This window comes from Microcebus murinus, chromosome X (assembly GCF_040939455.1).
Source record: "Microcebus murinus isolate Inina chromosome X, M.murinus_Inina_mat1.0, whole genome shotgun sequence".
Classification (NCBI taxonomy): domain Eukaryota; kingdom Metazoa; phylum Chordata; class Mammalia; order Primates; family Cheirogaleidae; genus Microcebus; species Microcebus murinus.
Genome location: NC_134136.1, coordinates 125,536,958 through 125,609,046, shown reverse-complemented (window position 1 = coordinate 125,609,046; position 72,089 = coordinate 125,536,958). Strand labels below are relative to the sequence as shown.

General features: G+C 44.5%; 1 protein-coding gene across 1 annotated transcript; it reads right to left on the bottom strand.

The window, feature by feature from the left end:
• Positions 1-22,961: 22,961 nt before the first annotated feature.
• LOC105855147 (transmembrane protein 185A) lies at positions 22,962-58,171 on the bottom strand. The gene is made up of 7 exons (XM_012735928.3): positions 57,979-58,171; positions 36,664-36,840; positions 34,281-34,488; positions 30,268-30,351; positions 26,582-26,758; positions 25,866-25,989; positions 22,962-24,645 (listed from the first exon to the last, which is right to left on the bottom strand). Exons 1-7 carry the CDS (start codon positions 58,014-58,016, stop codon positions 24,401-24,403), a joined length of 1,053 nt encoding a protein of 350 aa, XP_012591382.2. The 5' UTR covers positions 58,017-58,171; the 3' UTR covers positions 22,962-24,400.
• Between the last annotated feature and the right edge of the window lie 13,918 nt (positions 58,172-72,089).

Below are 72,089 nucleotides of genomic sequence, written 5' to 3'. Positions count from 1 at the left end.
TTCAGTAGATGGCCGCTGCCCACCTACCACTTATGAGGGGGTTTGAGTGCTGACCACCTAAAGCAGCCGCTCATTCATCTGTTCCTGTGTTCCGTTCCCGGCTTCAAATGAAAAACTTGTTAAGATGCCACTGCAATTATCCCAGTGGCTTCAGCAGCCCTCTGTCTACCCTCAGGTTACAGCCCCAGGACCAGTAGATTGTGTGCCAGTCTGTCCTGCCAGCCCAGTGGGAAAACAGAGGGTGTGCTGAGGACTCCCAGGGAGGGATGAGCAGGTGTCTAAAAATCACTGTCCTGAGGGAACTCCTCTGTCAAAGGGGTTGTGGCTATCAGAGGGGACAGGAAGGAGGGGGCGCTGTGGGAGAGCCAGGGGGCTTCTGCAGGGGCTAGGGATGCTCTGTGTCACAGGGAGGACAGTGATTCTGTGCAGCCTCCAGAGGAGGCAGCAGGGAGGTTCCAGGGTCAGGAGGGAGGCCACATGGGAGCCACCAGGGGAGGGGCTCTGTGATGTGGGAAAGTGCTGGGGTGGGGTGGGACAGCAATGCTGGGACTGTACTGGGCCCACGTGCCCAGGAAGGAGAGGAGGGCTAGGAATGCAGGAGCATCAACTGTGACAGAGCAGGAGCTTGACACAATGCACCTTGCAGAGTCCCTCTCCAGGAGGCAACCACAGGAAACCCCCGAGGGTGTGTGGTCCTCATTGCCACCTTCTGTAGGCCTGCCTTGGCACCTTGGCCTCAGGGGCCTTCTTCCCGAGCCCCTCCTGAGAGCTGTGATGCAGTGCTGTGAGGAGAAATGGAGTGGAGCCAGGAGGTCTGCCTCTGGCTGGGAGGAGTGGGAACAGTGTGGGGGTGGGGAGGATTCAGGCCAGGCATCTAGTCCCAGCCCTGTCACTTACTAGCGCTGTGATCCTGGAACATGACCAAGCCCTGTGAACATGGGGTTCTTCACCTGTGACACGGTTTCATAAGCCCCATCCAGTGGGACTGTTGCAACGTGCGCAGTGTATGTAAAGCGCCTGGCACAGCGCCTGGCGTGTGCTGGATCTGTAATGATTGGCAGATCCCTGTTACTTCTGGTATTCTTTGATCCCGGACCCTACCACGCCAGTATGTTGTTGCTGTTGTTCTCCAAGATATGTCACAGAATATGCAGCTCCACAGGACAGGGAATTGTTAATTAGCCCCAAAGGAAGTTTCATAAATAATACTCAGTGAGTATTCCTTGGAAAATATACATCAAAATTTGGTGGTGACAGAAATCCTCCCCAACTGGATACAGCTCAAAGCTCCTGGAATTTGAGTCAAGGAACAACACCTTCCCTCCTTCCCAGCTGCTTTTCCAAGCCAACCACTATTTTAATTCATTTCTTCACCATCAAAAATCTAGGGTTTTGCTTACAATTGGCCAAATTACACTTGAGATAAACTAATTAAAACATCATTTTAACAGGGTCAGCTCTGGTTCTCCCAGCCAGGCAGATGAATACCTGTCCAGTGCCCTTACTGGCCTCACTTAATGGGAGACTCACCTTTATCTCTCAGGAAATCTCTGCAGAGGGTGATTATCAACCACCTGGTTCTTGCACTGTGCTCAGCCACAGTGGGACAAGAGCACGGGACACCTTCCACACCTGCCCCACGGGGAGATTCCTCTCTGTTTCACTCACCATGCAGAAGGAATTGCTCAGGGCAGTTCTCATTCCAGGCTTTGCTCTAAACCCTAAGTCACGAGTCACATGGTCTGAGAGTCCAGCCCTGCCACCACCCAGCTTCATTAAAACCAACTCCCACAGAAGGAACTGCAGTTTCCCAAAGCCCCAAACCGCCCCGGCTCAGAGCACCCTTTCGTCACTTGTTCTTTAGGACGTAGAGGGCATCTCACCACCTTAATTATATGACTGCAGCTCCTAGACTCTCTCATTCTATGGGCAGGGGCGGGTCTGGCTTACCCTAGTGTCTCCATGAACCCGGGGCCTTCCAAAGAACAGATACTCAATGAATATCTGGAGAACAAATGTGACAGTGAGCAGGGAGAGATTAATATTGAGATTAAATTTCCCCTACATTATCAAATAAGCCAAGCAAATTCATAAACACACATACATTTTAATTTCATAGAAAATAATGTGAAAAGGAATAAGATGCCAAGAAATAACTGTCTTTAGATTGCCTTTCTCTATTTCATAACTCCTTAAATGCAACGTTCTTTCACATTTCCAAGAAAATTCCTATTGCAATGAAATTCCAATTCCACCTTGTTCCAAGCAATAAAACGAAATGGAAGGTTTCCCCATTTGTTTTACAAAATAGCAAACTATTAATTTTGATATAGCAAAATTACATGTGTGGTCAATATCATTCACCAACTTAGATGCTGAAGCTAATTAAATCTATGAAACAGAATAAAATTTGTAAAATTCCAAAAGTAAAACAAAGATTAATTTCTAAGTCATCAAAATGTAACAGGAGCAAAAAATGTCATGCACTTGTGGTTTCCCCAAACTTCTTGGGCCCTCCACTAGCTTAAAGCACTAACTGATCTCTTCAAACACAGAGTAAAGAATGACTCATTTCTCATGGGGCAGGTGGAGCCACTGGAAGGGGACCTAGATGTGCAATGGCCCTACCCCCATCAGTCCTGGCTGCAACTCCTGCTCACAACCCGTCTTCCTCATCTCCCAAAGCCTCTTCATAAGGAGTGGGAAGGATCTGGGATCACACCCATTGACCTTGGCCACATTCTCCAGTACTTTCATCTTGCTGGTTTCAGCATGAGCCCTCGCACCCCACAGGAACTCAATAACACGCAGGATCGCTGTCGGGCACATGTGGGTACTCCAGGTAGCCTTTGTGCACCTAATCCTGGGTGAAGAGTTTCCTCTGGGGTTCTCTGAACATTACATGCTCCATCCCAGGATGCACCCCCATCACACCCAGCACTCCCCAGATGACCTCCTCCTGGGCACAATCTGCCTAAATAAGATCAAGCACAGGATGATTATCAGGAGGCCAACCTTGAGAAAGTGCTTGTCATCATTCACCTCCTGATAGTAGGTGAGGCCCACGGAGGTGACGAGGATGTAGGACTGGCCTGCAGGGTCAACCTCCTTCACGTCGATGTCAAAGACCAGCTGCATGCAGTCGGAGGCTTCTCTGAAGATCTCAGCGAAGTGATCTTGGTAATCCTTGATGACAATATCCAGCATTTCTTCCTTGGTGATCAGCTCCTTGACTGGATACCTGAGGAGCAGGAAATGAATCAAATCAGATATCTTCTCTTCTACTGCCTCTCGTTGCATGGACACCGGGTCTGCCGGGTCCTGGGAGCTGCTTGGCTCCTCCTCTTCTTGGTTGCTAGAGCCTTGATTGGAGTGTCGCCCTGGATTAGAAGGCAGGCTAGTGGGGGAGGAGGAGGAGACTCTCTGAGAACTTCTGGGAGGACTTGGTGTGGCAGCAGCTGGCACTTACTCCAGGGTGCCCGGGGTCACAGTAGAGGAGGAGGCAGCCGCCCCCTCCTCCTCAGCCCCGGGAGACTGTGCACCCACCAGGCGCTGTGCCTCTCTTTGGGCCTAAGGCCTCCCTGAACCCTGCGGTGCTGACTCCTGTGATGGTGGCGGTGGCGGCGAGGCATGATGGCTCTGGGGGGGGGGGGGAAGCAAGCAGGAATGTGCACAGGAGCTGGGTAATGGGGACCCATAGGCCTGGGGAGAGAGGGACTGTGTAAGTGGCATCAGTGAGAACCACAGCCTGGAGGATCTAACAAAGATCAACCTGCAGGCTTTCTCTTTAGGTGATGCTCTCGGGCCTCCCAGGGCCCAGTCCTCGTGGTGGGCCTGTCCCTCTAACACCTGAAGGATGAATCAGCAGGCCAGCAGAGGGCAAGTCTCTAGGCTGACAGTGGGTGGGTGCGGCTGGGCGCTGTGGGGTTCCCTCTCTCCTCAGGTGGATGGTCTCTACTCACTCAAGCCCCTCAGCTGTCACCTGTAGGGCCCTAGACCAGACCCCTCTGTAGTCAAAAGAAACTCTTAGAACAAAAGCTCACATTCTTGATACAGAGCAGAAGGCAGTATGAGGGCAAAAAATCCAGCCCCATCTGCCCAGGGCCTCCCAGAGGGGACAGTAACATTGAGTGGGGTCAATGTATCCTGGGGGAGGAGCATGCTCGGTCCTCACCTTGATGCCTGGCAAGGCCTGGGAGGGAGGGTGGACCTGAGGCCACCTCCTTAAACCAAGGCCCTGTCTCCACCAGACACCAGAAGAGGAAGTGAGGGGAGGCCACCCACGCACTGTTCCCTGTGTCTTTCCCAGGCCGACAGGAGGGGCAGGGCAGGGTTGGGTCTTGTGTGTTGGGTGAGTAGGGTCCCCTCAGTCCTGACCCTGACTCCTGGCAGGGCATTGGATCCTGCCTGTGCTGCTGACCTGAGTGCAGCCTGCTCAGACGATGGCCTCCACCTCCCAGAGACCAGTGATCCAGATATGAGAGAGGGGACCTCAGCCTGACAGCCCTGCACAGGCATTTCAGGCTCTCAACAGAGCAGGGGCGGATATCTGTGGGGGCCGGTCTGTGTCTGGGCTGGGGGTGCCTTCAATCCTCCCTCAGGGTGCTCACTTTGACTCTTGGCAGATTCTGGGACCACTGTGTCTGTCGACCAGATGGGGTTGACTGTGTTGACCTGATGCCACCCTGTCAGAACAAGTTACTCACCTCCCTGGGAGCCCCGAAACAAAAGCAAGGAGGTGCCATATCCCATCACCCCTGCGTGGGGTCTCCGGGTCTGACAACAGGGGTTTGGCCCGTCTGTTCTGGCGTGGGGCCTCCCGTAGTCCTCCTCTAGGGGCCTGCCCTCCTCACCCCATCCCGCCTGACATGGGCAGACATCCCCCGTTTAGACCAAGGCCTCATCTTCCTGAGGATTCCCCAACTTCCTGACCTGGCAGAAGTGTACTGGCCACTTAGGGTCACCCCCGATCGGGTCCAGGACAGCTGGAGTTTGCCGGGTCCCTATTATCTGGGCTGGGAGTACCTTCAGTCCTCACCAGGGTGCACACCTCGGGCCTGGCATGTCCTGGGACTCCTCCCTCTGCTGGCTGGCCTCACCCCTCGGACCAAGGTGCTCACCTCCTTGAGACCCCCCACCCCCAGCCACGTGGCAGAAAAGAGCAACGCCACATGCCACCCCTGCCCTGGGCCTCCAGGGCGGAAAACAGGGATGCCAGACTCTGTGCGAGCCCCCTTCTGGGGAGTGCGGAGGTACCTCATGCCTTTAATCTCACCAACTTTCTTCCCGTGATTCACGCCGGACCCTAGACTCCGCCCTCTGCTGACGTCACAACTCCCCTCGGACCAAAGCCCTCCCCTCCCTGCGACCCCGAAGACAGAAGCCACGACGCACCACATCTGGCCACCCTGCCCAGGGTCCAGGTCTCCCTGTGTACTGGAGAGTAAGGTACACACTGTCTTCCCTCTGTGTCTTCCCCTTGACCCCGGCGGGGCCTGGGCCCCCATCCCCTGTTGACCAGCGTCCTCACCCCTCAGATTCCCGAGGCTGAATTCGGGAGGTGTCTCAAGGTGAAATTTGTTCTGGGGCCTCCCGGGGTCACAGCAGGGGCAGGGGCGATTCTATGCGGCCCACCATTCTCCCTCAGCATCTCACCTTGACTCCTAACACAGCCTTGGCCCTCTCCTCTCCGCCGACGTGAAGTCCGCCCCTCAGACCAACAGCCTTGCCTCTGTCAGGCCCCCAGGCGGAAGTCGGTGGACGTCACCTCCGGGCCCCATACCCGGGGCTTCCCAGGGATGACAGCAAGGGTGGAATGGGATTGGTGGTGGGAGGCCTCAGTCTCCCTCAGGGTCCCGCCCCTGATGCCTGGCAGAGCCGGGGCCCCGCCCTCTCGGGACCTGCCAGGGCCTCGGGTCTCACGAGGCTCTGATCTATTTCTTTATAATTCCAGTTCTTCTGCTCATGACTGTTATATACATGTGACTGCTGGTAGTATCTGTTTATGCTTGCAAAAATACGTATGTCATTATTGTGTAATTTTTTAATTCATTTTCAAAAAGTGAAATTTTATTTTTTTATTTCAATAGATTTAGACGGTAAAAGTGTTTTTTGTTTGTTTTTTTTTTTTTTGATGTATGGGTGAACTGTACAGCTGTGAACTCAGGAATTTTAGTGTACCCATCAGCTGAAGTGTGTAAATTGTGCTCAATTGGTAATTTTTGATCCCTCACCCCATCCCCTTTTGAGTCTCCAAAGTCTATTATACCACTCTGCATGACAATGGTATACCCATTGCTTAGCTCCCACTTGAAAATGAGTACGTGTGTTATTTCTTTTTGCACTCTTGAGTTACTTCATTTAGGATAGTGTGTTCCAGTTCCATTCTAGTTGCTGTGCTGCAAAAGAAATTATTTCATTCTTTTATATGGCTGAGTGGCATTCCTTGGTGTGTGTGTGTGTGTGCGCATATGTATGTATATATTTCTCTCTGTGTGTGTATACACACACACACATATATATGTATATATATATGTATATATATATATATATATATATATATATATCAATATCACATTGTCTTTATCCATGCCTCAGTTGATGGGCACTTAGGTTGATTCCATTGATTTCATACCTATACAATTGTGAATCGTGCTCTGATAAACACATGCGTGGATGTGTATTTTTGATAAAATGACTTAATTCCCCTTGGGTACATAAAACTGTTGGTTCTTTTAGGAATCTCCTTATTGTTTACCATAGAGTTTGTACTAATTTACATTTCCACCAAGAATATATAAGCAGGCCGGGCGCGGTGGCTCACGCCTGTAATCCTAGCACTCTGGGAGGCCGAGGCGGGCAGATTGCTCGAGGTCAGGAGTTCGAAACCAATCTGAGCAAGAGTGAGACCCCCCTCTCTACTATAAATTTAAAAAACGAAATTAATTGGCCAACTAATATATAGAGAAAAAATCTGCCGGGCATGGTGGCGCATGCCTGTAGTCCCAGCTACTCGGGAGGCTGAGGCAGCAGGATTGCTTGAGCCCAGGAGTTTGAGGTTGCTGTGAGCTAGGCTGACGCCAGGGCACTCACTCTAGCCTGGGCAACAGAGCGAGACACTGTCTCAAAACAACAACAACAACAACAAAAAGAATTAAAAAAAAAGAATATATAAGCATTCACTTTTCACCACATCCATGGCAACATCTGTTTTGTTTGTTTTGTTTTACTTTTTAATAATGGCCATTCTGACGGCGTAAGGTGGTATCTCATTGTGGTTCAAAGTTGCATTTCCCTGATGATTAGTGATGTTGAGCATTTTTTCATCTTTCTTGGCCACTTGTTTCTCTTCTTTGGAAGAACATCTGTTCATGTCTTTTGCCCACTTTTTAACAGGGCCATTTGTTTTTTTCTTGCTTATTTATTTGAGTTCCTTGTCAATTCTGGATATTAGTCATTTGTCAGATACATAGTTTGCAAATATTTTTTCACTTTCACTTTCTATTTGCTGTATTGCTTATTTATTTGCTGTGCAGATGCTTTTTAGCTTAAGTCCCATTTATTTCTTCTTGGTTTTGTGGTATTTGCTTTTGGGATCTTAGTCACAAATTCTTTGTCTAGGCCAAGGTCCAGAAGAGTTATTCCTAAGCTTTCTTCTAGAAAGTTCTTCCTGATTAAAGCGTATGACATTGTAAATTTCCAAAAACTTACTCATTTTCTTTAGATTTTCCAGTTTGTGTGTATATGGTTGTTTGGAGTAGTCTTGGATGATCTCTTATATTTCTGTGCTATCAGTTGTGATGTCTCTTTTTTCACTTCTGATTGATCTTATTTCAGTTCTCTCTATTCTCTTCTTGGTCATTCTAGCCAGTGTTGTGTCAATTTGGTTTATCTTTTTATAGAACCAACTTTTTGTTGCATTGATCCTTTGTAGTGTTTTTTGTTGTTGTTTCCATTTTATTTAGTTCTGCTCTGATCTTTTTTATTCCTTACCTTCTCCTAGCTTTGAGTTTATTTTTTGAGTTCCCTGTGGTTTGACATTAAGTTCTTAATTTGTGATCTCTCAGTTTTGTTTTTCTTTTTTTTTTTTTTTATGTAGTCAGTTAGTGCTATGGACTTCCCTCTTAGCACATCTTTTTCTGCAAGATCCCAGCGATTTAGGTAGCTCCTGTTGCCATTATCATTCAATTCAATTGTTTGTGTTTTTAACCTCCACCTTGATTTCATCATCAACCCGAAGCTCATTCAGGAGCAGGTTGTTTAATTTCCACATATATGTGTAGTTTTGAGACTTCTTATTGAAATTGATTCCTGGTTTTTAATCCAGTGTGTTCTGACAAGAAATATGGTATAATTTTGATTTTTTAAAAATTTGCTGTGACTTGTTTCGTGGCCTAACATACATCGTCTATCTTTGAAGATGTGCCATGTACAGATGAGAAGAATATATATTCTAGAGTGCGGAGATAGAATATTCTGTAAATGTCTCTTAGGTCTATTTGTTCGAGAGTCCCATGTAAGTCCAGTGTTTCTTTGTTGATTATCTGCCTTGATGATCTGTCTAGTTTTGTTAGTGACATGTTGAAGTCCCCCGCTATGATAAACTTGCTGTTTATTTCCTTTCTTAGGTCGAGTAGTATTGCTTTTATGAATCTAACAGCTCCAGTGTTAGGTGTGTATATATTTAGGATTGTTACAACTTCTTGTTGAATTGATTCCTTTATCAATGTGTAATGACGGTCTTGGCTTTTTTAATTTTTTTTTTAATGCGGTTCACGTAAAGTCCATTTTATCTAATTTTAAAATAGCTATTCCTGCTCACTTCTGGTTTCCATTTGTGTGGAATATTTTTTCTCCTCTGTTACCTTGAATTTGTGGCTCATTTATGAGTTAAGTGGGTTTCTTGGAGACAGCAGATATTTTATTTTTAATCCATTCCACCAATCAGCATATTGTAAGTGGAACATTTGGAAGGTTTACGTTCAATGTCAATATTGATATGTTAGACACTGTCCCAGAAATCATGTTTATTTGTACCTACTTGCTTTTTATTCTCCCTTGTCTTACTGTTTTATAAGAGCTGTGAGTTTTTACTTTAGCGTGTTTTTGCACAGGTGAGTATCGACTGTTCTTTTCGCTGTGTGGAGCACTTTTAAGCATTTCTTATAGGAGGTTGTAATGGTGAAAAATTCCCTAAGTGTTTGCTAGACTGGGAGAGAGTTTATTTCTCCTTCGTTTATGAAATTTAGTTTTGCCAGATACAAAATTATTGGCTGACAGTTAGTTTGCTTCAGAAGATTAAAGATGAGACCCCAGTCTCTTCTGGCTTGTAAGATTTCTGCTGAGAAGTCTGCAGTTAGTCTGATGGAGTTTCCTTTGTAAATTAGTTGATGCTTTCATCTCACAGCTTTTAGGATTTTCTCTTTCACTTTGACTTTGGCCAGACTGATGTTGATGTGCCTGGGTTATTTCCTATTTGCAGTGAGTCTTCCAGGAGTCCATTGACCTTTTGGTATCTTGAAGTCTAAACCTTGTAGCAAGTCCAGGGACGTTTTCCTCCATTATTCCCTTAAATAGGTTTTCCATGCTTTTTGCTCTTTCTTCTTCTCTCTTGGGAATACCTATGATTTTCATGGTTGGGAGTTTTACATAATCCCATATTTCTCGATATCTTCTTTTCATTTCTCTTGATTTTCTTTCATTTTGAATAACTGCGTTAATTCAAAAGCCTTGTGTTCAAGCTTGGAAAATGCTTTCTTCTGCTTTTTCTACTCTATTGTTAAGAATTTCCACTATATTTTCAAATTCCCTAAATAAGTCTTTCATTTTCAGATATTTTGTTATTTTTTTATATCAGCATATTATGGGGTTACAAATGTTTAGGTTACATGTATTGCCTTTGCCCCACACAAATCACATCTTTAAGCATGTCCATCCCCCAGAAGGTGTGCACTGCAACCATTAGCTATGAATGTACCCCGCCCCCACCCCCGCTCACCTGCCCAACACCCAGTGAATGTTACTACTCTATGTGCACATAAGTATTGATCAATTAATACCAGTTTGATGGTGAGTAGATGTGGTGCTTGTTTTTCCATTCTTGTGATACTTCACTAAGTAGAAAGTGTTCCAGCTCTATCCAGGATAATACAAGAGGTGCTAGATCACCATTGTTTATTGTGGCTGAGTAGAACTCCATGCCATACATATACCACATTTTATTAATCCACTCATGTATTGATGGGCACTTGGGATATTTCCACATCTTTGCAATTATGAATTGTGCTGGTATAAACATTGAAGTGCAGATGTGGAAAGTAATATGGAGATATCTCAAACAACTAAAAGTAGAACTGCTATTTGACCCAGCCTTCCTATTACTGGGCATCTATGCAAAGGATAAAAAGATATTCTGGGTTTTTTTTTCTTTTTTTTTTTTTAATATCTACCTCATTAGTGAATTTTTCATTGGCATCCTGATGTTTGTTTGTTTGTTTGTTTGTTTGTGTTTGTTTTCAGCTTTCTTGTCGATCCCACTGAGCTTGCTTGCAATCCATATTTTGAATTCCACATCTGACATTTCTAAAAATTTCCTTTTGGTTAGAATCCATTCCTGCAAAGCTAGTGTGATCCTTTGGGGGAGTTTCAAAAGGGCCTGCTTTTTCATATTTCCAGAGTTCTTATGCTGGTTCCTTCTCATCTGGAATCACTTTCCTCAGCTGAAAACAAATAACTTTGTGATTCACCTTTTCTCTTCTGCTGGGAATGCTGTGTGTTGCTCAGTATAGGGAGGGACAGGTACACTACCTTTCAGCTCCTGCAGATAGGTGCCCACTATGGTGTTGCTGGCAATTTGGGTCAGCTAGACCTTAGACCCCTAGGAGAATGGTCAGGTGCCAACGGTGGTGGACTAGGTCAGGCAATCTCCAGTTCCCGGGCACCTGGATAACATTCCTGAGTCCTGGGGGACCAGATTGACACCAGGCTGAGAAACTTTTCCTCAAGCATCCCTGGGTTCAGGTGCTGGTTGTGATAGTGATGGGTGAGGTGATCTCCTGCTGCAGAAAAATGCTCGAGCAGAAGAAGGGTGGGCAGGGTGGATGCACTGTGAGCCTGTGACAGAAGGGGTGGGCCCCTATTTATGAGATTGGTAGTAGCAGGTAGCTGTGGGAGGCACAAGCTGCTGATACCTCCCTCTCTCAGTGGTGGAAGCAGTCTTTGTCCTCCAGTGCGCAAAAGTGCCCAGAGTCCCAGCTCCCACCCTGACCCAGCTGAAGCAGAGGGGGTAGAGCCAGCTCAACCCGCTGTGTCGTTGTGTGAAGGGCCCCCAGACTGGCTGTGGGCTGTGGCTAAAATGCTGCAGCAGAGGTGAACGTGTGCTTGTGCCAGAGTCTTGCCTCCAGAGATGGTAGGCTCCTCCCCAAAGAGACAGGAAGCTCAGGGGGAGGGCTGCTAGCCCCACCCTCCCTCAGTGGAGGTGGTAGCTTTTGTCTTGGGACATACTACAGCATGTGCTGCCACTTTTTAGAAGGAAAGGAGTGAGCTCCAAGCTCTGTAGAATCCTGGGTGTGATAGGCCCTCTGTCAGAGGTGAGGCAGCTGCTCACAAGTGCCCTGGCTTAATCGTCCCCTGTGGACCCCTTGCCCATAGCAGATGGACACAGCCATAGCTGTGGGGGAGGTGAGGAGGATAAGGCCCCAAATGGTGGGGAGCTGATGCCCTGGTCCCCATGGTCCTATGTGACCCTCTGGTGTGCTACACTCTCATCTCAGCTGGAAGCAGCCTGTCCTGAATGCCCATCCTCTGGGAGACCCTCAGTTTCTCCGTGACCCACTGGTCCTCCAAGGGTACTGCAGTCTGTGTGGGTGCTGGGGGGTGTTGGCTGTGGATCCAGCAGGGTAGAGACCCAGAGGCTAGATTCTTGTTGAGCCAGCTGTAAAAACACTGCCTGTCTGTGAAGAGAAGGAAATGAACCCCAGCCTGTGTGCATAAACCGGACTCGGTGAGCACAGTCCTGTTTGGGGTGGGAAGAGGGACGGACTCCAGAGGCCTTAGCCAGGGCAAGAGGCTGGATTTGGAGGCTGATGGGAAGGACAGAGTTGAGGACGGTTCAGGAATGTTGGGTTCACATTGCCTAGTGCTCTGTGCTTGTGTTGGGTTTCCATTTTTGTCCTTTTTAAAGATATTCATGACCCTCCAAAGATTTCTTGCATCCCTTCAATTTTCACAAATTTCCCCAGACTTTATTTTGAGCAATTTTGGATTTATAGGAAAACTTCCAAGCTGGCACAGAGAGTGCCCACATACCCCACACACAGTTCCCCGTTATTGATATCGAACATCAGTATGGTACGTGCATTGCGATTAAGGAGCTAATATTGAGAATTATTAACTAAGGTTCACACTTTATTCAGATTGCCTGTTTTTAATGTCTGATGGCCTTTTCTGCTGTTCCAGGATCCCATGCAGGATACGACAGTACATTCAGTTGCCACGTCTTCTTAGGCTGCTCTGGGCTGTGACCGTTTCTCAGAAGTTCCTTGTTTTGATGACCTTGATGGTTTTGAGGAGGACTGTTCAGGTATATTGTAGGATGCCCCTCAGTTGGGATCTGTCTGATGCTTTTCTCATGATTAGACTGAGGTTATTATGGGTTTGGGGGAGGAAGACCACGGAAGTGATGTGCCCCTCTCATCAGGTAATAATATCAAGGGAACCAATAATGAACTTGACTTACCACCGTCGACGCTGACCTCGATCATCTGGCTGAGGTAGTGTCCGTCAGATTTCTACACTGTAAATCCACTCTCTGAGTTCCCCTTTCCACACCGTACTTGAGGAAGGATGTCACTGTGCTCAGACCACACCGAAGGAGTGGTGAGTTGTGCCTCACCTTCTTGAGGGAGGAGTATCCACTTAAATTAGTTTGAATTCTTGTCCAAGTTAAGTTTGTCCATTCTCATTTACTCATTTATCCACTTCTCTCAGTTTGGAATCAAGGATATTTGTTTTATTCTTTTCATTATAACCCAATACTGTTTTATTTAACTTGTTGCTCTAACTGTTTCAACTTTGGCCATTGGGGCGTCCTCTCCATTAGCTCCTATGTCTCTTTGACATACCCTTGAAGTGTTTGTGTGTGTTTGTGTGTGTGTGTGTGTGTGTGTGTGTGTGTGTGTGTTCATGTGCGTCTTACTACGTCCTTACTTTCCAGTACGACAAGGTGTTCCAGGCTCATTTGCATATTTCCTGTCCTAGAATCACCCATTTGTTTTTGGATCCCTGGTTCCTTTTCTTGCAGAATGTTTTTAGAAACCAAGATCTGTGTGCCAGGGGTGCTCATGGCTACTGGGGTGTTATTGCTCCTAGACCCTGTCAGCTGATAGAAAAATAAATATATGCACTTGTACTACCCCCTGTGTGCAGCACATATTTATAAATATTTCTATGTGTAACCACGCATGTCTACATTAGGCTAAACATCTGTTCATACTGAAGACCCTCCTCATTACATGTGCCTCCTCCCCTTGCCTCTAAGTAAACTCCCACTTCAACCCTGAGAAAGCTGCCTCCCAGCATTCACTGTTCATTTTCATACTTATTCACTTCAGGTATACCTGAATAGCAGTATCAGAATTGTTAACTTGGTGGTTGTTAACTTCATGGCAGAATTGTTGGTCAGCAGCCTTATGAGCAAGCATGTGATGGCTGTGTAGTTCCCTGTGCCTTTAGTCTTACAGACTCTACTCACTTCCAAAGCTACTTAGGTCAGCACCTTTTCCCTCATCCATCCACTGAGGTTGTTTCATACTTTTGTAGTGCATTTAGATTCCTCTGGCAGACTCCGTTTCTTCCTGGCATTCCTCTGACTTCCTGCATGATTTTTTAATTAATTAATTAATTTTTTTTTTTTTTAAGACCGAATGTCACTCTGTCACCCCGGTGAGAGTGCAGTGGCATCATCACAGCTCACTGCAACCTCAACGTCCTGGGCTCTAGTGATCCTCCTGCCTCGGCCTCCCGAGTAGCTGGGAGTATAGTTGTGCAGTAGCTAAGTTTTCCATTTTTAGTAGAGATAGGTTCTCACCCTTGCTCATGCTGGTCTCGAACCTCTGAGCTCAAGCAACCCTCCTGCCTCGGCCTCCCAGAGTGCTAGGATTACAAGTGTGAGCCACTGTGCCCTGCCTCTGCATGATATTTTTAAATGTGTGTTTTAAATGTGCATGCATTAAGGTTCACCCTTTGTTCTGTAAAGGTCAGTGGGCTTTGACAAATGCACAATATCAGGTATCCACAATTACAGTGCCATTCAGAATCCTTTCACGGACCTAAAAAATTGCCTGCCCTCATCTACTCAACCCTTCTTCCCTTGCCCATGAAGCCCTGTCAATCACTGATCCTTTTATTATCTCTATACTTTAGCCTTCTGCAGAATGTCATAGAACTGGAATGGTACAGTATATAGCCTTTCAGAATGACGTCATTAATCTCAGTCTCCTTTCTTTTTTCTTGGTCAGTCCAGCTAAAGGTGGGTCGATGTCTTTGACATTTTCAAAGAACAAATTTTGGTTGCATCCATTTCCTCTACTGTATTTTGTTCTATTTCATTTATTCCTTGTCTGTTATTTCCTTCTTTGTGCTTGTTTTGCATTGGTTTGCTCTTTCTAGTTTCTAAATGATGAAAGTTAGGTTATTGATTCGAGAGCTTTCTGCTTTTTTAAGTAGGCGTGTACAGTCCCTATTTCTCAGTGCTGCCGCTGCCGCATCCCATAACTGTTGTTAGGTTGCATTTTTGTTTCTGTTCCTTTCAAAGAATTTTCTAGTTTCTCTTGTGCTCACTCCTCTGACCCGTTGGTTACTGTTATGCACTGAACTCCTAGTGCCCAGTACCTCAGGATGTGAGTGTATTTGGAGAGAGGGCCTTTAAAGAGGTAATGAAGTTTAAATGAGGTCCTTAATCCAATCTGACTGGTGTCCTCATCAACACAGGAGTTTAGGACACATAAAAAGAGACAGCACGGGTGCGTATGCACAGAGGGACGGCCACCATGAGAAGAGGCAGCAAGGGGACAGCCCCTGCAAGCCAAGGAGAGAGGCCTCAGGAGAAAGCAAGCCTACTGGCACCTCAGTCTTAAGAGTTCCCGCCTCCACAAGTGTGAGAAAATAAGTTTCTGATGTTGAAGCTACCCCATCAGTAGTATTTTCTGTGGCAGCCCTAGCAAACTAATTCAATTATTCAGGAATGTGTTGTATAATTTCTGTATTTTTGCAAATTCCCCACATTTCCTTCTGTTATTGGTTTCCAGTTTCATTCCCTTTTGGTCAGAGAGCATACGTCGTATGCGTTCAATCCTTCTGAATCCTTTAAAGTTTACTGAGAGGTGTTGTACGGTGTAACAGATGGAGAAAGAAACATACCCTGGAGAAAGTTCCATGTACGCTTGAGAAGAACATGGATTCTGTTGTTGTTGGGTGGAGTGTTGTATAGATGTCTGTTAGGCCGAGTTGTTTTATTGTGTTGTTCGAGTCTTCTATTCCTGTACTGGTCTTCTGTCTCGTTGTTCTGCCCAGTATTGAAAACGAGGTGAATCTGTCTGCTAGGGCTGCCCTAAGAAAGGACCACAGACTGGGTAGCTTAAACAACAGAAATTGACCTTCTCACAGTTCTGGAGGTGGATAGAACCAGGCGATTCAGTTTCTGATAAGGCCACCCTTCCTGTTTTGCTGACAGCTGCCTTCTCACTGTGTCTTCTCACGTGGCCTCTTGTCTGTGAGAGTGCAGGAAAAGAGAGGTATCTGGTGTGTCTCCTCTGCTTATAAGCACACCAGATGTGTGAGAATGGCCTCCCACCCTTATGACTTCATTTCACCTTCAATGACTCCCTAATGGCTCCAATTCCAAATACAGTCTCACAGGGGGTTAGGACTTTAGCATATGAATGGGGGAGGAGACAAAAATGCAGTCCACAGCAGGGGGGTATTGTAGGATTGTCTCTTTCAATTCTGTCAGTTTTTGCTTAATCCATCTAGTGTTCTGTCAGTGGTTCTCAAGAGATCCCCTTGACCTCCACCAGCTATTGGATCTGGACCAACAGGTGAGGCAGATGTAACCACCCGCCACCAGGGGACAGAGTGGGGCTCCCTGGCTGGTAGATGTAGCCCTGCTTGCACCCCGCACTCAACTCACCCACCTCTACCCACCCCATTCTTGTGGAGATTTGTGAATGGGCCCATTTGCATCACCCTTTCTCCCTGACAGCCAAGGGGTTCTTCCCCTGCCCCCTCCACAGACCCTCTGCAGCCTGTCATCTTCTGTTGGTACACACTTTCTCCGTCTGTGCTCTTCCAGGCTCCCTGGCGCAGTGATTCCACAGCTCCCTGCCCTCATCTGGCAGGCAGCTGGGACACAGCTCCTTTCCAGAATAAGGAGCAGCTGTCATTTAGTGAAGTCTCTGTGCGATGTCATGCTGAGTCCTCATGGCATTTCTGAATGTGGGTATGAAACCAGGCAGCCCCCGAGGGTAGCACGGCAGCAACTGACAGAGGGGTCCTGCACCCGGGCTGAGCTTCGGCCTCGACACTCACTGGGGGGATCTGGGAGCCATCATCACCCAGGACACACCGTGCCTTTGTCCTGAAAGTCCCAGGCTTTGATGGAGAGAGTAAGTGCTCCACATAGTGCCTATGCACGAGAGCAAGAAGGTGTGGGACACATATTGGAAAAGGACCAGTGAGAGAGGTGCATGTGAAAAGGTTGTGCCCTAACCGGCTTAAGTGCTGGCCATCCGGGGAATATTCATTTCTGCCTTCCCCAAAATGCCTGTGAGGTGCCCTGGCTCACCTCCCTTCTAAGGAGCCAAGAGTGCTGGAAATGTGAGCTGGCTAACTCAGATATGCTGGACAGAAGCCCTCCTTTCTCTGGCTAGGAGGGGCTTCTGTCAACCAGCGCACGGGCTGAACATCTCAGAGCCAACTTCTCGCACTGATCTAGGGGTGGCACACCTTCAGCTTCACCTCCTGCCTCCATCCTCTGGTTAAGTACTTACTACTGGTCGCCTCGCTTGTGGGCCTCACCCTCACTCAAGCAGGAAGGTGGAGTCACTGACATCGAACAAGGAGGGTAAGAGTGTAGGGCTTTGAACCTCAGTCAGCAAGCACACACAGGCTGCCTGGAGCACCTTGGTAGATCCCTGAGTCACAGGGCAGTTAGGAAAAGGAAAGGCTGCGCCCCCGCTCCCCAAGTGCTTTCTTCCCAAGAGGTCTGAAGAGCCTACTTTGGGGCATACTCCCTAAGGCGGGCTCAGGGGATTCAGGAGCTTGTGACTGGCTGGTTCCAAGTACCCGTTGGTTCTGCCCATTCACCTGGGGCAGGGGAGGTGGAGATTGGCACATGGCTACCGCGGGGCCTGTCCACAGGGCTTACTGCGAGCCTGGCAATGCATGTCACCCAGGTCTCCTCTCAGCCCCGTGAGTGCCTCTCCCCGCAATGACCGAACGCCAGCACCATCAGGAGGCCAGAGGTGCCGAGGAAGTTGTGGTGCTGCAGGAGAGTAGCTCAGACTAGGGTCGCTCCAGGAGGGAAGAGGCTCTGGGGTCGGCACAGGGCCCCAGTGAGGCAGCTACTGGCCCTGCCTGCCAGGGCCTGGTCTGCGGTGTGTCTCTCTGGCAATACGAGGCCTTCCCTCCGTCGGCCGTTTCTGAGGCTCTCCCCTGTCTACATGCTGTGAGCCTGAACCCAGTGCTCTGTACTTTGTCCTCAGGCCAAAGAACCTGATTGTGTTACGGGAGGGGTGTGTATGTGGAAAAGACCGAGACTGTGGCCTGTACCCAGGGCCACCTGCCAGCGGGTGGAGCTTTGAGTCATTCATTTCAAGGCCTCTCCTCGGGAAGGGTCACAGCAAGGCCAGGTTGGTTTTCTTCCACAGGGAGCTCGCCCACCAGAGTAGCAGGGAGGGTCGGTCCCAACAACCAGCTAAGCCAGGTTTGGTCCAAGGGCTTGACACTGTTCTTCTGCAAACCCGGTTTTAAATTTTAGCTGGTGAATTAAGAATGTGAGAGTTTAAGAATTTGAGACAAAGCTAAGAATTTAAAATTATGAAATGTAGCTAAGAGCAAGGAAACAGGGCGATTCTTTGTCACCTGCAATTTCGCTGCTTCATGAGAGCTGTTAAGACTTTTGAACCTTCAAATCCTGTGTCTTCAAGAGCCCAATCCCTCTCCCAAGCAAAGTGCCTATCATTGGGCCTGATTCTATGACCAGGGTTACCTGAACTGTCAGGCTTACCTGATTTCATGATCACATTTACCTGAACTTCTTGATTGTTGTTTACATTGGGGAGAGGGAGGATGGATTGTTTTCTCTCAGTTCAGTCCTGCCTGGGAAACTGAGTGCATGTGCATAGTATCCAGTGGAAGGATGAGGAAAGGTGAGAGAGGTGGGGACGCAGGTTGCGCTCTTGGGCAGGTCTGTCTCCCATGGACGGCACTGCTGCCCTTTGGGGCTGGCCCGTTCTCTGCGCTGGGGGGTGGTGTCCTGGGCATCGTAGGCTGCTTGGCAGCATACCTGGCTCCTTTCTACCTGTTAGAAACCAGGAGCAACAGCCAGGTCACGGCAGCCAAAAATATCGCTAAGTTCTTTTGAAAAGAAAATAACTCACGATCACATTTTGAAAATCTGCATCTTTCTATATAGATTTACACATAAGCAAGGGCCACAGGGGTGTACATTTTTAGGAAAGAGGTTTGTAAGCAGCAGGATCTCTGCATGATTCAAGATCAGTAGGCATATGTAAGTCCAAGAAAGAGATGAGAAAATTGTACTTCTTGAAAGTTAAGGAGCTCGCAAATGATGAATTTCAGAAAGGTGATTGGCACCCATTAGTTAATGAGCACCAGTTTATAACTGGGCAGGCCGAGACAGGGGGATCCACCTACGGACCATCGCTAGGCTCTGGATTAATCCATGTCCATGTTTTCATTCTCTCATCGACTCTCCCTACTTCTCACAGGACTCTGTCTCTCCACGTGCTGCCAAAGTAGAAATAAAGGCAAGGGATGCCACTGGGTTCTGGTGCATCGGTGTCCGGGCTCTCTCCACGACCTGATTTCGGAGGTCTGTTAGCCTCTATACCCAATTATTTCTACAGGAAGAACATGAAAGTTTATGTCCTGTGATCATTCAGACAAACCACACTTTATAGAGGCTTACAGAAACGACACCATGTGTTCTAAGTTAGACGCCCCAAGTGACCAGACAAAGTTGCTTCGTAAGTGGAAACGTGACATCCTTTAAATGTTGGGCTCCAAGAAAACAAAAAGAATGAAGGAAAAGAGGAGTAGGGTGGGGGGCGAAGGAAAGAAGAAAGAAGCAGTCACCAGACCTAGAACCTGGCATAAGGGTCCAACATAAATCCTGTAACCCAGACACCATCTAGCACCCTGTAGAGTGAAAACCCCAAACCCACAGGACTCGCTGGCAGTGTCTGTCACCTCCACAGCTAACCATTAGGGCAATTTTAGCACATTCACAAGTGAGACTTGATCTCACCTGTATGTAAGGTGAAGATCCTGCTATATAAAGGCACCACTACGACAGGGAATTGTGTCTGGATAGCCAGGAACACGGGGTCACTGTGAACACTCAGCCACCAATGCTCGGTCTTTGTACTTGCCGAGCATTTCAAGGTAATTTTTAATGAGTGGAGGCAGGATGTCTCAGGGGCTTAATAAAACCCAGACCTTGCTTGAGTATCTACTGGGTACCTGCGTTAGGCCCGGGAGGGCTGTTACACTGAAGTCTTTGTCACACACGCAAAAGACATGGGGTGGGGGTGGGGGGGAGTACCTGACTGCAAAGAAAGAAAACCGGCAGAGACCGAGAACACTGTGCAGACAGAAAACTCCTCATTTTCTGATAGGTTTCACTGACCAGCACATGTTCCCACCCAGTGCTTGCCTTTATATAACTGTGGAGGTCGGCATAGTCTGGGTACACCTGGGGCCCTTCGGCAGCTGGCACGTACTCGGAGACACAGCAGCAGTTGGGACAGCAGTGGAACAAAGTCGGGGGACGAGGGAACATGGCCACGGAGGCAGCAGGCCCAGCAGCCATGACGGGCACAGGCACCCAGGCATGGTGGGACGGCAGCAGTCCAGGAAATGGGAGCTGTGCGGAGTGCACGGGGACGATCTAGGAGGCACGGCCTGTAAGGGTTCATCCGGGTGGAAGGTACGGCAAAACAGACAAAGAGGAACTCTGCAGGCACAGTGACATCTGCCGCTGTGGTGACACGCGCCTGGACGCCCTCTGGCTGCTCTTCAGCCCTCGGGCTACTGGAGGTCGTCATTCCTCAAGGGGGTTGCTGGCGGAGCAGACTCGCTCCTGATTTGCCTAGTGGGGCCGTCAGGGTCTTGGTTCTTTGGTACCTCCTGGCTGTCCTCATTCAGACGTGTTCGATCTTCTAGGTGCTCGGTGGTTGGGGGTGCCAGAGGGGATTCTGTGGCTTCTGGCTTGCTCTCCCTCTGCCTTAATGCAGATGTAATGCCCACTCTTCTCTCCATCCTCCCAGTGAGGTGAGGGAGTCTCTTATGAAGTAGAGATTGCAGTAGCACTGTAACTGCGGTTCAAAGTTTAAAAAGAATAGGAAACTCCATGTGACAAGTTAACTGCCACTACCCACGATCTAGGCCCCGGTGCAGTAGAACTCTAGTGGCTCTGGGACACAAGGTTAAGTCCCAAAAGGAAGTTGTGGACCCGTTTTACATCTTCAACATGCATCAATTTGTGACGAGCATTTCACCCTTGGAAAATGCCTAAAAATGGCAAATTTGGAAGTGTACACGGCCAAGGGAAAGGGACTTTGAAGTTGCAGCCTGGGAGTGAAGAAGATTCTGGGCGTCTCTAATGGAGTGTCAGCTGGAAACAGAATAAACCCCTGGCTGGGAGACCAGGGCACTGGCTCTTCCACACCAGGGGCCCGAGGACCAAGGCAAGCAGGCATGTCTATGCCACCTTCGGCAGGCTCCCTTAAGTGCCCTCGGTTTAGCTCTTCTCCAGATGGCAACTAGGGGGACGCTGATATTTTAACACCAACAGATGCCCACGCCTACCTCTGTTACAGATTAAAGCACTATGGAGTCATGGGGACACATCACCTGCCAGGTGACATTCTTTTTCTCCAGAGGAGGAGGGCATGCAGATCGAGTGACTGAACAGCCCTGATACACGGCCTGGCACCATTCTCAGCCCTTTCCCCATGTGACTTCTTACTGAGTTAATGTCACCACGACCCAGAGGGGGAAGCAGGCACAGGAATGGCTCCGTACCCCACCCCAGGTCACCCAATTTTCATGAGGCAGTCCTGGGACTTTCCCCCGACCTGACCCCAGAGCCCACTGCCGTAGGCCTTCATGAGGTTTCTCATCTGCTTCCTCGCTCACGACACAGACTTGGTCTTTCTTCAGTGAAAAAGTTGGCAAGGCAGAGGGAAGTGTGAATGTCCTGACACCTTTTGCTGAAGCTGTAGAGGTTTAGCTGGCGGAGAGGCTCTCCATACCATCTGTTTCAAACCCTTTGTTGGGGCCATTCCTTTCCAGCATTTCCTTTTGAAACGGCTTTTCACTGATCCCTACACCAGTGCCACCGTCATCCCACCCAAACTGATTGCTGTGGACGACCCTCCACAGCTTTTGTTGGAAGGGGAGGGAGAGGAGAATCCGTCTCCCATTGATGGGGTGTCATAGACAGGGCACGGTCGTCTCAACAAAGGCTCTTGGGCCAGAGCTCAGAAAGCAGTTTCTTCAAGCAGCAGCCTGATGTCAGGGCACCCAGTGGACGTCCGGTCGTCCCAGGCACAGGACGGCTCTGCTGGATGGCGGTCCTTCTCTGCATACCTTGGGGGAGCCCTTGCTTCTGGAGGAAAAGGCACCGCTGGGAGCTGTGCCCCCGGCGCTACTTTCATCACATCTCGCCAGAAGTGATGCTCGTCCTTTGGTCACGTCAGCCCGGGAGTGTGGCGCAGCCAGCAGCACCCCTGGTAATAACGCAGCTCCGGGCATTGCAGAGGGGCTCAGGCTGCTTGGGGTGACGTCACAACACACCCAGCGCATGATCGAATAAAGGGCCAGGCCAGGCCAGGCCAGAAGAGTGACCTGTCAGCGTGTGAACTTTCTGGTCCACGCAGAGTCATTTCGATGGGAAAGATGACGTTGGTACACACTAGTGTTTCCGGTGACCTGCTGTACCGTAGGTGCAGATCGTGAACTGTCTCCTTGGCGACGTGTCCTAGAGGTCTTGGGGCCAGGCAGAACCACAGTACAGCACTGCCTAAAGACGTCAGGGCCCACTCTTGGGGACGCTGGCCCACACCCCACAGCATAGGATTGATGCTTTTAAGCACGGAATCAAGTCTAGCATGGACCCCGTGGTTCCGGCTGCAGCCGCACCATGCTTTTAACAGCACCCTGGGATGTCCTCCACAGAGATGTTCCTAACACACCCATACTGCTGGGCAGGAGACAGCCAATGGCAGCTGGCGGCCTTCTTCCCACCTGCCCTCAGCCTGCACTCATACGGGCCCTGCCCCCCAACCCTGGGCCTTCGTGGTCACGCCGTGACAGGGCATCTGGCCACCGGCCTTCACACACATTTTACTTTCCTTATCCGACATGCGTGTAGGTTTAGACCCCCGAGTTCCATCTCTGCCATCCTTCCTCTCGGTGTGGTGCCGGCAGGTCAAGGGAGAGGCGTCCATCCAAAGCAGCCTCTGCGTCACACACCGTCCCCACATACGGGGCCACCTGTCCACAAGCTCCCGCACTTGATTCTGGGCACCGAGCTCGATGATGTTGATGTTCCCCCACCCCCGCTAGCCTCGGCTGCCTGCGGCAGCTAGAGATTCCCTTTGCTCTGGCTGACAACAATTCCGATTTCCCGGACCACCAACAAAAGCACATGCGCACAGTGCCCGTGTAAAATGAAGAGCCAGTTTATTGAACAGCTTAAGAGAGTAAAAACAGTGGATTTAGCTACACTTTTTACACACTGAGCAGGTAAGGCTACCACTTTCCGTTCCCCCTTACCCCAAACAGAACAGGCTCCCTGGAGGCCCGTTGCAGGGCGCAGGCCTGTATGTGCGGGACTGGAATTAAGCCGACTTAGGCCGGTGAGCAGCTGCCCACGTTAACACTGCACACCCCTCTCCCGGCTGAGTATATCGACGGCCCCCTTTTACCCTCTTTTAAATGAACGACCGATTTGGTTTCAGGCAGCATGATATCACACTTGTAGCAGGTGACTCACGACTGTACCCGCGGTGCCTGGAGCTTTCACGTGTCAAAGCATCGCGCCTCGTCTAAAGCCTCCTTGTTGCTGGCAGACAGAAAGCTTGAGCCTTAACACGGACGCCATTTCTGCTCTGGGCAACATCCTCCAGTGTCCTGGCATCCAGTAGCACCTTGCAGGTTTTCGGCTAGCCAGTATTCCCAGCCCGTCAGAAAAGCGTGAACCACTTCTTGCTGGCTGTGGCTGTTCCGGCAGTAGCAGCTACCGAGTACCTGGAGGAATTCCAGGGCGGAAAGAGCAATGTCCAGTGAAGGCGTGGCACCCCGCTGGGGTGGGGCAGGCGTGCCGCCAGCTTCTACTTCTGCAGCAGAACACCTCGTCTCCAGCACAAGCTTGTAAAAAAATACTTTCACAGACTATACTGTACAGAACTAGGAGTTAACACCGTCTATTACGATGCTAAAACATCTGTATAAATACTATACACGCATGGAGTGACTCCATTAGAAAGGGCTCACCCGTGAGGCTATTAAAAACTGCTGTCAGCATGCCCAAAGGGAAACTACTCCCACGGTAGGAACAGGAAAAAGGAGGACTGCGCTGTGTCTACAGTCTACACTCGCAGTGCCTTAGAGACATCGTTACAGTTCCTACTGACTACGCCAAGACCTGGACAACTGGTAAGCTACACATGGGGGCTGGCCCTGTGGGAAAATATATTTTGGAACAACACTTTGGATCAGAACTTTTAGCACTTTGAAAACCAGCCATGTAGACAGATGTCCCTTCTGCGGGTCTGGTCATCTGGCCACCCCCTGGGTCCGACGGGGACCACCAGACGCCTTGGGCTCCCACCCAGACGGATGTAAATCGCTGCTCCCTCTCCCACTCTCCCTGGCAGCCAGGTCCGCTGACACACACCCTGGCTGGTCACCTGCCACCTCTGCGTCCCTTGGTGCTGAGTGGCTGATAGGCGTTGGATGCAAAGAAGGCGTTGGATGGACGTACCTGGAGACCCAGCTCCAGTTCCGGGGCCGGGCTGTGGGTGAAGAGGCGGCAAAGGGAGGTGGAGAGAGCGTGTGTCCCCGTCCACTTACGTGCTGTCCCCCAAGGTGGCGTTTAATCGGGCATTTCGATGTTTAATTTGGGAGGGGGCAGCACATACTTTCCAGGGCTCTGCGTGATGACCACCCTGGTCTTCTTGCGAAACACAGGAGCAATTTTAGGAGGTTCCGGAACTGGGGTTTCTTCAGTTTCTTCATTGTCTTCGTGATGGAGATCGTAGGAAATGTTTCCGTATTCTCGCAAAAATGGGAAGATTTCAAGCAGAAACTGACAGAAATCTTTGCGAATACCAAACCACCCTGAAAAATAAGAATGTTCTTTTTCAAACGCTAGGCCCAAGTGACTTTCACGTTACCTTTCTTTCCTGAACAAGAAGTCCATTTTCTCCAGAGAGTTCACTCAGAAACGAAGACTAAACAGGGCCTCAACTCAATAACGGGCCAAACAAAGTACGACCTCTGGCTCCGGGGTCCTCAAAGCGGGGTTCCCAGACCGGCAGCAGTACCATCCCCAGGGCCTTGTTCAGGATGTGATTCTCGGGCCCTAGCCCTGACCTCCCGAATCAGAAACTGTAGGTTGGGCTGGTGTAGGCTGAGGCCACCCACTTTTCCTGCCCTTAAGGGATCCTGTTGGGGGCTCAAGTTCGAGAACCACTGCCCTAGTGAGTCTCAAATACCTGTGGTGCCTAGACCACGCTGCCTTCCTCTAATCTTCCATGCCCAGGATAAGCTCTTGGATGAGAAAGAGTGTCATGCAAGAAGAGGATTTCTGTCACCCTGTGGAATCTGGGAAGGTGGCAGGCAGGTGTTGGTCCAGGCCAGGGGCCACCCTAAAGCTACTTCCCCGAGGCCTGCCCCTCCTCTCTGTGCACCACCCAGCCGTCGGCTCCGTGCTGGCTGGCTCTCCCGGGGCACAGGCAGCAGCAAGCATGGCCTGGGCTGCGGTCTAGGCACTGCTCCCACCCCACTGGCTTCCAGAAGGCCAGTGCTCTGGGGTTCCATGCGATGGAGCTCACAGCCTCGTGAGGAAGGGACCCTCCTTACAGATCGTTTCAAAACTGTGTGGCACTGCATGCAAGTAGAGAGGAAGAGAGGGCACACAAGGTGCACCTGACAACACTCACTGATGTCAGCAAGGACATGGGGGAAGGGGAGGGCAAAAAGGGACCTAGGATGATCTCGGGGCTCAGGTGGGAGATGTGGACGTTTCATCCACTCCTCACAAGCCCTGGAAGGAAGTATCTTGATCCCAATTTTGTAGAGGAGGAAAGGGGAGCTGTGAGAGGCTGCTTGTCTTGTTTGTTCCTCCCTCAAATCACGGGGAGCACTTGGAGGAAAGCCGTGGTGCAGGCCAGGGGACAGCTCTCCCTTCCCTTGGAGGGCCCTAGAACGTCCTCAGCCCTTGCTTTCCCGCATAAACTTCTAACTCAGGGTCCTCAGACTCATCCTTTCATAGTTCGGGGACCCCTGCACCCCCACAGACACACACATGAAGGGCTTCTGACACGCCGAGTACGTACAGTGGTTTCCTCCCTTCTGTCCAAACGTGGTTGCCATCAGTGTGATCAAGGAGAGCCACAGAGGCACGAAGATGGGTATGCAGGAGAACGCATTGTGGCCATCCAGTTTGTGAACCAGCAGAATCTAAAGAGAGAGACACAGACAAGGTCCTTTTGACACAACGACAGAAAATGGACAACTTTGGAAGCTGCACCTCATCAGACGGCCCCTGCCCGCTGAGCTGTCAGAAGCGGGAAGGTCAGCACCTCAGGTCTCGGCCAAAGACCACCCATCCTCAGGGGCTGCCAGGAGATGAGCTTTTACCTCCCTCTCTAGGGTTAAGCAAAAGTCCCTCCACTTGAAACGTTTCCGGCCCCAGGAATTTTATGGGAATCTCCTCCAGGTGTTTGTTCAAAGGAGTCAATGGCGGCCACTCCAGAATTCTCCACACAACTCAAATCCGAAAATCCAATATCCAACTCGCCCTTTCAAAAACTAGGACCTCAAGACATACAGACGCATCCGCACTGGAAAGGTGCACTCCTCGCCGCCAGCCCCTGCCCGCCCCCCAAGAGAAAGAAAGGACATTCTCTTTGGACACACGTCCTATCCTGGAGGTGTGCTCTCACTGCAATTTCGAGGGATAGCAGGCTGCCTTTCCAGGTAGGCAGGAGGCTGTTGCAGGGAAGGGTGGGCCTTAGAGGCCGGAGAGGCTTCCCGTAGGTAGAAAGCTCACCTCAAAAGTGAGAAGAGGCACGACGATGGTCATCCAGCTCAGGGCCATTGTTATGTGAGTCCTGCGCTGCTCTGCAATCACGTCCATGGAGCGCAAGAACAGGACGGACCACACGATGTAATAGAGGACCACCAGGCACAGGAAGGACATGAGAATCCACAGGGGAACACACACGACCTGAGGCAAGGAGGGGAGGAGTCTCTTTAGAGCTTCCAGCCCAGCTTCCGGTGGAAGGCGTTGTCCACACCGTGCTGGGTCTCCCCAGCTAAGACAGCGCCAGCCTGAATAAGGGCGGTCCCTCCTCCCACGACTGCCAAGCGGACAGCGTGGGAAAGAGAAGGTACACTCTGCTTGCTATAGGGCCTGATGCTGGGGAAGCACACGTTCTGTCATCAGTCAGTCCCTCCTCCTTCCATGACAGCCTGCATCTGGCCCCCACGCCTCTGCCTTTCCCGAGGTCCCTCCCCCTTCCTCCTTCCTCCACTCACTCAGGCTCTGCCCTGCTCACTGGCATCACACCCCACCATACCCGCTTCTCAGGAAACATTTCCACAACCTGCCGGAGGTACTTTGGTGAGACACTTGGGAACGGGTCCCCAGAAAGTTCAGCTGCCAGGGCTTCTAGGGACCCCCGCTGTGTTAGTGAACTGGGCAGACTGACGCTGGGCACACAATGCTACCCCGTCCCTGCCACCATGCTCAGGCGAGTTCTGAGTATGTCACTGTCCTACCAGAAAGACCTTGTCTCACCCGCATGCAAGCCCAGAGGATAAGCCCTGGGGTGTCACCTGGCCTGGCTCCCTTGTGTCATCTCTTCTCCCTCCTGCCCTGCCTCCCAGTTCTCCCGTTTTCTTTTACTAATTATGGTACAGTAAAAGTGACTGTCTTCCTTTGCCATACAGTTCTATGAGTTCAAACACACGTGTAGATCCTCACAGCCACAGGCAGGAGGAGCTCTCCCACCCGACACCCTCGGCTGTCCTCCTTCCGTAGTCACACCCTCACTCCACCATAACCCCTGGCAACCAATGATCTGTTCTGTCACTATACTTTTGTCTTTGCTAGAACGTTACATAGATGGAATCACACAGCATGCAGCCCTTTTGAGCTGGCTCCTGGCGATCAGCCTGCTGTCTCTGAGATTCATCCACATCGTTCCCTGTGTCCACAGGTTGTTCCCTTTCATTGCTGAGTGGTATTCCACCGCATGGGAGGCTATAGTTTGTTTCCAGAACCGTCCATCAAAGGTGGTTTCCAGCTTTTGGTTATCCCAAACGAGGCTGCTACAAACACTGGAGTATGGGTTTCCAAGTGGCTGGCTGTTTTCATTTCTCTAGGGCAAACACCCAGGGGAGTGTTTACACTCTGGGTAAACACCCAGAGTGACTACTGGGTCACACGGTAAGTGCACCTTTAAATGTATCAGAAACTGCAAAACCGTTTTGCAGAATGTCTGTGCCCTTGTGCCTTCCTGCCAGGAATGTGGGAGCATCCCAGTTCCTCCGCATCATTCCCCTACCTCCCCGAACCTGGCCGTGGCAGTGCTTTTGAGTTTCACCATTCTGGTAAATGTGCCGGGGGAACCCATCCTGCCTGTCCCTGATGGGTGATGACGTTGAGCATCTCTTCCTGTGCTTACTCCCCATGTGTATATACTCTTTGTGAATTGTCTGTTAAGCCTTTTGCCGGTTTTTAAACTACGTGTTTGTTTTCTTATTTTTGAATTCTCTGTATGTTTTAGGTACTTGTTTTAGGTATTTGTCTCTGTATGTTTCAGGTACTTGACACATGCTTTGCATAGATTGTGTCCCAATCTGTGGCCTGTCTTCTCATTCATTTCATTTTAGTTTTGAGGAAGTTCAAATTTATGATTTCTTCTTTTATGGACAATATTAATGCTGCCATTTATAAGCACTCTCTGCCTAACTGCAGGCTCCAAAGATTATATCCTATGTTTTCTTCTAAGAGTTCTACATTTTACCTATCTATGATTGGAGTTGGTACATGAGTTTTAATCCTTCTGACTAGCTTGACTGTGGGTTTTGCTGAAGGCCCCCATGCATAGCCTGTCTTCTTCCTTCAACAGCACATCTGTGACAGGCCTCTCCTCTATTGGAACACACTTCATGGGTGGAGTGTAAGTGATCTCAACAGCCTCACTTGCTGTCTCTTGCTCACTGTGGTAAACGTTCTATCACACTGCTTCATCCACTGGGATCGGCACAGGGATGAGGGTGGAAACATCCCTCTGCTCACTTGCAGAAAGCATTCAAAATTCCTCATCTTTTTCTTTTTTACCTTATACTAAAAATGTGGTCTTGTGTAGACTTGTTTCCTTCATGACACAATAGAGACAGTTTTGAAACCAATTACCATTTTCCACATATAGCACCCTGAAGATGTACAATGGGTGCCTGAGCAATATTTTTGATTATGAATATTTTATTAAAGACTTGGGAAGAAGTGATAAATGCCATCTTTACTTTAATTTTGGAATCTATTTATGTTCCCTTATTTTTTTCCCTGCCCCCAAATGAATATTTTGTTTTTGTACTATAGTTTTCACTCTTTTTTAAAAAAAGGTAAACTATGTTTAATGCAGAGAATGTCGTGTATGCAAAAATATACATCAAGCAGCAGATAAGATAAAGACAAAAATACTAGCTTGACCTCACTCAACTCCCAGAGGCAATGGAACTATTCTGCCTTTGTTCTCAATTTTATTTCTATACATATAAAAGTTGAAACCATACTGTATTCTCCAGTTTATAGCTTACCACTTATTTATCTACCCTCCCTCCCTCCCTCCCTCCCTTTCCTTCCTTCCTTCCTTCCTTCCTTCCTTCCTTCCTTCCTTCCTTCCTTCCTTCCTTCCTTCCCTCCCTCCCTCCCTCCCTCCCTCCCTCCCTCCCTCCCTCCCTCCCTCCCTCCCTCCTTCCTTCCTTCCTTCCTTCCTTCCTTCCTTCCTTCCTTCCTTCCTTCCTTCCTTCCATCTACCCATCCATAGTTAATTTTAACCAAACAACCAATAACTGAAGTCACAGGTTAGAAGCATGACTTAGGGCTCCACTCATGGCTAGCATGTAAATTGGTACAGCATTTTGAAAAATAAGTTGGCAGTGCTTAAGAACTTCAAAAAGTTCACACCCTCTAGCCCAGTAATACTGTTTCTGGAGTATTTCCTAAGAAAACAATAAAAAATAAGCCAAAGACTTTTATGTATAAAAATATATACTGCAACATGTTTTAAAATCAAAATGCTGGCTATAACTGAAATATTCTATTTTAGAAATCAGAGGATGGTTTGATTGTTGCATTTGAAGAATATTTCACATCAATTAAAGTTTAAAAGTTATGTCTATAAAGATACTTTATTACATGGGAAAATGTTTATAACAAAGAACGGATTAAAACAAAGAACAAAGAACAAAACAAAACAAAAAACAAAGAACATATTAAAACAAAGAACATATATAAAAGTATACATACAGTATGATCCCAACTATTTGTATAACACAAGGAAATAAAAAACATTAATCATGTTATCTCCCAGTGGTGGGATTATGGGTGATTTTATTAGTCTATTACTTATGCTTGTCTGTCTTTTCCAAGTTTTCTGTAATGAGCACAAATTACTTTTATAATAAAAAAGAAAAGTTTATTTAAGGATCTAGAAAATTACATACAAGCCAGGGCCAGTGGATGATCTTGTCCAGTCTTAACGCAATGAATATAAACTGGAGAATGTTGACAGAACACAGGATTTCTAACTGAAAATGAAGAGAATAATCAGTTAAACAAAGTAGAAGTTGCATTTAATACTGTAGTTATTTGGTTAACAAACTAAAAGGCAATGAAAATTATAATACAGTAAAACTTGTATTATGTTGCACAGGAAACTCCTGATTTTCGGCACCAGAGGAGCACAGCAGTGCTATGCCTAGGAGAAATGTGGCCCAGGTGGCCTGGACTCCTGCCTCATCTCTCTCAGTGGCTGTCTTGCCCATTCTGCAGCTTGAGGCCTGGGCACAGATGATGACGGGTGATGATCTTGTTTCCAGACTCACTGGGAACAGAGGCAATCTGCAGTAGACTCCCCAAGCTTCCTTCCTGCCCCTAACAACAATCTCTACTCGTAACCATCCTTGTACTTCCTTCTTCCCATACCTGAGACTCACCCCTGCGTCTCACCCATTCCTTTCCGGCTCCTTGAGGATCTTGTCACATCCAGCCATCAGTTATAGATTCTTCACTCCATCTTTAACTCTGCCTATTCCATTGATGCTTCCTAGCAGCACAGAAACAAGTCAACTCCTTCCCGTTAAAAATAAAAGAAAACCCAAACCAAATAAGGCCTCTCCTCCCTTGATCCAGGACCCCACTAAGCCTCAGTTCTCTTTGCCCACGTTGTCTCATCTGCCATTCCAAACTCCCTCACTGTGTTCTGGCCTCTACCTCCACGATCTCCAGGAAACAGTTTTCATCAAAGTCACCAAAAACCAGGAGGCAGCAGAACACTTCACTCCACAGCCTACTGATACCGTGACTGTTCCTTCCCTCTTGCTCCATTCCTCCTGACCTTCCAGGATCCCACCATGCAGCCTTGGTGCTCTCCAAATGCTCTGATGATTCATTCAGTCTCCTTTCCTCTTCCTCAAATGGTGATACTCCCCAGAGCTATAAACTCAGCCTTGTCTCCCCACTAGAGAGATATACAGACAGACACAGACACACTGTCACTCGCTTCACCCTAGGGCTAGGAGAGAAGAAATTTCAGCCACATCCCTGGCTTGCATTACCTCCTAGTGGCTGATTCTCAAATCTGTCTCCAACCTAGTCTTCCTGCTGCACACCAGACCTAGCTGTGCATGTGCCACTTGGATCTCCTAGAGGCACCTAAAATGGAGCCAGGCCCAAACCGAGTTCATTATCGCCTACACCTTGAACCTTGTCCCTAGCTTTTCTGTAGCCTCCCATTAAGGCACCCACACCAGGAACCCAGGAAGCACCCATATTCTTTACTCACAATCTCATATCACTCACCAAATCCTGTCCACCGTACCACCCAAACTTCTCTTGAACCTCTGCCCACTGGCTATGCTGATGATGACTGCCTACTCAGACCACCCCCAGCCTCTCAGCAACCTCTCATTAGTCTCCCTGCCGCCAGGCTCATGGGCCTCTGCTCCCAAATGCCCTACAGTCTGTTCTTCATTCACCAGAATGGAAATCTGTGACCTGACCCAGAGCTCCCCAAAAGTTCTCAGTTCACAGGGCATTTAGTGACTCAGTAATTCTTCCATAGACCTCCGGCCAAAAGAAATACCTAACAGTTCCATTGATTTAAGTAATTAGGTCTGAACTTAGTAAGTATTTCTGTCCTAAGTAGCCATTTGAAAAAATAGTTCACATAAATTAAAAGAGAAATATTTTAATTTCATTCTTAAATAGCCATGACTAATTCCTAATACGATGCGGATACCTGTCAGGGTAGTGCACAATTTCCCAAACCTTGGAATTAGAAAAGGCTCTTCCTCTTTTGCTACCTGATGAGTGTCTTCACCTAGGTGTTCACACACTACCAGCCTTTATTTTTCGCAGCACCTGATGAAAACCCAGCTTCTTAAAGATATGACATCATTGAAAGGACTGTAGTATGATGTAACAATAAGCCCATAAACTGTTTCAAGCTAGTAGTTTGTACAGTTTCCCAACAAATTTCAGGTATCCCTGTTTTCCTCAAAATGTCCACTATCCCCTTGTATCCTGTGAGCTCACCGGGGTGCCCCAGGCACCTCGGCACATGCTTTGAGGGCTGACAGTGTGGCCCTGTTCAGCCCAGTCCCTCTGTAGAGGCTTCCTTCCTCCCTAACTCCCACAGCTTCCTCCTTTCTACCTTATGCTCCATTCATGTCTGAACTGTGTAATCCATGCAGCTGACAGGTTTCCTCCTGCCTTTGGGCTGTAGTGTGCCTGAAAAATGCCATTCCTTCCCTCCCAACATAGAGCTTAATGGCAGACTCCAGCTCTTTCTTCCTATCTCTGTGCAAGGCTACTCTCAATCCTCTTCTTGCCAATGCAGACACTTGTTTTTATGTCACAGAAGAGGGAGCTCAACTCCCAGCACGTTGTTTCTTCTCTGGATAAGAATGTGAATATATGAAAGACTACCTTTCTATAACTCATGTCCAGTGCAGTCCTAGTCACTGTACAGTTGTCCCGTGGTCTCCATGGGGGATTGGCTCCAGGACTCCCCAGATATCAAAATCAACAGGTGCTTGGGTCCCCAGTATAAAACTGGAATTGCAGGGAGGGTAAAAAGTGGCCATCAGAGGTATCCTCCCTGCATAACCCACCCCTACCTATTAGCCACACCCATGCTATGTATGGCCTTTCTGGCTTCCCCTGTTCAAGGCCAAGCCTTTCCTAGTGCTCTAGGTCCCATTCCCTCTGGGTCCTACAGGGCTTTGGTCCATCACCGTCCCTCTCTCTGGACACCTTCCCTTCAAGCCTACATGCGGGGTCAAGGATTACATGCCCAACCCACCCCCTGGCTCCTATGTTCCCTTCCAACCCAACTGCAGTCTCTTTTTTCTACTCTTTATCCACATGGCCCAAAACAAGGCTTCTATGGCCTGGAGTTCTCCCCTCAACCCATTAGGACATTAGGCTTTGGGACCTCAGCTTTTGTGCAGTAAGTGCCTGGGCTTTGGAAGTCAGGCTGACCAAAATGGAATCCTGGCCCTGCCCCTTAATGTGTGGCCATGAACAAAGTACCCTCTCTGGGAAACTACCACACCTACTTCACAGGGTTATGAATACTTAATAAGATACTCCTGCATGTTATGTGCCTCACACAATGCCTGGCACACAGTAAATGCTCAAAAAATGCTGCCTGCAATTATTTTCATTGTTAATATTAGTATTACTAGTCCTGGTATTTTATTCACCTCTGCATCCCCTATGCTTAGGCAAAAAGGGCTTGCCATACAGTAAATACTTGATAAATGTTTATTGAGTGAATAAATATTAATATATGGGCACATCAGGATAAGCTAACCAGAGAGCAGTTGAGGAGCTTGATCATGGGATCTGAGGTGGTGAGACAGTCATTTTTTGGATCAAGTTGGCTAGGCTATAGTACCCAGTTATTCAATCAAACACTAAGCTAAGTGTTGCCACGAAGGTATTGACTTTGAATAAAGGAGATTACCTTCAATAATGTGGGTGGACCCCACCCAACCAGTTGAAAGCCTTCAGAGCAAATGCTGAGGCTCCTTTGACAGAGGAAGAAATTCTGCCTCAGTACTGCATCGTCAATTCCTGCTGGATCTCCAGCCTCTCCACCTACCCTACAGATTTCAGACTTGCCAGCCCCACAATCATGTGACCCAGCTCCTTAAAATAAATCTCTTTATATCTGCATCTACCCTATGGATTCTGTTCCTCTAGAAAAGTCTGACTGATGCAGGTGGACAGGGGAAGCTATAAGTCGGGAGAAGGCTGATGGCCTGGGTGAAAAGCCAATGTTCTAAGTCAAGAAAGAGAAACGATCATTTCCATTGTCTTTTGTGGCTTTATGTCCCATGATCTATGGTCAATGATCAATGTCTTCCTAACAAAGGGCAAGAAATTGATATTTGAATAACTGACCAAAGATTTTACTTTTGAAAACATTCTTAAATATATGGAATCTCACCTCTAATGACCTGTCATGTCGAAAGCCCCATACACAAGCTGCAACAGACACCGGGGAAACAAAAAAGAGTGGCATGAAGACCAGAAGCCAGAAATGGCTTCCTCTCTCAATTCTGTCACAGACCAGAACTTCAAACATCAACAGGAGCAAGTGGATGCCTACTGCAATCAACATGGCTTTGAACTCCACACATGTTTCTCCTTCTGCTCTAAAAAGGGAAAGAAGAAGAAGAAGAAATATTCTCAGTTCAGAATCCCCATTATAAGCCAGCAGTTCAGGGCAAATAACAACTTATGTTAATACTTCGAATTTTACTTGTAAATTTGTCAAAATGCAAAGGAAAATCAGGTCAAAAGCGAACTTAAACGTAATCTTTAATAGGCAATTTTTCAAACATCAAAGAACTACTATATGACAAGAAGTACACATTAAAAACAAACCAGACATTAATGCCTTAACTGTAGGACATTCTCACTAGTAATAGCCACAGTTATTACTTCCTAGACAAAGTACATAAACATTTTTGTTCATATCTTTAAATTCAACACAAGAGTTACTTCCAAGATTATTCAAGCTGATCACTTCTACTGCTAAAAACTGACAGATACCTTTTAAGTCTCATGATTCTCATCTCTCAATGAATTAAAACCCATATAAATTGTATTTCATGTCATATTATAAAAATAACTCTATATTTATGAATAAGTGTTGGATATATTACAATAAGATATAGTAACTATTGTTAGGTGCTATTTTAAAATGCAAAGAAAATGTATAAATGTCTTTTTATTTTCCTTTCTATTCCATTAGGATAAACTAACACCTGTAGGAAGACAGAAGAATAAAAGAGTCAAAATTATTCTTAAACTAAATCAATTTAATTAGCTATTTAAGTATCATGCATGAACTTAATAGATTAATAACTGAAAAATGGTAATGCCACTAATCAGAAAAAAGCTTTATAATAAATTTGAAAAGACTTGCAATGTTCTTCAAAACACAGATGAACATTTATGTTATACATTTCTTGTTGGTGATAAATACACCTGAGTTTAGGATGTAGAGAAAATGAGGTCAGAGGTTATTCCTGTAGTACCCAAAAGCATTGCATCAGTTACTGTTAACACTAGAGTGAGCATGTCGTACACTCTGTACATTCAGTGTACAGCCCCCACACCATTCCTTTCCTTACTTAAAAAAATCTAAAATCAAACCCACAAACTTCAAAACCTTCTAAATATCAATTAATGGAACCTAAATTTTTAGTAATTTACCTTTTTATTCTTTGAGGAGCAAGCATTAGATATCTGAAAATATCTCATAAAAATGAAAAGATAAAAAATAAAAATGTATAGCCACACAGGTAATCAATCTTTCAAAACAATCTAATAACTTTAAAATAGCTACCTATGAACGTCCCTCATCTGCCAGGGCTCTTTGTGTAGCCATTTTAAAGTTATTAGATATGCATGTGATATGTAATTTATAAGATCTGAATCTTTATTTTTTAGAGGTAATAACCAAGAATTTAAAAACTTCTATACTTTTCCCACATGAGCAGCTCAACGTACACTCCCTTCCATCCCCACCTGCCTACTGGGCATTCCTGCACTCTTCATCTTCCTGGTGAAGGTTTAGAACAGCCTCCTACTCTCAAGTCCTGCCTTTTTCCTTTATATAGTTTCAGTCTCTGCGAGAGAGACAGACTCTCACAGGACCCAGCAGCACCAGGCTGCACACTGCAGTGAGCCAACTCCTCGGAATTTGGACCATCTGAGGCATCCAAGAAGAGCAGTGGAGACTTGGAGAAGGTAAAGGTTACCCCTCTCCCCTTAACCCAAAGGCTCTGCTCTCCTTATCAGAATCTGGCCCTCAACTTTCCTCATTCCCTAGCCCTGGTTTCAGGGACTCAGGGCCTCCTGGCCAAGCTACCTCCCCCACACTGCTAATAGTCTTCAAACCCTGGGCCTAGGATAGTGGTGGGACAAGGGGAGCCCCAGTTCCAAAACTGAACTGCAGAAATATAGATCCCTGATGAGCAAAGCTAAAACTCTGAATGCCTTCTCCTAAAAGCAGGGTGGTTTCATGCTTCTTAGTCTAGTATGACATACCACTTTGTATTTTGGGTACATTTTGGATTATACAGGCATTTGTGTGCTGGCCGGGAACTTAACCACCCCAAATAACACTGCTTTTGTAAGAAAACACCTATCGAACACCTAATTTTCAAAAACAGAAGAGATCTAAGTTTGCCTCTACTATAGTTCTTAGAAAATACCAGATACATAGAAAAGGAAATGGTCCTTACTTTATCAAAAGTGAGAAAAGCCAAGATATTGCTCCCTCAGGATAGAGACCAATGGGTTTTATAAAGCAGTCTTACCGATATTGAGGATTTCGTGCCCAGACTCCAGTTCCAACTGAGGCTCCAACAATGACCATTAACTTCCAAAGCCATATTGGAGCAAAAACGGCCCAGTAACTCCACTGAATGATGCCATCCAAACGAAGGGCCAGCAGCACAGAGAACAGTAGCAGACAGGCATAGATGAGGAATTTACTAGGAGAAAAGTAAAATGCTTAAAGAGGATTTACTTTTACAAACATGTGATGCTCAAATGGGGAGTAATAACAGCAACATTTCTCAGCACCTAAAAAGAGTCACTAATTCAACAATCACTGATTGAAAAGGTTTATGTAGCAGGCATACAATACTGGGAATAAGAGAAACATAAAGAAGACTAAAATAAGCCCCCGGCTTCCCAGGCCTTCCTAGTAAAAGGCAGCCCACACAGAAACATATAATTATATTAATAATACAGTATGGCATTTGATGGAAGCCAGGAAGAAGAAATGCAGATTATGTCTGAGGTACTGGGAAGCAGAGAGGTGGTGACCCTGGAGATAGTTCCGGGGACACATAGAAAAGCTGCCAGGCAAGAAAGGAAATGACATGAAGAAGAATGCCAGGCAGAAGGAACTAGCCATACCAAGACATGTAGAAGGAAAAGGGCTGAAATGTTCAGGATATGGTCAAGTTCTATCACTGATTGATTATTTGATTCTATTTCTAAAAAGATAGCCATCTGCCATGTTCATATGGCTGAACACTTTAGTGCACATATTATACTTTCCATGACTGAATAAATTACAAACACACTCTCTCTCACAGGATGCCCTTGAAACATTAATTAGAAATTACATCGTTGAGGACTTCAACTTCCAGCCTTGATGTATTATTAACAGGAACAGAATTTGCCTTCCAAATTAAACAAGAATGACATACAAGACAACAGTTTTCAGACATTGACAACAGGCAGTGAAGAACAAGGAGGGAGGAAACAAAGGTGATAAACCTTAATATTGCCCCAGTTTATTGACAGGAGGCAGTTTCTATGCTACAGGAAGAAGGTAATTAAAATTCAACCCTGTCAGTAATTAAAGGTAAATCATCTAAATACCAATTTGAAGACAAAGAGTAAATATTTGCATGCTACACACCCAATAAAGGGCTGATAACTAGAATCTAAAGAGAACTCAGGAAAACCAGCAAGAAAAAATCAAACAACCCCATTAAAAAGTGGGCAAAGGACATGAACAGAAACTTTTCAAGAGCAGACAGAATAATGGCCAACAAACATATGAAAAAATGCTCAAAATCTCTAATCATCAGGGAAATGCAAATCAAAACCACAATGAGCTATCACTTAACTCCAGTGAGGATAGCTTTTACCAAAAAGTTCCCAAATAATAAATGTTGGTGTGGATGCAGAGAGATAGGAACCCTCATACACTACTGGTGGGACTACAAACTGGTACAAGCACTATGGAAAGTAATATATAGATACCTCAAAGAGATAGAAGTAGAACTACCATTTGATCCAGCAATCCCATTACTGGGCATCTACCCAAAGGAACAAAAGACATTCTTTATAAAAAAACACACCTGCACTAGAATGTTTATAGCAGTACAATTCACAAGTGCAAAGATGTGGAAACAACCCAAGTGTCCACCAATACATGAGTGGATTAATAAAATGTGGTATATATATACCATGGAGTTCTACTCAGCCACAAAAAACAATGGTTATTTAGCACCTCTTGTATTATCCTGATAGAGCTGGAACCCATTCTACTAAGTTAAGTATCACAAGAATGAAAAAACAGGCACCACATGTACTCACCATCAAATTGGTATTAATTGACCAACACTTTATGTGCACATATGGTAGTAACATTCATCCGGTGTCAGGTAGGTGGAAGGAGAGAGGAGGGGATGGGTATATTCACACCTAGTGGGTGCGGTGTGCACTGTCAGGGGGGATGGGCATGCTTGAAACTCTGACTTGGGTGGGGCAAAGGCAATATGTGTAACCTAAACATTTGTACCCCGTAATATGCTGAAATAAAAAAAATAAAGACAAAGAGTATCAGATTAGATAAATTAGCAAGACAACTACATGCTGTCTATAAGACACCTACTTTATCTATAAAGTCATAGACAGATTAAAAGCAAAAGGACAGAAAAAGTTATATTAAACCAATACTAACCAAAAGAAAGCTGGAGTTATTATATTACTATCTGTTTTAGTCTTCTATTGCTGCTGTAACAAATTACCATAAACTTAGAAGCTTAAAACAATACAAATTTATCGCACTGTTCTGTATGACAGGAGGCTAGATGGGATTGGTTGGTTTTTCTGCTCAGAGTCTCACAAGGCTGAAATCAAAATGTCCATTGGTGGGGCCCTTATCAGTGGACTCTGGGCAGAATCAGCTTCCAAATTCATTCAAGTTGTAGGCAGAATCATTTCATGTGGTTTTAGTTGTGAGGTACCTGTTTATTTGCTGGCTGTCACCTGGCAGCCACCCGTGGATACTAGAGGCCTCCCTTAGGTCCTTGCATATAGGCCCCTACATCTCAAAGCCAGCAATAGCATATCAAATCCTTCTCATGCTTGGAATTTTTCTTACTTCTCCTCCTGCCATATTTCTCCTGCTTCCAGTCAGAGAAAGTTCTCTGCTTTTAAGAGTTAATGTGATGAGCTTGAGTCCATTTGGATAAAGCCAGGATAATCTCCCTATTTTAAGGTCCATAACTGTGGTAGACAGAATTCTAAAGATGTTTTCCAAGATTCCTTTATCCTGGTTACTCAATCAAACACTAATCTAAATACTATGAAGGGACTTTGCAGATGGAATTAAGGTTAATAATTAGCTAACCTTACAGTAGGGAGATTATACTGCATTATGCAAGTGGGTCCAATGAGCCCTTAAAAGAAGAATAGGAAGGTAGATGAGTAAGTCAGAAAGATGCAATGGAAGAGGAGAGATGAGGCAGAAGGAAAGTCAGAGAGATTCCAGATATGAGAAGGACTCAGCCTGCCATTGTTGGCTTTGAAGTTGGAAGTAAGGAACCATGAGCCAAGGAATGCCTGCAGCCTCAAGAGGCTGAGAATAACTCCTGGCTGACAGTCAGCAAGGAAATAGAAACTTCAGCCCTACCACCCCAAGGAACTAAAATTTGATAATAGCCCAAATCAGCTTGGAAGCATATTAATCCCCAGAGCCTCTAGAAAGGATTACAGCTCTGCTAACATTTTGATTTCTACCTTGTGACACCCTAAGCAGAAGACCCAACTGAGCCATGTTGTACCCGGACTTCTGATCTAAAGAACTGTGAGATAATAAGTTAAGAGTAGTTTTAAGCCATTAGGATTATGGTAATTTGTCATGGTAACAATAGCAACTAATACTGTAACCTTAAATACATCTGCAAAGTCTCCTTTGCCATGTAATATAACATAGTCACAGGTTCTAGGGTTTAGGGCCTGTATATCCCTGGGGGGCCATTCTGACTACCACAATATAAGACAAAGTATATTCTTGAACGAGGAATAGTACCAGGGACAAATAGGAGCAGTTCATAATGATAAAGGTGTCAATCTGTCAAAGGGATCCAATGATCATAAATATTTATGTACCTAATAATAAAGCTTCAAAATACATCTAGAAAATATTAATCAAACCAAAGTGAGAATTAGAAAAATTCATAATTATAAATAAAAATTAACACTCTTCTCTGAGTCAATGATAGAACACATGGACAGAAAATTACTAACTAACTGACCTAACTGATATTGATAGAGTTCCTTCCAACAACCGAATATAAATTCCTTTCAAGCACATGGAACATTCACCAAGATAGACTGAATTCTGGACCATAAAACAAGGCGCAAAAAATTTAAAAGCACTGAATCATAAAGTAAATCTCTAGGCACAATGGAATTAAACTAGGAATCAATAACAGAAAGATATTTGGAAAATTCTCAATATACTTGAAAATTAAACATGGCACTTCTAAATAATCCATAGGTGGAACGAAAAAAAAAAAAAAAACCATAAAGAAAACTGGAAAATATTTTGGACTAAGGTGAAAAAAACCTTGCCAAAATTTGTAAAATATAAGTAAATCAGTAATTAAGGGAAATTTCAACATCAAACGTTTACATTAGAAAAGATGAAGTCAACAATCTAAGATTCCCCCTTATGAAACTAGAAAGGGGAGTAAATTTTTAAAAGCACAGAAATTAATGAAATACAATAGAAAGACATTAGAGAAAAATCAATGAAACTAAAATCTGGGTCCTTGAAAAGATAAAGAAGATTGGTAAATCTATAGCCAGATTGATCAGAAGAAAAGGAGTAGACACAAACTACCAATATTGAGAATGAAATTAGGGATATCACTACAAATCCTACAAATATTAAAGGGATAAGAAGAGGATATTATGAATAACTTTATGCCAGTAAATTTCTTGAAAGAAAGACATGGAAACTGAAATACTAGTTAAAATCCTTCTCACAAAGAAAATGCCAGGCCCTGGCAAAATCTACCAAACATTTAAGGAAGAAATAGCACCAATTCTTTACAAATTCTTGCAGAAAAAGGGGAGGGGGGGACATTTCCTAATATATTTCATGAGATTAGCTTTACCCTGATACCAAAACCTGACCAAGAAAGAAAACTACAGACCAATATCACTCATGAACAGTGATGCAAAAATCCCTCCACAATTTTAGCCAACTGAATCCAGCAATGTGTAAGAATATTACATTATGACAAAGTGTGGTTTAGATGGGATTGCAAATTTGGCTTAACATTTGAAAATCAGTTAATATGCTTCACTGTATTAATAGACTGAAAAAGAAAAACCACATAATTATCTTAATAGTTACAGAAAAACATTTGACATAATTCACTGCCCATTCAAGATAAAGGCTCTCAACAATCTAGCAATAAAAGAGCTTCTATGAAAAACCTATAGTTGTAATACTTAATGGTGAAAGATTAAATGCTTTCCCCTTAAGACAGGAAACAAGGCAAGTATGTCCACTTCAATACATCCATTCAACATTATACTAGAGGTCCTAGCCACAATATAAGAAAAGGAAATAAAAGGCTTTCAGATTTTATAGAAAGGAGTAAACCTGTCATTATTCACAGATATGATTTTCTATGTAGAAAACTGTAAGAAACGTACAAAAAGCTACTAGATCTGATAAGTGAATTTAACAAAATTACAGGATAGAAGGTAAATGTATAAAAATTATTGCATTTCTATATAGTAGCAATGACAAATCGGAAATAGAAATTTTAAAACACTATCATTTACTGAAAATTTCCAAAAAGTTTTAAAAAATTCTAAAATTAAAAGTTTATGAAAAAAACCTCCATTTACAATAGCATGAAAACTATAAAATACTTAGAGATAAACATAACAACATATGTTCAAGACCTTATACACTGAAACCTACCAAACACTGCCGTTTTAGTCCATTCGGGCTGCTCTAACAAAATACCATAGATGGGGGAGGGGAACAGTGTGTGTGGGGGGTGTCAGTTATAAACAACAGAAATTTATTCCTCACAGTTCCAGAGGCTGGAAGTCTAAGATCAGGGTGCCAGCATGGTTGGGTTCTGGTGAGGGCTCTCTTCTGGGATGCACACAGCCAACTTCTCATATGCCTCACATGGTGGAAAGGAAGCAAGGTAGCTCCCTGGCCTCTTCTTATAACGGCACTAATTCCAATCATGAGAGCTTCACCCTCATGATCTAATCACTCCCCAAAGGCCCCACCTCCAAATACTATCACACTCGGGATTAGATTTCATTTATGACTTTTGAGGGTATATAAATATTAAATCCATAACAACTGCCAAGAAAAATTAAAGATCTAAAATGGAGAGATATAAAATGGAGATCAGAAAAATCAATGGTGTTAAGATTTATGTACTCCACGTATTAGTTTCCTATGGTTGCTGTAACAAAGTACCACAAACTTGGTGGCTTAAAACAACACATATGTATTCTCTGGCAGCCAAAGGTCCAGAGTGGGTCTCACTGGGCTAAGTCAAGATATCATCATGGCCCCACTCCCTCTGGAAACTGTAAGGGAGAATCCATTACTTGCTTTTTCCAGTTTCTAAAGCTATATTCCTTGGCTCATGGCCCCTTCCTCTATCATCAAAACCAGCAGCACAGCATCTTCAAATCTCTATGTTTACACCACACTGCCTTCTTCTCTTAATAGCATCTCTCTCTGCCTCCCTCTTACAAGAATACCTGTGATTGCACTTATGGGCCACTTAATCTGGGATAATATAGGATAATTTTGCCATCTCAAAATCTTCAACTTAATCATATCATTTGCCACAGAAAGTAATAGTCACGGGTTCCATGGGAGTAGATACCTTTGAGAGCCACTATTTAGCCTACAACACTCACCGAATTAACCAAATTATTCTAAAGAATATTCAACGCAATTCAATTAAAAACCCCAGCAGGCTCTTTTGTAGAAATTGGCATAATGACTCTAAGTCATATGAAAATGCAAAGGACCTAGAATGGGCAAAACAATTGTGAGAAAGAACAAAGCTGGACAACCTACGTGCTTTCAAAGCTTACTACAAAGCTAAAGTAATAAAGCCAATGTAGTATTATTGGCATAAGGATAGAAAAATAGAACATAATAGAGTTCAATCCTCTAAGAGAACATGCTCTTTATTTTTTAAAAAAAAAAAAAAGAATTAAAAAATATACCCATGTATCTATGACCATTGCTTGGTCATAAAAAATAAAAATAAAACAAAACAAAACCCATGCATATGTGGTCAGTTAATTTTCCACAAAGGTGCCACAGCAATTCAATGGAGAAAGGATTGTGTTTTAAGATGTGGTGCTGGAACACCTGGATAGGTGGGGAAAATGCACCTTGACTCTTAATCTCACAGCATATACAAAAATTCATGTGACATGGATTCAGAATTGGGCTTCTTCAAAATTAAAAACTCTTACTCTGCAAAAGAAAACTACCATTAAGAAAATAAAAAGCCAAGCCACAAACTGGTAGAACATATTCTGAAAACATATTTCTAAAAAAGTACCTGTACTGTATCTAGCACAGATTATAAAAAGGACTTTTACAACTGTCTACAACTAAAAGATAAGAAAACAACCTAATTTAAACTGGCCAAAAAATACAAAGAGATGCTCCATCAGAGAAGGTATACAAAGGCAAACAAGCACATCAAAAGATACTCAGTATTTTCAGTCATTAAGAAAATGCAAATTGAAACCACAATGAGATAAAACCACACACTCACTAGAATTACTTAAGATTAAAATGATTAACCATAACAAGTATTGCCAAGATTGTGGAGCAACTAGAAACTCTTATATATACTGGTGGAAAAGCAAAATAGGAGAGCCACTTGAGAAAACATTTTGGCAGTTTCTTATAAAGTACATACTTATTCTATGACCCGGCAATCCCACACCTAGGTCTTTACCCAAGAAAAATGAAAACGTATGTACATACAAAGACTTGTATTCAAATGGTCAATGCAGCTTTATTCATAATAGCCACTGTGGTACATCCATTCAATGGAATACTAACCAGCAGTAAAAAGGAACAAACTATGGATACATACAACAACAATGATGAACCTCAAATGTATTCTGCTAATAAAATAATTCAGACTGACAACACAACATACTGTATAACTCCATTTATTTGACATTCTGAAAAGGGCAAAACTATAGACACAGAAAACAGATCAGTACAGTTATCAGTGCCTATGTTGGGGGAAAGGCTAGGTACCAAGGGGCATAAGAGAATTTTCTGCAGTGATGGGACTTTTCTATATCTTTGGGTAGTAGTTACACAAGTATATGGATTTGTCAAAGCTCACAGGACTGTATACCAAAAAGGGTAAATTTTAATGCATGTAAAATATACCTCAATAAACCTGGCATATCTATTGATCTATTTACACACACACACACAAATAGAATAACATCAACAGCTGACATTCATTGAATGTTTATGGGATGCTAGGTACTGTGCTGTTCTTTATGCATTATCTCACTTAAGCCTCACAGCAACCCTATGAAAGTAGACACTTCTATACTATTCCCATTTTACAAATGAGGAATGAAGGCTTAGATGTTAAGTAACTTGCCCAAGAGCTCACAGAGGTGGGATTCAAACTAAGATCTATTTGATTTCAAAGTCTTTTTGAGTGCACTACTATACTGACTTTACAATGAAAATTAAACATGTTTAGAAAAGCATCTGAATAAATATATACTGCACAGTTAACAGTTATGTACACTGGAGAAGATTAAGGATAATCTTTACACTCTTGCTTGTGATATCTGGATTTTCTGCAAGGTGTACATACTGCCTTTGTATTATGAAAAATAATATAAGAAATCTCGACTGGAAAAAGATGGGGGGAAGGTCATAACGAGATAGGATCTGCAAAATTAAACTCAGAAGCAAGTCTTCAAGAGAGTAAACTATAGTGGGAAGATCATCACATTTGGAGGAGCTGCTAACTGGAATACATATAGCTTCTTTTTGTCATATATTCTCATCTATATAATTAGGGTAATAATAATATGTCCCTCGTAAGGTGGTTGTGAATATAAGATAATGAATATGAAAAGTGCCTTATATACTAAATCAGTGGTTCTCAAGAATTTTAGTATCAGGACTACTTTACACTCTTAAAACGTACTGAGGACCCCAAAGAGCTTTTGTTGATATGGGTTATTCCTATTGGTATTTACTATATCATATATTAACATAGTAATTATAAGCAACAATAATAAACATATTACATATCAATATAAATAACATTTTATTTAAAAAACTATTTTCCAAAACCAACACAAATTGAGTGAGAGAAGTAGTAGCACTGTTTCTACAGTTTGGCAAAATTTTAAATGCCTGGCTTCCATAGAAGACATCTAGATTCTAATATCCACATCAGCATTCATTCTGCTGAAATATGTTATTTTGGTTCAAGTATATGAAGAAAATATGGCCTCGAAGAGATATGCATTCAGAAAAGAACTATCTTAATAGCTCTTTCAGATAATGGTGGATATTCTTCAATAGGACACCAAAATTCAACAAGTAGTAGTTTTGTAAAAGTTAACTGTAATGTAGAATCTGAAATCCCTCAATGAACTTTTTGTATTCCACTATATTAAAATCCACTGGTCTTTCTCATACTTTCAACAAATCTTTTATACCTGCATGATTGTGTGATACCATGTAGATCAACTAGAAATTATTGGTTCACTGAGTTATGAAGATCTTTCAAATATTGAAACATTTCACTATATAATGGGGAAAAAATCACATTATTTATTATCACCACCCACTTCATCAAAAATGTGTTAAGTACTGGGAGGCTGTCAAGCTTTTGGTTTTCTGATTTTTCCATGAAAGCTCAAATTTTATGATTTGCAATAAATACCACGAGTTGTTTTCCTTGAACTAGCAGGTTCACTTCCTGCATTTTTGGTAAAATGTCTGCCAAATACCCTAATGCAAATAACCACATTCTTGTTAGTTGTCTTTCCAAGTAAAAATAATATTCCATGAAAATAGCAGCTTGCAAATCAAATGTTTTTCCTTGAGTCAACCATTGCACTTCAGTATACAGCAGGCGGCCTTTATGCACACTTCCCACTTCGTCACATGGAGTATTCAACTAGATGTGTACTCAGGGGATAAGATTAAATGAGATTAATATTTTTTCTGCTTTATCAAGGACATTCTTAAGCGAATCTGGCATTTTTTTTTTTTAAACTGCAAGTGCATGGTGGCAAGGAATCCAATCTCGATTCATGCTCAGGCATCTGCTGCTTGACCCACCACTGCTTTCACACCACCAGTGCCAATGTCGACCCAACGAACATCCTAGTATTATTATGAAAATAATTCTGACCTTGCAGACCCCTGGAAAGGGTCTCAAGGCCTCCCAGGGGTTCGTGGAAAATAGTCTGATAACAAGTGCACTAAATACACATTAGTTAATATTATTGGTAATAACACTCAAAAATAAAGACAAGCTTTTACAAGCTGCTACAAAGAGAGAGAGAGCTAACACTGAAAGATGCCAAGATAAGAATGACTTCATCCCTTAGACTTTGGACAAGAAAAGGGCTTTTAGTAGGGTGGGGGGTTGGGTAGGATTAATAGAAATAGAGTTATCACCACAAATACAGTAAATTACAAGTAGAGACAACTTTTTTCCTCTCTTAAAGCAGAGAAGAACATTCCAAAATCTAAAAAAGCAGAAGCAATTTGTCTACCAAAGCCCATGGCTACAAATATAATTAGCAGAAACAATGGTCTTCAAAAACAACATATTTAAAAGAAATCAGTAAATTACAACATTAACAAATACAAGAATAATGACAGACCTAGGATTTATAGGAAAATTATATGATATGTAGAGGTAAAATTTTTTCTAAAGGAGTTTCAGATTATAAACAAAAAATAGATGGGAGGGTAAACGCTGTAAGCTAAATCCATGATCCTCTGTAAAAGATCTATTTAATAAAAGAAATAGTAGAACTAATGAAATCAGAAATACCAAAATGTTTTAAATGTTGGAAACGTGATCATTTTATGGTCTTTGGCATAATTTAAAGGGAAATTAATAATTTAATGTTTATTACATGAAAAATAGAAAAAAAACAAGATGAACTTACAAGAAGATAAATAATAGTACAAAAATATAATACATGATTGAAATACTGTGGTTAGAAAAATATATTTAGGCCATTAAATATGAAATGCCCGATTTCAAATCAAAAGTGTACTTTATTATATCTCAAACAAGCAGTAGCTGATCAAAGTATGCGCCTAAACTTACTGACACAGTTTTGCCATCTTAACGATAACTTGTTTATGCCAGCAGCGAAGAAGCATGGAGAGCGAGTGGCAATGAAATTGTGAATGGCATTTTCCACAGCTTGTGGAGAACTCAATATGTTTCCTTGCAAGAAGTGGTCCAAAACCTGGAAGAAGTGGTAGTCAATTAGTGTAAGGTCTGGTAAATACACTGGATGACAGAGTTTCCAAGTCCAGCTTCTGTAGTTTGAGCAGCACTGTTTGCGTGACATGTGGTCGAGCGTTGTCTTGCAAGAGGATTGGCCTGTCTCTATTGACCAATCTTGGCTGCTTAATCGCAAGCATCCTCATCATTTCATCCAATTGGTGTAGTGGACATCGGTTGTAATCAACTGACCAGGTTTCATGAAGCTGTAGTGAATAATAGCAGTGCTAGACCACCAGACACCATTAGCTTTTTTTTGATGGATAGTACGTTTGGGACTGTTTTCGGCACTTCATCTTTATCCAACCATTGTGCCAAATGTTTGCGACTGTCAAAAATGATCTGTTTTTCTAGTTGCTATGGCCTTGTAGTAAAGCTTGAAGTCTGGTAGACTGATGCCTCCCAATTTGTTCTTTTTGCTTAAGATTGCTTTGGCTATACAAGGTCTTCTCTGGTTCCACACAAAGCATAGAATTATTTTTTCTAGATCTGTAAAGAATGATGATGGATGGTACTCTGATGGGGATTGCACTCATTCTGTAGATCACTTTAAGTAGTATGGACATTTTAACAATATTGATTCTGCCAATCAATGAGCATGGTAGATTTTTTCCATCTGTTTACATCTTCTACAATTTATTTTCTCAGTGTTTCCTAGTTCTCCCTGTATTATGTCTCCCACCTCCTTCATTAAATATATCCCTAAGATATTTAATTTCCTTTGAAGCTATTGTGAAAGGTGCTGCATCTTTGATTTGATTTTCAGTATGACTGTTATTGGTGTATATGAATGCCACTGATTTGTGTGCATTAATTTTGTACTGTGAGACTTACTGAATTCATTTATCAATTCCAGGAGTCTCTTGGTTGAATCCTTGGGGTTTTCTATAATATCATATCATCAGCAAAGAGTGAGAGTTTGAACTCTTCTGCCCCCATTTGGATGCCCTTAATTCCCCTCTCTTGTCTGACTGCTCTGGCAAGGACTTCCAGCACTATGTTGAATAGAAGTGGAGGTGGTCATTTTTCATCACACGTAACAAGACAGTGCAGAAAGGGTTCACCTTTATGTTGTGACAGCAAAGAAAGGCAAGCTTCCAGACAATTTCACTTCTGACGCTCATTTAATTCATGCAGAACCCATCTATCCAGCTTCTTTACCTTGCCCATTTGTTTTAAATGGTCCAATATTATTGGAATAGTAATGGCAAACCTTGCTGCTGATTCACGTGTAGGTTGAGATGGATTGGCTTCCTCTACAGCTTGAATGATCAAAAATAACACAAATTTTTGAGTTATCTATGGTTTCACAAAAATTGCTCTAAAAAAACTGTGAAAGATAATCACAAGCCAAAACATGCATTTGACAGGACAAGGATGCACCTTCACAATAAAAATAAAACAAGAAGTGTCAAAGTGAAATGTCAGAGATATGAACTGTCAAATTTAGTACTAAAGGAAATTGGACATTTCATACTTAAGAACCTAATAAATGGGTTGAATGTCCTTGTATTAATTTCCTATTGCTGCCATATAAAATTGCCACAAACCTAGTGGCTTAAAAACCACAAACTTATTATGGGTCTCATGGGCTAAACGCAAGGTGTCAGCAGGGCTGTGTTCCTTCTGGAGGCTCTAGGAGACAATGTTTCATTGCCTTTTCCAGCTTCTAGAGACTGCCACAATCCTTAGCTCATGGCCCCTTCCTCCATCTTTAAAGTCAGCCATGGAAAGTCCAGTCCTCCTCATACTGAATCACTCTGACTTCTTCTGTCTCCCTCTTTTACACTTAATAACCCTGTGATTACATTTAGGTCCAGCCAGAGAATCCAGAATAATATCCCTATTTTAAGGTCAGCTGATTAGCAAATTTCATTCCATCTGCTACCTTACTTTCCCCTTTTTGGCATGTAACGGAACATATTCCCAGGTTCCTCAGATTAGGATGAGGACATTAACATTACCTGGGGGGTGGGGGTGGTCACTATTCTGCCTATCACAGCTCTAAAAAAGAAATTTACTAGATTAAAAAATAAAATCTAAATCTGTTGCATTCAACAGTCACACTTGGAAACAATGTTAAAAGCCAAACCAACTACAAGAAAGGAGATGACAGGTTTATCATGCCTGGGTGAGGACAAGAGAAGCAGTTTACTATCACAGTAATTTGATATATTAGATTTCAAAGCAAAAAGCATTAAAATGCTAAAAGGACTTAGAAAGAAAAATTAAATAATGAAAACCTAACAACATGGCCACAGAATATGGAAATAACCTGACAATTTTTCTTTTAAGAATCAAGAAAATATTTTCATTGTGTGCTTCTCCATGATACTATTAGATAATAATAGACAAAATAGACAAAGATCCTAGGGAAACTATGGAAATGAACACTAGAGTAGATGAAAGATAACATGATCATATTAAGAGAATTAATTAGAAACTGACGAGGAAATATACTTTCTTGTGTGTGTGTATGTGTGTGTGTGTGTATGCATATACATTGATTTTTTTTCCCACAGAGAATAAAAGGATCATAGGGCATCAATATACAACAAACTCATATCTAACTTAAAAATTTTAAAAATGTTTGCGTGCCTGAAATGTGTGGGGTATATAAAGAGGAGAAACAATTTCTTTCCTCAAGATGTTCAAAGACTAATAGGAATAGAGCGGGATGATGTAACAACAAGAAACTATATATCATGGTAAACTGGGGGACTTGGGGAGGTGGGGAAACAGGAGAAAGGGTACTGGAGGAAATAAGGGAGATGTTTGCTGGAGGAAGATGGTAGGGGAATTTGAATAGCAAGGTAAAGTCCTTGGAATTTATTAACAGGCAACAGGGAGCCACTAAAGATTTTCTCAGCAAAAGAGTGACAGAAGGTACATATGAGTGTGTCAAGTAGATTATAATCGGTAGAGACTAGAGGCAGAAAGTCTACACATTCATAATAAACTGAAAAAAAGTAGGCTGAAATTTGCCCAACCATATGGATCCTTTCCCATACTGACTTGTTAAGCAGTTTAGCAGAGTTGAAGATATTATTTGCATAAACTTTATTTGAGCCTCATGTTCCTCATGAGCAAAATGCAGATAATACTACCTCTACCAGACAGAGCTGAGATAAGGAATAAAGAACCTATTAGAAAACACTTATTGCAGGGCTTGGCACTAAGCAGGTAATACTAGATAAATGCTAATTTCCTTCCTTAAATAATGACTAAATCAAGGACGAAGCAGAATGCTATTACAGAATATTTAAAGTATCTACTAAAATACAACTGAAACAAAAACACCTGGGTTGCTGCCCACAAAACTCAGAGAAAACTTATTCACTCCAAAAGTTTAAATTAGCGTGGAAAAGACTGAAAAACAGATGCAAAGGAAAACTAGTGAACTGAGTTTCTCTAAGAAATTTAGGGGAAAAAACAAGACAAAATATGAAAATAATAAAACTAAAAGTAGAAATATAGATACCAAAACAGAACTGATAAGTAACACCAACAGCTGGTTCTTTGAAAAAAATGAAACTACAAAGTTGATCAAACAAAATAAATTAATTAGAAATTTTAAAAGATTCAATTTATACATATTCTTAATCGAGGACAGAAGGAATAGTATGTCAAGTATACCAATACATTTGGGAGCAAAGTCCAAAAGTTGACAGCGTATCAAATTGGAAATATCAAGCCTGACTGGCAAGAGAATGATGCAACAATAACACAGTGATTAAGAAAATTTATTGTTTAAAAAAAGTCACGGTCATAGCCTGAAGTATTTTGAGTTACTTTTCAAGAAACATTAAGACCAGAGTCCAAGTATAAAAATATACTTGTTTAATTCTCCACAAACCAGCACATGAAAGTTCCACTGGATTTTCTAGCATTAACCACTACTTCTTCAACTTCACTTTTGCATTTACACTTAAAATGGATTTATGACACTCTCATCTCAATCCATAATGTTAGTGCAGGATTGATCATAAGTAGTGTCACATGGGCCAAACCACAAAGCTAGTGTCCTCTCTGAAACTTATATGGAGCTTTCTGCTCTGGCTCAAATTCCCTCTTTCCACTTTGTGTGTGGGGAGTGGAAGGTGGGGGAGAAAGGGAAGAAGGAAGGGAGAGAGAAAATATACAAAGCAAAGGAATGACTACTAGTGCAAAAGTTCTAGTATCAGTTTTCTGCATATCGAAAAAATACAGCTGGACGCTTTAGACTCATCAGTTTTCTCCAGTGGAAGCTGCTGGTTCAACTGGAGCACGTACATGTGCACAAACATGCACACACAAGCATGCATGCACACACACATACACACATACGCACACACACTGGGAATGGCACCAACTGACAAACTGCTGGCTGACACTCTCACAAACTGTTAAGGGGATTGCACACTGAGTAGAACCTTATTAACCAAATTTAAAGTCTTTCAGTGCAGATTTTAACTAGTTTTATTAAGATGAAAAATGTTTCAGAGCATCTAATCAGTAGATATAAGAAAGCACAAAATCCAAATAAACACAAATCACTTTTAAGGAAGATTAAAAAGAGCCCAACCCAGTGGGAAGATCTGCATTTAAGTTCCTCATCTGCCATTTATCGGCTGTGTGGTCTTGAGTGAGTTACCCTAAGTCTGTCTCCTCATCCGATTTCTCATGTATTGATTCATTAAGATAAGATTATGTGAAAGCACTGTGTAAATGATACATTATAGCTATTTTAGCTCTAGTAGTATTATGAAAGAGAAAAGTTCTGCCACGTTGTTGTAACAATCTCATTTAGCAATCATTTTTTCTCACTATTAGGTCAGCGCTGACAGTATGAATCACCAATTATAAAGGACATAATAATATATCCAGAGTTCAATTCAGGCTTTTGTCTTAAATGCTAGTCATCCTGCATAGGCATGACCTATCATCCAAGGCAATTAGAAACCCCAAGCTCAGTATTAGAAACTCCTGGAGTCCTAGAAAACGATCTCCAATTCCTACAATCCACCATCTCTCCACTACAACAAAGGTTTTCCAGTGGTACATATCTATTTGTACTCAATATCTATTCATTCAGCAAATTTATTCAGTATCTCCAAATCCTGGCCCTCAGAGAACTCACAGCCAAGAAAAATGTGTGTGTAATTACTAAGTAATGGGAATGATATTTTTAAAACTAGAAATTATATATTCAAATGAGACTTGTCTCCTTTAACTAGTCCCCTTGACAGGCAATGCACGAATTCCAATGACACTTCATTGCTCAAACCATCTTTGGAGCTTTCCTCTTGGAAGCACCTTGAGAACCTGTAGTCCGTTCTTTTGAATATCCTAAATGGTGCCAAATCTTCATTGAGAGTGGATTCGATTTTTAGAAAAGGCCAAAAGTCAGAGCCAAGTATAGTGAATAAGATGTGTGATCAAACTAGGTGGAACTAGTTTGGTTCAAAATGATTTATGAATATAAAACAATGAGATGGGTTTTCTTATATGATTTGTAAACTGACTTTAAAGGGAATTCCAGATGGGTAACAAGAAGTATGAGCAATGGAACTGGTAATATATATTCTTTTTCCCCCAAATAACTTCTTTGAGTAACAATACTCATTTTGGTGTATAAGCTCCCACATAAGTTTTGCTTTGTTAATTACTTACAACTCATAAACAGAAGACTCCTTAGCATATTGGATCTCCTGTGTCATGGGGGAAAGAAGCTTTCACTAAGCAAGAGAGGTAGCAAGGCGCATAGGAAAGAGCACAGACTTCAGAAGGAGACGTACCTGGATTAGAATCCTAATTTGGCCCCTTTCTGCTTGTACAACTTTAGGGAAGTCGCAAGCCCTCTACAACTCTAAAATAGGGTTAATATCTAACTTGTAGACTTGTTGTAACAATTAGCAGTAATGTACGCAAAGCACCTACGTTGTATCTGGCACATAGTAGGTACTCAATAAGTCACAGTTATTATTAATAACCTCAGTAAAATCAGTACACTATTCTGACTGTAGGTGGCTTGATATGACAGAACAACAGATAAAGTCACTTGGGCAGTGAGTAATTCATTGACAGTACCGACAATACACTCATACTGATGGATTATTGCCTTTTTGAAAACAATAATCTTTGAAAAATATTTGTAGGAACAAACACTATATATTTTTAAATCACATGTGGTCAACTGCAGTGCTCCTACCACAATGACCTCTTCACCACGGTCTGAACATACCAGGCCCTTCCATGCTATTCTAAGATGCCTTTCCTGTCTTCTAGTCTGACAAAAAGCTTACAATTATCCTTCAAAATCTACCTCAAAAGTCACTTCCACTATGGAATCTTCCCTGCTTGCCGTAGACAGAATTAGTGACTCTGTCCTTTGTATTCCCAAAGTATTTGGCTCCTGTCTCTGAAATGCCTCATACTGTGTTGAATTTTAATTTATATTTCCATTTGTGCTTCTTCCACTAGGCTTGAGCACTGAGAGAAGAACTATATTCCATTTATTTTTGTAGTTAGAGCACCCAGCACATATCTTAGCACATGGTAGGAACCCAGGAGATATTTGATGAGTGAATGTTTTAAATGCACTTTGCAAACTACTGTTAAAGGCCAGGTAGCTGCCTTTAGTGAACTATTACCAGTAATCATTCATTTTTCTTGACTTCAAACAAGACACACAAAAACTTACATAGACTCCAGAATGGCTTTATAAGAGGCAACATATATGTTTCTAAACACTATTGATCTCATCGGTACCCCAAGCCCACATGACAGAACCCCCATAGCAATGTTTCTCAGCCTTTCTTCCAGTCCAGCACACGTGAGGGATGTACCATACTCCCATCAGGAGCTCACTGTGGATAACTCAGAAAGCTCAGCAGAGTTCTCACAGCCTTCCAGCGCTGCCTAGCTAGCAGGGGAGAAGGGCATTCTCTGAGCCAGCAAAACTCCATCAAGGTAACAGAAAATCTCAAGGCTCTGTGGTGTGGGCAGGGTGCCTGCCTAATGCCACCTACTCCCAGATCCCAACCTCCCAGGAATGCCTTGGAATCAGTATGTATAGGGCTCCTTCACTGTTAGGAAGCCTCAGGCATTCAAGGAAGGACTAATTGGTGGGTCCAGTACATCTGTTTCAGCATGCCTTAACCTGTGTAACTAAAGAGCAATTATGAAAAGAAGTTCACGATCAACCAGTTCTGTGCCAGATGGAAATAGGCAGAGGGTCAGCTGGCAACCCTGCACATCTGAGTGTTGACACTTGTGAATCATTCTCTGTCACTGCAGTTTCCAGAGCCTTGCCAAGACAACAGTGGGTTCAGACTCACCAAGATCCAAAAAGCTGGAAAGGTGATAGAGCCATGACCCATGCTTTGGGACCCATCAAACCATGGCAATGCCTATTTCTGTGACACAGACATAAACTGCAAAGTAAAGGCAGCCATATTCTGCCTCAGTGCCATGGTCTTTCCCATGTCTCCAGTGGAATGGCTACACTCTGGAGGTGGGAAGAGGGTGAGAGGAGAGAGAACCAGGCGGCAGACTATCATGGAAGCAGCGATTGAAAACAGCAGCTCTAGATTTCCCTTTCAGTTCTGGAGAGTTATTTACTCATTCACTCCACAAATATTTATTGAACCAGATATTATTTCAGGGATGTAGGCTACAATAATGACAGAGTCATGACTTTGACCCCATGGAGCTAAAAGTTTAGTAGAGGAGACAGGTATTAATCAAATAGGCACACAAATACAAGGGTAAAAATAAGTGCTATGGTGAAGGAGTGCAGTGAACTACAGAGAATGTACCAACAAGGAGCAGCAGATCTGGCTGGGAAAGTCGGGAAACCTTCCCTCAGCAAGTACCAAGTGGGCTGACAGCTCAAGGATAAGCAAGAGTTAACTAGGTCAGGAGGAGAGAAGAGGAGAGGGAAATACTCTTGGCAAAGATAACAGTGTGTGCCAAGGTCCTGGGGTAGGAGTGTGGTGTTGAATTGGCTCAGAATTAGAAACAGATAATAAGGCAGTAGCCCTAAGGTTTGAGGCCCCAGCATGAGGTATCTTCCTGCCTAGACCCTTCAGTTTGCTCTCTAGCTATCTGAAAGGCTCTCCTCAGCATGGAACAAGACTAAAGCATATGTCAAAAACTAGGTGTGCCCAGGAGACAGGAAACACCACCCACTAAAAAAAGAAAAAAAAAAAAAAGTTTACCAATAATACCAGGCCAATATAATACCGCTCACTTCCACTGACAACACTGCATCAGAAAAAATGGCACAGTATAAAAACCTGTAAACTTTTCTGGCAGAGATGCATTTTAATCTAAATTAAGGTATCGATAAGTATGTTGATGGTTATGATAAATCTATTTAAGTACCTAGTATCTTATTGTAATTTTCATATACTAATATTTTAGGGAAAAAATAAGTTAAAGGAAAAATGGTTAAGGATGTTATCACTGCAGCACTATTTAATTTTAGCAGCTGTTAGCCTGTTGGACCACTTGAGGCAGTTTCTTGTGGCTTCTGAATTATCTGTCACCTTGCAAACAAGTCATAGAGTTTTCTATTTGTAAAGCACTTTGCAATGGATCATTAATTCAGCCTCCCAATCCAGCTGATAGATTATACTCATTCAACAGATAAAACAGACAGATAAGTGAGTTTCCCAAGGGCACAAAACAATTCAGCTTTTACTTATCTTTCTTATCGCCCTCTCCAAACAAGGAAGACACACAAGGCATGTCCAGCTCCAGTACCAATTCTGCTAACCCTGCACACCAATCCTAGCCCGTAGCAGCAGAGGAAGGCCTTGTAGTTAGTTCTGTCACCTACTGTAAATCAGCTCCTCTACACCTTCAAGGCCAACAACAATGACTGAACTGTGATAGGGGCATTGGCACTTCAGATCAGAATATGAACTGAAAGGGGAATAAGAGCACCTAGGAAGTCACAGCAGCTTACAGCTTAAAATGTCACCATCCCTAAGGAGACTAACTACACCACCAACACACTCTCCCCCAAGACTTCCTTTCATTCCCAACAAGCAGCCAAGAGAGTGGTCTCCATTGGGCTCCCACAGTACAGTACTGGACAGTAATGTAAGTTATCTGAAATTTACATGCCCTTCATCACCCTCAAGTTGAGACCACCCAGCATCTGAAGCACCTAGCACAGGATTTAGCATACGAATGGTTTACTGAGTGCTCAGCTTCTCACTAGCAAATAAGGAAAGTAGACACTCCTTTTATAGAGTAATGCACTTAAGAGATCAGTTAGGTCAACACTTTATTTTACAGAAGGTCCAAAGAAGGGCAGAGAATCACCCAGTTAGTTATTACATATGGCCTGGTCTCCAATCCAAGTCTTTTGGCTCAGATTAGTTCCACATTTTATACGTGCCTACTCTGTGCCAGACACTGTGGGTGGGAGGTGCTGGGGACAGTGAGATGAGCAGGAGATGGTGTCAGCTTCTGGGAGCTCACAGACGGGGGAGGGAACAGTTACAGAACAGTTGGGCAAGTGCAAGGACAGACGCCTGATTCCTTATCCAGTGTTTTTGTTTTCTCCACACTGTCCACTGGGTGTTCCCCATCTGGAAAAGGACAGCAGTATTTACTTCCTGCAAATAAACTTATAGTGAAGACTGAGGAGGAAATGCAGATGGAAAATGATCAGGTTTATCCTCCAAAGGTATTATGTAAGGTACTGCCATACCGTGTCACTGATTCCAAGGATTCAACAATGTTTCGGATATCAGTTCAACAAAGAGGCTAACAAGAGAGGGATGGGCATAAGTCCAAGGAAAACCTCAAGGGCTGAGAGGAAGTGGAGGAAACAGCTGGGATGGGGGGGAGGGTGTTGGGTCAAGTGAGATGGCCCTTGCGCAGAGGATGCAGGGCAGGCAGAGAGGTGGGAGAAGATGGAACAGAGAGGGGCCACTTGGGATACTAATGAGGGAAAGCAAGCGGAGAGGAATGGGGTTCCCTTGGGGCAGGACAGGGCTGGCGGCCGGGCACCTCAGGCCGTGGCCCGGCGCTTTCATTTGGCGCGGCGGGACCTGGGGCTGAAGGCACTGGGCTCGGGAAGAGGAAGCAGGCTAGCGCCGAGACCGACTGTGTTCCCAGAGAGCCGCTCTCATCCGCAGGGAGGGTCGGGCAGGCGCCCAGCTCCCCCAGCTGCAGCATCACGACCGCCCCGCGTCCCCGGAGCCCAGCACCAGCCCGTGCCCGAGCCGGAGGCGCGGACTCCCAGGGGCGCCGCTGCCGCCGCCGCCGCCGCCTCACCTCGGGTTGAAGTCCTGGAAGAGGCTCCTCAGGTTCATGGCGGAGAACTTCACCGCTGCGTCCTCCCCCCTCCCCCCGCGCCGCGCAGCCTGCGTGTTACAGGGAGTTCATGGCGCCAGAGCCAGAAGTGTCCCCGCCGCCGCCAACCCTGCCTGGAGAAACCTGAGCCACCGCCCACCGCTCCTCCTCCCGGGCTTCCGTACCGCGGTCGCGCATGCGCCCGGAACCCCGCCCTTGGTACCCACGCGGAGGCTGGAGGAGACGGCGGGGAGACTGAGGCTAGAAGAGCCAGGGTTCAGGAGAAGGGAGCGGAGAGCCGTCTGGGGAAGCTGACTGGATGAAGGCCTGAAGGGAGGGAACGCTCCGCCCAGGAGTCCAGCAGTGAGGTGTTTGCAGACACTTGTCTCCTTGGCCCTCTCTGCCTTCTGGATATTTCCCCCATGACAATGAGGACTGAGCCTCGCTGGGGGGGGGGGGGGGCGGGGGGGCGGGGGGCCAAGAGGCAACGAATGAGATATTGCATTTTAGCGATCTCACCCAAAGAGTCACCTGTCAGATTTGCCAGTTGACTCCAAAGTTTGCTTCTCAACATCCCTCCCAAGCCCCAAGCCAGCACTTCTGGATATGCTGACCATTCTAAACTCAGATTACCCTGTGCCAAAGTTGTCTCCCCTCAAAACTCCTTCACCTCCTGGGTTCTCCTTCTCTGTTATCAGCAGGTCTAGTCACAGGGGATGTCCAAACTGGAGATGTGGAAGTCATCCTCACTTTTCTAACCTACTTCAGAGACTCCTTGGCTCCTGCCTGGGCTTTGTGGGCACCTCACACCTGGCCTCTTCCTCCACTCCAGGCCATTCTATTTATAAGTGCCAAGTTTACCTTCCTTGGGCAAGTCAACATTTTTAAGCCTCAGTTTTTCTCCTCTGCAAAACGGAGATGGTAAAACCTATTGTCCAATTGTGTTGGGAAGATTCAGTAAGATAAGCGTGCATAACACACTGCCGGGAACATGCTAGGTGCTCAAAGAATGCTGTTACTATTTGGTACGCTTTCAGGTGCTGACCTCCTCAAGGATTCTATTTGCTTTGGGAATCCAAATGAAAGGCAAGCTCATGGCAGGTGACCTCGTTTACCGTCTTCACATCAACCGATTTAAGAATTTTTCATGAGCACAGCAATGCCTTAAACATTAGTCTAGTATTATGGATGATAGTCATACTTTGTTGCAATAGTAGAGTTTCACAAATGACAATTTTATACTCATTAGCCCCAAGGGCAGCTTGAGAGGATCACAATTGTGATAGTCATACTTTGCCATGATGTGTCACCTTTCTTTTGAGAACCTAAAAACATTTCACAAGTGGTAATTAGGCTTCCCAACACCCATTGGGGAACTGATACTATTATATGATCTGGTTTTAAGGATGAGTAACCTGAATCACGTTTTCATCTACTGATGCACTAGACCCTGTCCCAGATACTTCAGTCCAGCCTTTCTGCCCTTCCTCCTGGTGAAGTCCAGTGTGTAGCCCTGATGAGGTTGCCAATGAACATTCAAATACAGAAGAGGAACTAAGGCACAAAGAAGCTTGTATAACGGGCTCCACCCATCTAGTAAGGGTGGAGGAGAAGAGATGTAACCCAAGGTCTAGCTGAACCCACAGCCCATACTCTGCTAGAAGGAGGTACTTGCCAGTGGCCAGGTTGGCCAGCAAGTGGCCTTGCTCTGAACAGGAATCAAGAGGGAGATGGCTTGTCAGTTCAGACACTTGAATAACAAGCACCATTGCCCTTTCAAGAGCTTTGTAGACAGAGACAAGACAGGCTGCTCAGAGTCCAGAGTCTTGAGGGCAGATGCTATTTTGTTTGGTAAGGTCCAGGGGAGTCCAGGAGCTGAACCAAGTTCAATTTTAGAAGTTCCCCCAGAGATGACCAGGCTATGGGGAATAGCCTTGCCTAGGTATCAGGACACTAATAAACAAACCAGTTATCAATGTATTTTTTTGCTGTAGCAAGCCAAATTGCCACGGGGAGCGTATAAACCCGTCTGTGAGGACATATGGGAAAAATTGGACTACTCCAAGGCCTCACATCCCCAGTCTTCAAGAGGTAGATTACTGGACTATCTCAACTATGCTAGAGGCCCAGTCTGGTACTCTACTGCTGCTCTCATGGAATCAAAAGCCAGAAATTCCAGATAGCCACCTGGTCCTCTGTCCAGCAAGTACAAAGGACCCTACTGACCACCTTGGACCCCTTGCTCATTGTCTCACCCTGGATGGAGGTCCAAAGCTTCACTGAACTGTGTAGACAAATGACTGACCCTGACATTGAGGAAAGACCCTGAGCCATATGCAGAAACACACTCCCATCCTTTCCTTTAGCAAAGTTTGATTTTGACTTTGTTTATTTTTCCCTTGCCACCAAATTTTAGGGCTTTTTTTTACTTTAGACTCCCAACATTGTTAGTTTTTTTTTTTTTTTTTTTTTTTTTTGGCTGGTCAAATGAAGCAGTGGAAATAGAGAAGAAATTCCCAACGTTCTTCACCCAAAGGCAAGAAATGGCTCTGTATTGAAAAGCGTGACTCCCAAATAAACCAGAAAGCATATTCATGTGGCTGTGGAGCGGGCACATGTAGCAGTGTTCCAGAAGCATCAGTGTATATCTGACCATGGTTTTAAAGACTACATTGGATTTGTGCCACCCTTGTGATAAGTTAGTGGCTTGTTCAATATTCACATTGGCTTCAATGTAATGGCACAGATTGCAGACTTTCAAAGAGCAGGGTCCCGGTGTAGAGAATCACAGTGCATTTAGACACTTTGATGGGCGGACCTGGGACAGGAGAAGGAAGTGGCTGTGGCTCAATTCTCCATACCATCGGGGCTTCTTCCCTGGGCTGTAGCAGTAGAGTGGAGAGAGTGTGGAATTAGTAAATTTGCATTAAACACCAGTGTTCTGGTGGAGGGAGGGCCGCTGGGATCCAATCCTGGGCTTACTAAAGAGCTCCTGAGGGATCATATAAACAAATTTTTTAACCAGGAAACATGGAGGTGCCAGCCCCCAGGGCTGATCCTCTCTCAGTCTGAAATTCCCCACCCTAAGTTCCCTGAAGTCCACACCCTGAATGACACCAATTAGAGAATTGATGGAGACCCTAGGAATTAGTCCACATACAAAATGCAATCTCCCCTTTGCCATCAGGGCCTTAGTTTCTGGCAACTTTAGCTTAACTTGGATAAAAATGTGGGCTTTCTAGTCCTGAGATCTTCCTGGGAGGTGGTTGGGTCTGGAGTCTGGATAGGGGGTTGGTAGAATGCAGAGCTGGATTTGGAGGCTTGGGGAATGGGAGGGGAGCGGGGGATAATAGAAGTGACCATGGAGGTAGTACCTATGGGTCTGCTTGTATTTAACGCTGTCCCCAATCTTATTCCAGAGTCACCTCTTCAGGGCGGCTTCCCTTGGGACTTGCAAAGTGCAGTTGCTGAGAGTCAAGAGGGAGGGAGAACATTCCCCAGGCCCCAGTGGCCCTCCTGTCACCCAGAGTAGCCCTGGGAGGGGGTGGGTTATCATCCTTCATGGAGTAAGCTTAACACTGAAGGAAGCAGAGGTCATTTCCTGTTGGAAGGCACAATCAAGAGGCTGTTCCTAGGCCTACAGAGCCACCATGGTATCCCTGTGCTTCCCCTCTGGACCTCTTCTGACACCAGGGGTTCCAGAAAGGCTTCCCAAGTAGAGAGGGAGGCTCCTGGGCCCCTTCCTCCAGTGAGCTGTGCCTGCAAAGCCTAAGCCAAGTGTGTGTGGTCAGGTGCATGGGGCAGACAGGAAGGACCATGCTTGCCAGAGGTCACCAACCAGCTGCCCACACAGTTGTCTTTTCTCTTTGTCCCTGTCCTGTTCTCATTCCTGAGTCTCCACTCACTGCTTGTCTCTCCTCCTTTGTGTTTCCACATTGGCTTTCGGGCACATTTCTCTGGGGTCCTCTGATCTAGCTAAGCAGATGACCTCCCTCTGCCCACCCTTCCCCTGGTGCATCTTTTCGGCTGTGGCAGCCCGTACCCATCACTCCTTCAGTTTCCTTCATCCATCACTTGTCTTCTGGAGTGTCTGCTTTGTGCCAGGCACACAGAAGGCACTGGGAGCACACAGATATGAATAATCAAAACATAGTGTTGTGCATGACAAGCTTACGTGATGTGGGAACCCCCGAGCTGAATCTGAAAGGGTAAATAAGATTTCAGGCTTGGAAGAGAGGAAAGGAGATTCCAGGCAGAGGGAATAATACTTGGAAAGGTACAGAAGGCAGTGAGTGGAGGCAGATAAACCTTTTGGGAGAACAATGTTGTCCACAGCCACACTCAGCTTCCCTTCCCTCTATGGGGCAGAGGATGAGGCCTTTTGCCTAGACTGAGCAGCACTTTGCACAATGGCAGCCACATGGCCAGTGTCTGTTGGCAGAGCCCCAGACTCCAGCTGTGGGCCTGAACAGCTCCCATACAGCTCTGAGGAAGTTCTCTGTAGGCTTTTGGAAGAACCCTCCTCTCAGACAGGCCCTATAGTCTGGGTTCTGAGAGCTTGTCACAAAATTGTTTTCCCTAGACTGATTCCTGGACTAAGATAAGACTCAACCAAGGCTGTGCTAGATTCTATTTGCAAACACAAGCACACAGAGCCATTTGTGGCACAGGTAGATTGCTTTGTTACAGTCATCATTCTATACTGGGATCCTGCCATTTACTACAATGACTTTTTTCTCCAGCCCCATCACCCACTCCTCTCTGCCTTGCCCTGGCCTACATGTAGTCATGCATGAGCTCTCCTGGGTCTCTGTGCTTTGGGGACTCAGCTCAGGAATCCCATGATGCTTCCTGCTACCTCCCTGTGCCCCTGGAGCCTTGGTATACAGTAGGTTCTCAGGGAGTGCTTGTGAAATGAATACTGATGTTGGACAGTCACAAGGGCCCTACAAACAAGCAGTTCTCCCTCCTCCCCTGCCTCAAAGTGGGTATCCCACATCTGCTGGAACAATGACTTTTTTCTTCCTAAGTTTCTAATAGTTGCAGGCATTATCTCTGGACACATACACTCCCATTTTCCTACCAGACTTCTTCAAGTGATTAACATGCTGAGATTTTTTGAGTCTTATTATAGAACAACTTATACCATGCTTGCATAGTTCTAAGATGTGAGATGAACCATCTCTTTCATAACAGATTTTCAAGGGAAAAAGAAAACTGCATAAATCAATGTACATGTGAATAGTAAGATACATATCGATTCAGAAATATTAAAATATGAGAGTGAGGGAAGGTGCATCTTAGATGTTCAGCAATAATAGCTTCTTCTTATTGACTATCTACTTTGGGCCATCTTGTATAATCATTGTTATGGGTTGAATTGTATCCTCCAAAAAGATATGTTGAAATCATAATCTCTGGCACTTGTGAAGATGACTTTATTTAGTAACAGGGACTTCACAGATGTAATCAAGTTAAAATGAGGTCACTACAATGGGCCCTTAATCCAACATGACTGATGTCCTTATAAGAAAAGGGAAAATTGGACACAGACGTAGAGGGAAGACAGCCATTAAAAATAAAGGCAGATTGAAACAGAGGTTTGGTATGTTTAAAAAAAATAAAAAATAAAAAAAAATAAAGGCAGAGATTGTAGTGATGCTGTCACAAGCCAAGAAACACCTATGGCTACTGCAATAGGCAAGGAAATATCTTCCCCTAGAGCTTTCAGAGAAAGCACAGCCCTGCCAACACTTTCTTGTTGTTGTTTCAAACCTTGAAAATGATTTTCTGAGTAACAATACTTTTCAAATAATCATGTGGAGGACTGCCCTGCAAGTCCAAGTTGTGGCGGGAGGATTTGGGTGTCGTTCTAGCACTCCCCAGAAATGTGAACCTGGGAGGCTGGGAGCAGGCACGGCGCAGGACCCGGTCCTTCCTTGGTATTCAGGTTGTTCACCCAGAGGACTCTCTCTTGCAGAGCTGTGTGATGTAGGCTTGGCTGCAGGGAGGGTGGGCCTGGAGGATGTCTGGAAAGCCTCCCCCAGGGACAACTCCCACCAATGTATTGACCCTGGCACCGCTTCAGCATCCCTGACTGTTGCTCCAGCTGGGGCTAGAAGAAACTATAACATGTCTGTACAGTTCCAAGATGTGAGAAGAACCATCCACAATAACAGATTTTCATGGGAAAAAGAAAAACTGTACAAATCAATGCACACATGTAGATGATAAGACAAATATTGGTTCAGAAACATTAAAACAAATAAATGGAGACATTTAAAACAAAGGTACATTGGTAGGAATGCTCGATATTGCCAAGATATCAGTTCTTCCAAACTTGATCTACAGATTCAACAAAATCAAAATAAAAATCCTAGCAATTTACTGTGTAGATATCAACAAATTGTTTCTAAAGTTTATATGCAAAGGCAAAAGACCCAGAATAGTCAACACAGTACTGAAGAAGAACGAAGCCAGTGGACTGACACTACATGACTTCAAGTCTTACTATGAAGCTGCAGTTATCAAGGCCATGTAGTACTTACAGAAAATAGACAGAACAGTGGAACAAAAGAGAGAACCTAGAAGTGGACCACACAAATAGAGTCAACTGATCTTTGACATAAGGGCAAAGGCAAAGGAAATTCAATGGACAAAAGATAGTCTTTTCAACAAATGGTGCTAGAACAACTGGACATTCACAGGGGGAAAAAGAATCTAGACACATAAAATTAGCAAATTTATACAAAATTAACAAAATTACACAAAATCAATCACCTTTCTCAAAAATTAACTCAAGGATGGATTATAGACCTAAGCATAAAAATCAAAGCTATAAAATTCCTCGAAGATTACATAGGCAATCTAGGTGACCTTGGGTTTGGTGATGACTTTTTTTTGTTTTGTTTTGTTTTTGAGACAGAGTCTCACTTTGTTGTCCAGGCTAGAGTGAGTGCCGTGGCGTCAGCCTAGCTCACAGCAACCTCAAACTCCTGGGCTCGAGTGATCCTTCTGCCTCAGCCTCCCGAGTAGCTGGGACTACAGGCATGTGCCACTATGCCCGGCTAATTTTTTATATATATATATCAGTTGGCCAATTAATTTCTTTCTGTTTATAGTAGAGACGGGGTCTCGCTCTTGCTCAGGCTGGTTTTGAACTCCTGACCTTGAGCAATCCGCCCGCCTCGGCCTCCCAAGAGCTAGGATTACAGGCGTGAGCCACAGCGCCCGGCCTGGTGATGACTTTTTAGATACGACACCAAAAGTGTGATCTACAAAAGAAAAAAAAAAAACAAACTGGTAAGTCATATTTCATTCAAGTAATATTAAAGAAAAAAAGCCTTATGATTGGTGAAAGGCAATGTTAAGAGAACAAAAAAGACAAACAATAGACTGGAAGAAAATCCTAGCAAAACACATACCTGATAAAGGACTATTGTCCAAAATATACAGAAAACTTATAATTCAACAGTAAGAAAATAAACAACCCAATTTTAAAAAGGAGCAAAAGATGTGAACACACACCTCACCAAAGAAAATATACAGATGGCACCAAGAGTATGAAAACATGTTCAACATCCCATGTCATTAGGGAATTGCAAAGGAAAACAACAGCGAGATACCAATACTTAACTGCAAGAATGGCCGAAATTCAAAACATTGACAGTATGAAATGCTGGTGAGACCTGGGCCAGTCTTGACGTTTCTACAGCCCTAAGCCCCTCATCTCTTTTTGTGTCCTGGCTGTAGTCACTGTGGAGGATGGCAAACCACAAGCTGTATCAACCTCTTTTAACTTTACATAGGTGAACTTTTGAAATTAAGGTTTATATGATTTGGGCAATATGTTGTCTTAAGAACTTTTGTACTTTATCTCTTTAGATTTTTTCAGCTATTTTCTTAAAAGTGTATTTTTTCTATAAACATCTTCTGCTGCTACATTAGAAACTTTTATAGCAAAAAATTTCAGTTGGCTTATTTCATTTTTTTAAGGTTTAAATAAGGGAGTTTTCTTTTTTAGCTACACTCTGGGTCAACAGTGTAAATGTATCATGAGTTTTTACTTTGAATTTCTGTGTGAGCCTTACTCCATTATGTTGTATGTTACAGTTATGGCTTGATTAAAATTGAGAACCATGCACAGCCACTACACCTATTTTTTGTCATTAGAATATTGGCTGTATGAGCCATGTCTTCCTAGACTTAGTGTAAATTATGGAGGGCTTTATTTATGCTCATTTATATTTACATGTCATTGAAGGCAACGTCTGTTTGGAAGTCATAGACACCAATTGCTCTTCAGAGACTGCAGAGTCCCTCAGATGGTGCCTCTGACAAGTGGTACTCAGGGAGCACCTCCTCTGTCGGGTTCCCCAGCCTGGGTAATTGCTCTGGGTGAGGGCTGTGTTTGCTTGTAGGGTGTGCACAGAGGCTGCCGTGTGCCAGGCACATGAGTGTTTGGAAAGGGCACATGTCTGTGTGCTGTTGGATTAGAAATGCCTGTGCTGCTCTGTTAAATTGGTGCTGGGACAAAAGTTGAAGGTTAAATTTAAGTCTAGAATGAAAGAAATCTAAATCCATGTAATTTATGGACCCTTGATCTTGAGGGTCATTGACTGCGCTGGCACAGAAAGTGAGTTGGTGGTCCCTGCACCTGTCAGACCCTCATTCCTAGTCACAGGTCAGACTCCTTCCCCACCCCCACCCCACATTTCCTGTTTCTCATGCTTTTTCTAACTTCCTCAACCCTTAGCCAAAAAGGTTTGTTGTTTTCTTTTGTGCATATGACCAATCTTTAATATCAGTGATGTAAACTTCACTTTATTAAAAAATTATCCAACAAAAACAAAAAAAATGCTAGTGAGGATGTAGAGCAATAGTGAGTCTCATTCACTGCTGGTGGGAATGCAAAATGATACAGCCACTTTGGAAGACCATTTAGTGGTTTCTTAAGTAACTAAACATTCTCTTACAATAAGATCCAGCCATCATCCTCCTTGGTATTTACCCAAATAATCTGAAAAATTACATCCACATAAAAACCTACACACAGATACTTTGATAGCTTTATTCATAGTTGCCAAAACTTGGAAGCAACCAAGATTTCCTTCAGTAGGTGAACAGATAAACTGTGTGATACATCCAGGTGATGTACTTTTCGGCAATAAAAAGAAATGTGCCATCAAACCATGAAAAGACATGCAGGGACCTTAAGTGCATACAGCTCAGTGAAAGAAACCTGTCTGAAAAGGTTACATAATTTATGATTCTAATTATATGACATTCTGGAGAAGGTAAAACCATGGAGACATTAAAAAGATTAGTAGTTGCCTGGAGTTCAGGGAAACGATAGGAGGGAAGACTAGGTGGAGCACAGGAGGTTTTTAGGGCAGTGGAATTATTTGGTATGATACTATGATGATGGACACATGTCATTATATATTTGTCAAAACCCACAGAACATACAACACAAACAGTGGACCCTAATGTAAACTAATGGACTTGAGTTAATGATAAGGTATCAATATTGGCTCAACAACTGTAACAAATGCCCCGCATTAAAGCAAGATGTTCATAAGGAGAAACTGTGCATCTGTGTAGGATACATATGGGAACTCACTGTATTTTCACCTCAATATTTCTAGATAACCTAAAACTGCCTTAAAAGACAAACTCTCTTATTTTTTCTAAATGTGGGGGAAGGTGAATTTTAGATGCATATCAATAATAGCTACTTCTCATTGATTACTCAATTTACGCTAGGCATATTACAAACAGGAGACATCATGTATAATCTCGCAGCAACACTCTGAAGTTGTACCATCATTACTCTCGTTTTACAGATGAGAACAGTGAAGCAGAAAGAGGTTATTGACTTGTCTTATAAGTGGCAGAGCTCGTATTCAAATTGAGTTTCATTCAAATCTCTGTCCCCACTCTGGCCTGAGCTGTCTCCCTCATTAACAAGTGAGGGCCAGCTGTCCTTGGTGTTTCCTACTGCCTCAACCTCATGATCCACAGATGAGTGCCTTCAAGGGACAGCTAGAAATCAGACCCCTCCCAGTTGGCCTTTCCTCAGCCCCAACTGGTCACAAGCTCTTCTGAAATGGAAATGAGGGTCCTGGAGGAGAGGTGGGGTTTAGGACATAGGATGTGAAGATGAAGAAGTTCTGCATTGGGAGATCCACATGGGCTGTGATTCACAGACCTCCCACTGAACTGTGGCCCCATTAATAGGACACTGGGGTCCAGAGAGGCACACAGATGGGGTGAGGACATTAAAGATTTGAGTGGGGGGCCGGGCGCTGTGGCTCACGCCTGTAATCCTAGCTCTTGGGAGGCCGAGGCGGGCGGATTGCTCAAGGTCAGGAGTTCAAAACCAGCCTGAGAAAGAGCGAGACCCCGTCTCTACTATAAATAGAAAGAAATTAATTGGCCAACTGATATATATTTAAAAAATTAGCCGGGCATGGTGGCGCATGCCTGTAGTCCCAGCTACTCGGGAGGCTGAGGCAGAAGGATCACTCAAGCCCAGGAGTTTGAGGTTGCTGTGAGCTAGGCTGACGCCACGGCACTCACTCTAGCCTGTACAACAAAGTGAGACTCTGTCTCAAAAAAAAAAAAAGATTTGAGTGGGAATAAGAAGGGACCACAGTCACTACTTTCCTCTCCCTATCTTTCACTCCCTCTGTGTTCCAAAAGGAGATTTCAGATAGGCTATAAAGAAGTCTGTAACATGGCAAAATGCAATCTATTAAACACAAATAAGACACCGGTGGCCCATGGATAAAACCAGTGAGATAGGTGCATGGTGGAGCTTGTAGTAGGTTTAAGACCTTGAAGACATACCAGAAAGCCCAGTCTCCAGGAAGACCTGCTTTGACCTCCAAGGCACCCTTGCAGCTCGGGGCCCAAGTGTGATTGTCCAGGTGATGCTACAACTGGCCTTTGGACCTGGGTACTGGAGGTTCAGTCCTGCAGAGGCTGTGTTGATGTTCAGGTGTGGGCCCTGCACTCTCATATACCTACCTGGCCTGGTCCCCTGTATTCCCAGCTAGCTGGGTGGCCCAATTCATCTCCTGTGAGCCAGGTCCCTGAGCAGGCTGACCATCAGGCACACAGTGGGGCGAGCGGGACCTAGCAGAGTACCCACGGGACATGAGCACTCCCATTGCATCCATGTGGGTGTCAGTAGCTGCAGGACTTGTTTGGACTGACCCTCAGTCTGGATGCTGGGCAACCTTAACTGTGCCCCCTGATGCTGTCTTGTGGATTTCCCTTGGCTGCACACACCCTGCGCCCTGCCACCAGTCCCTGCTATCCTGATGCCAAGCCCCAGCTCAGGGACTTAGAAATGAGAGGAGACCTGGGAGCCCTTACTGGCTCAGGAAGGGCCACAGGACACCTGCCAGGGGTAACTGCCACAGGGGAGGGCTGGCAAGAGCCAGGCAGGAAGTCAGCCCCTTGCCAAGGAGGCTGGAGTTCAGAGCAGGGCTTCAGCCATGATTGCTGGAACAGGGAGGCTTCTCAGGGTGTTGGGGAAATATGATTGAGGAATTAATGAGATGTGGCTCGTAAGATCATTATTTCATTGTATAACCCTATATTACTATGTTAAAGACAGAAACAGGAGTTTGCAGGGTTTTACCCTGAAGGAATGTGTGGACTCAATGGTTCACTTATTAGAGGCTGCTATCATGAGAGAGCTCTCAAATCTCTGGTGGGGAAGTTTCCCAGGAAGGCTTCCCGGTATCTCAAAATCTGTGAGCTTCCCTGTGTCTTGAAAGACAAGGCAAGGCAAATATGGTCCACAGAATGGGAGCCGGAGACAATGAGTGCACTTTTGCCAGAGATGCGCCCCAATGGTTATAAACAACCTGTTCTATAGAGATGGGCTTCCTGCTCTCTCCTGTCTGTCTACCTTTAAGTGCACCATAACTAATCAAAGAAATATTGAGTCTCTATACCTCTTGTTTTACCTCTGTTAATTGACAACTACCTCTTCGAACTTAGAAGCTAGCCCCTGAAAGACTTTGTACCTGTTTGTTCACCTAGATAGATTAGAAGCCCCTTGAGAGGACTTTTAACCCTAACCCACTACCCATATCCCCTAGCATCTGCATTCCCTGATATGCAAATATGTTACCCTGACAACTGGTAATTGATGTCTGTGATTATAAAAACCTGCATGAATCTAACCATATGGCTGGCAGTTATGGAGATATGCCAGTCCCCTAGGTACTACCTGCTGTGTTATAGCTGATCTATATATATATATATATATATACATATATATATGTATATATATATATATATATATAACTATGAAGTATACCATAGTCTCTGTGTATTCTTTTATTTCTCTCTGTTGCCTATCAATTTCCTTATCCTCTGTGGTGACCCCTATCTTAGGGACTTGGATCCGTGTGGAGAAGTAGCTAATCTCCTCGGGGGCTTGCCTCAAATACCACTCTTTCCCGCATCAGGGGAGCAGGAACCTCCTGAGAGGCCTCACACCAGCCCCGCCGGGGGCAGGCTGAGGCCATCCAGACAACCGCGGGACCTTCCCACGGCTGGGCATGGGGAGGCTCTTGTCTGCTCTGCGCTGCCCTGGTCAGGATTGGCTGATACCTGAGTGGTGTGTGCCCACCCAGAAGGCTGCTGTGAAGGCTGCTGGGGCCTGGGGCCTGGAAATGCCTCCAGGGGAGGCCGTGGAGGGTGTGTATTCTACTTCCTAGCTTCTGCAGGCCTGCAGTCCTTAGCCACCTCGGGGTGAGCAATCTCCCACACCCATCAGCTCGCTCCAAGAGGGTCATGCAGTGTCCCTGTTTCCAGCGGTGTCCTTTCTTCCATCCTGGCGTGCCCCACAGGTTCTGCCCCTGCCCCTGGCCTTTCCTGGGAGCACCCGGCTGATGATGTGGCCCAGGGCTCCAGCTCAGATTGATGCATTGGGTGCTCCTCCTCACGTCTCTCCTGCGCAGCTGATCCTCACCACAGCCTACGTCCCTCAGGACCCCAAAGCCCTCTCCCATCCCCCTCCTTTCCAAATCCTAACATGGGTGTGGGGGGACTCTGGGGCCTGGGGAGTGTCCTGATGCCCACCATCTGCTACAGCCTTTAGTCTGCTCAGACTTCCTGTCTGGAGACACCATGGCCCTAGCTGGCACTGTGGGTGGCTGACAGGACACTCCTGCCCCGCCCCTCTGGATGGACCTCAGAAAGGAAAACCTGATAACCACGCACTTAAGGTGATCACTTCAATAAAAGATTGGGCATCACATAAATAAGCATTTTAGTAATAATTCACCATCATAGCGATTTGTCACTCATGCATGCAACAAGGATTATTATTTACCAACCACTAGGACACTCACCAAAAGGCTTCATGAACTCCGACCAGCTCTACCGGAATCACAACTATCTTGAAAGGCCATTCTTAACTGAAGAATTTCAAGGAACCCTATTTGCATGTTGACATCAACGCCAGGTCCTTTCTTGGGCTGAGTATTAGTATAGAAACAGGAAGGAGAAAGCTCCAAACTGGGTGGACTGAGGCCACATATGGGAGAGTGTGGGCAAGTGTGGACACAGCAGCAACAGAGGAAACCCCCAATCTTAATTGAGATCTTGGTTGTTTGGGCACTGCCTCCCACTGGTACTGGGGAGAACAGCACAACTTTCAAGGCATTGATGAGTGTATCTCAGGAATCCCTGCAGTCAGCATCCCGTGGGGTGGCTCCAGCCCAGGGCCTTAAAGGCAGGGAATCTAGTTTCTCACCTCTGCAGGAGCAAATGTGCCTTACTTAGCCTCCTAGATGTCAAAACAGGGTGGTCTGTGTTCTTTTTTCTTATATATAAAAGAAAACATAAAACCACACTTTATTGAAATAGGTACCTTTCAGTAGCTCTGATTAGAACAAATCAGCTTAGAGATACCATTACTCAGAGAAACAATATGTAAAAAAATCGCACAGAAAGAAGAATTCAACTTGAACAGGACTGAATTACTAGAATGGTTTTGTTACAAAATAATACCAAATACAACAAAGAGCCATACATGAAAAAACCATGTGCCCTCAAGCCTGGGGATA

Bases quoted from the DNA above. Each gene is read 5' to 3' on its own strand.
- LOC105855147 (XM_012735928.3), bottom strand. From the start codon at position 58,016: ATGAACCTGAGGAGCCTCTTCCAGGACTTCAACCCGAG. The intron at 36,841-57,978 runs GTGAGGCGGCGG...CTTTTCTCCTAG, and splicing joins TTCCAGGACTTCAACCCGAG to TAAATTCCTCATCTATGCCT. The intron at 24,646-25,865 runs GTACGTACTCGG...CTTATTTTTCAG, and splicing joins ACAGAAGGGAGGAAACCACT to GGTGGTTTGGTATTCGCAAA.